Source organism: Schistocerca piceifrons, chromosome 4 (genome assembly GCF_021461385.2).
Source record: "Schistocerca piceifrons isolate TAMUIC-IGC-003096 chromosome 4, iqSchPice1.1, whole genome shotgun sequence".
NCBI lineage: Eukaryota > Metazoa > Arthropoda > Insecta > Orthoptera > Acrididae > Schistocerca > Schistocerca piceifrons.
In genome coordinates, this window is record NC_060141.1 from 129040458 (window position 1) to 129112546 (window position 72089).

At 42.2% G+C, this 72089-nt stretch overlaps 1 protein-coding gene across 2 annotated transcripts; it reads left to right on the forward strand.

Annotated features, from left to right (window-relative positions):
• The first annotated feature begins 18640 nt into the window (after positions 1-18640).
• Positions 18641-56028, forward strand: LOC124795013 (adhesive plaque matrix protein-like). 2 transcript variants are annotated; one of them, XM_047258775.1, is made up of 3 exons: positions 18715-18757; positions 18973-19020; positions 54373-56028. In XM_047258775.1, the coding sequence occupies exons 1-3, from the start codon at positions 18752-18754 to the stop codon at positions 54799-54801; spliced, it is 483 nt and encodes a 160-aa protein (XP_047114731.1). In that variant the 5' UTR covers positions 18715-18751; the 3' UTR covers positions 54802-56028. The 2 variants fall into 2 exon arrangements, with proteins under 2 accessions (XP_047114732.1, XP_047114731.1); XM_047258776.1 differs by lacking the exon at positions 18973-19020 and having other exon boundaries at positions 18641-18757.
• Positions 56029-72089: the final 16061 nt, after the last annotated feature.

Here is a 72089-nt window from a genome sequence, read left to right on the forward strand (position 1 = left end):
GAGTTCTATCGAAAACCCAAGTAACATTTTTTTGCGCAGCTAATAGTTTACGAGATAATTGCAATTTAAGGAGAAAATCTTTTCACTTACTGCGAAGTTGGCATCCTTTTTTTCACAAATGTATACTTTTTTCAGATTTCTTGATAGATATGCCATAGTTCTAGAGTTCTTTGTACAAAATTTCAATAGTTCTACAGAATTTAGCGACGAAAACAATATTCGAAAAAATTTTCGTATCGAAAACATTCTTCGTCAATTTTCGCAAATTGTAAATAAGTACAACAGTTCTGAGCACAGTTCTGAACAGAACTCCAAGAGTTCTATCGAAAACCCAAGTAACATATTTTTGTGCAGCTAATAGTTTACGAGATAATTGCAATTTAAGGAGAAAATCTTTTCACTTACTGTGAAGTTGGCACCCTTTTTTTCAGAAATGTATATTATTTTCAGAGTTCTTGATAGATATGGCATAGTTCTAGAGTTCTTTGTGCAAAATTTCAATAGTTCTGCAGAATTTAACGAAGAAAGCAACAATACTCGAAAAAAATTTCGTATAGCAAACATTCGTTATTAATTTTCGCAAAAAGTAAATTCGGACAACAGTTCTGAGGGCAGTTCTGAACAGAACCCCAATAGTTCTATAGAATATCATAATTACAATTTTTTGTGCAGCTAACACGTTACGATATAATTGCAATTTAATTAGGGAACCTCTTCACTTACTGTGAAGTTGGAATCCTTTTCTTCAGAAATATATATATATATATATATTTTCAGAGTTCTTGATAGAAATGTCGTAGTCTTAGAGTTATTTGTACAAAATTTGAATAGTCCTGCATAATTTAGCGAAAAAAACAACAATATTCGAAAAATTTTTCGTATCGAATACATTCTTTGTCAATTTTCGCAAAAAGTAAATTCGTACAACAGTTCTGAACAGAACACCAAGAGCTCTATCGAAAATCCTAATAACATCTTTTTGTGGCGATGATAGTTTATACGGTAACTGCTCTGATGTTAGACCCAGTTTCTCCACAGAAAAAGTAAATTCGTTCAACAGTTTTGATGAACAGTTCTGGTTAACACGTCAAGACTTCTATCTATAATCATAATAACATTTTTTGTGGTTGTAATAGTTTGTATGGTAATTGATTAATTGTGGGGCACTCTTACTCAAAAAAAAAATTATGTCTGTTCGTATGCTCTGATGCCAGCTCTGGATAGCATTGTAAGAGTTCTATTGAAAAAACTAGTAACATATTCTGTGCAGGTAATTGTTTGCGTAGTAACTGCCATTATTAAGGAATGCTTATGAGCATTTCCCGTGAAGTTTGAACCTCTTTTACGATAAATATAAATTTTTTTCACAGTTCTTGATATATATGCAATAGTTCTAGATTTCCCTGCTCAAAACACGAATAGTTCTACAGAATTTCGCGAAGAAAACAATAACACGGCAAAATTTTGGTATGGTAAAAAATTATTTGTCAGTTTGGAAAAAATAAATTTGTATAACAGTTCTGTTAGCAGTTCTGGATAGCACCGGAAGAGTTGCATTGAAAATGATAAGAACATTTTTGTGGCGATAATAGTTTATACAATAATTGTTTTAATCTGATACTCACTTTATCTAATATAGCAAAATTCGTAGAATAGTTCTGATGACAGTTCTGAATATCACCCACAGAGTTCTACCAAAAACTATAATAACATTATTTGTGACGATGACATTATATGAGATAAATAATGTGGGACTCACTTTTGTCATGTAAAAGTAATAAATTCGTACAAAAGATCTGACGGCATTTCTTAATACGACCCTAAGAGTTCTACCGACAACTGTAATAACATTTTTTGTGGGGATAACAGTTAATGAGATAATAGCATTTTCGAGAGACCCACTTGGTCTACATTATAATAAATTGGCACAACCCTTTTGCTGCCAGTTCTGGATAGCACCGAAAGAGTTCTTTTAAAAACCCTCATAACATTTTTATGGTGCCAGTAGATTATGAAATAGATGGTGTGTTCACTCTGCAGTGGGTGTGCGCCGATGTGAAACTTACTGGCAGATAAAAACTGTGTGCCGGACCGGGTCTCTAACCCCAGGCTGTGACCAAAGAATATCGTCACAATATCCTTTCGTCCAGGAGTGCTTCTTCTGCAATTTTCGTAGGACAACTTCTACGAAATTGGGAACGCAGGAGATGAATTACTGCTGGAAGTACAGCTATGAGTACGATCGTAAATTCTCACTTTTATTTTGGAAAACCGAAAATCGAAAACCAGATGTATATTCTACTAAATACAAAAAGTCTAAATGTTCAGCACTATACAAATGCCAGTACACCTACTTAAGACTGACTGTAGTAACTGTAGGTGGAAGCGTGGGATGTGCACGATTAGATGATTCAAGGAGAGAAGGCTCGTCAGTGCAAAACAAACAGATGGCAGAGAGAGCAGATACATTCACACGCGCCACTAACCAGATGGTGTCACACCTGTCGAGAATCGCACCAGAGATACAATGAGCTGTGGTGGAGTGCTGTTGGCGTGGTTACTATGCAACTTACTTGATGGGAATCAATACACCGTTATATTAATGTACAATACTTCAGAAACAATGTCATTCACACACTCCGAGTTCCTTATCACTCAGTACTAGACTAAATTACCGGCCTGGTGATAAGCAGCCTATGTACCTCACCGACTACACATCTTCGTGTTATAAGAAAAAAAAAGAGAAAAATACCAAGGGACACAAAATATGAATCCGGATAAACCTGAAATCCGGATTATTGAGGACCAAATAAACGAGGTTCTTATTTACAAATTTCGAACTTCTTATTAACTTTAATACTGTATCCCCTCAACATTATAACACCTCTATCAGTCATGTATTGAATTAGGATTTAAACATACTACTTAGTTCGTTTGTACAATATATTCAGTAAATATACTTACATTTCTATACATTGTAAAGACTTTTAACTCTCGCTGTAGTGTAACTCATCAAACTTCCACACTTCCTATCTAACTAGAACAAATGTTTGCAACAATATTAACGACATCAATTTCAAATTTATTCGTTACACACAGCACATGTTTTTATGTATCCTAGCGGCTGGTGATGTTGCAATATAACTTTCATCCATGAGGGTCATGCGCATATTTTTAGCTGTTAGTGGGTCCTGGATGTCATGAGAGTTCAAAACAATTACTGTTTTACGTGATAAAATTCATCTGGTTCTTCCTGATTCTAAAAATATACACTTCATGTGTGCCTTTCATTGTTGTATGTATGATTCAGTATCGACGCTAATGCTCTCTTGATGAGATATGAGCCGATTGCTCGTTTTTATCCACTGTGCCCTTTCGTATTTCATTTCAGCGATTAGTTTATTTGTTTATCAACGTAGTAAGTAGTACAAAGCTAATCCAGAATGTAAACTGCACTTAAATTCTGTTTGAACTGTTTAATAGTCAGTGTCCGCTGTCTGAACGTCAAATATCAGATTAATACACTGCGTGTGGTTGCGTTATTTTATAGGAATTTTATTATTTTAAGTGGGAAGTACTAGATAATGTTGAAGAAATTCGAAGCATATTGTTCGAAGAGCATAATATTATTCGAAATTTACCTGTACCAATAGGTGCAGACAAAGCAGCATTTGTGATGCTGTAATTACCTCATAGATAACGATATTTGTCTATTGTAGTTTTGTATTCCAATCAGAATTTTGAGAGCATCAAGGACTCATTTCAGCGTGAGAGAGGGGTAAAATCAATAGATGATATTGAATTGAAAGCCTTCATCAGTCTCTTGTTTTTAATTGTTGTTAACAAAAGTAACAGATAAAGCCTGGAAGATCTGTGTGGAACTGATGGTGATGGAATTGAAAAATTTCACCTCGCAAACGAACATAAAACGTTTCAAATTTATTCTGGAGAAACTTAGATTTTACAGTCGCGCTATTCGTGATGAAAGGAGACAATTAGACAAGCTAACAGCTATTCGGGAAATATTTACTGTGTCTGTACGCAACTACCACAAATCTTACACCCTTGGAGAAAATGTTACAGTAGGCAAGAAGCTTGAAGGATTCTGTGAAAGGTACAGTTTTCGCCAATATGTATCAATCAAAACAAACGAGTATGGATTCTTAAGTGTGGATTCTTAAGTATTTTACCTGTACAATTTGGAAATATACGCTGTGTTGCAACCAGAAGGATTCACCAACTGAGCAATAAACAATTTGATGTTGTTCTGTGACTGTGTAAACCTATATATCAGTCAGGTCGAAATGTGAAAGCGGACAACTGGTTTACTAGTACTGGAATGATAATAGAGCTATGAAGGGAGAGTTTTTCTTTTGTTGGCATGATGAAGAAAAACAAGTGTGGAGATTTCTCTAGAGTTTGCTATCAGTAAAAGAAGGGCTGCCCACATTTCCTTTTTTGACTTCCACAAGACTGAACTCTAGTTTCCTCCGTACCTAAAAGGGGAAGTGAGTGATCCAGGCATCACGTTTGCATGAAGATAATTCGATAGATGCTGACATTGTAGATAAACGGAAGCCATCCACCGTAAATTTTAAAATAGCGTTAAGTGTGGTATTTTCACAGCGGATAAGCCGAATGCTTTGTACAACGCTGCAAGAAATGTGCGCCGCTGGTCAATGGTTGTATTTTTGTAATGATCAGTACAGTTGGAATCTATGCAGAAGTGATTTATTGTGGCAACAGGAAGAATTGTATCAAAAGGAAAGGGTTCCTGAATCAGCTTTGTTATACAATGTTGTTTTCTTCGCTAAATTCTGCATAACTATTGAAATTTTGTACCGAGAACTCTATAACTATGACTTATCTATCAAGAACTCTGAAAAAAATATATATTTCTGAAAAAAAGGGTGCCAGCTTCACAGTAGGAGCTCTTATGGGGTTCTTAATTAAGTTGCGATTACCTCTTAAACTATTACCTGCACTAAAAAATTCTACTAGGAGTTTCGATAGAACTCTTCACGTGGTGTCCAGAACTGTCATCAGAACTGTTGTACGAATATATTTATATTTTCTGTAGAGAAAGTGTGTCCCACATTAAATCAATTTATCACAAACTATTATCGCCATAGAAAAATGTTATTAGGATTTTCGATAGAGCTCTTGGGGTTCTGTTCAGAACTGTCCTCAGAACTGTTGTACCAGTTTAATTTTTGCGAAAATTGACAAAAAATGATTTCGATAGAAAATTTTTTTCGAGAATTGTTGTTTTCTTCCCTAAATTCTACAGAACTATTGAAATTTTGTACAAAGAACTCTAGAACTATGGCATACCTGTCAAGAACTGTGAAAGAAATATACATTTCTGAAGAAAAGGGTGCCAACTTCACAGTAAATGAAAAAATTTTCTCCTTAAATTTCAATTATTTCGTAAACTATTAGCTGCACAAAAAAATGTTAATTGGGTTTTCGATAGAACTCTTGGAGTTCTGTTCAGAACTGTGCTCAGAACTGTTGTACTTATTTACAATTTGCGAAAATAGACGAAGAATGTTTTCGATACGAAAATTTTTTCGGATATTGTTTACGTCGCTAAATTTTGCAGAATTATTGAAATTTTGTACAAAGAACTCTAGAACTATGGCATATCTATCAAGAAATCAGAAAAAAGTATACATTTGTGAAAAAAAGGTGCCAACTTCACAGTAAGTGAAAAGATTTTCTCCTTAAATTGCAATTATCTCGTAAACTATTAGCTGCACAAAAAAATGTTAGTAGGGTTTTCGATAGAACTCTTGGAGTTCTGTTCAGAACTGTGCTCAGAGCTGTTGTACTTATTTACAATTTGCGAAAATTGACGAAGAATGTCTTCGATACGAAATTTTTTTCGAATATTGTTTTCGTCGCTAAATTTTGCAGAACTATTGAAATTTTGTAGAAAGAACTCTAGAACTATGGCATATCTATCAAGAAATCTGAAAAAAGTATACATTTGTGAAAAAAAGGGTGTCAACTTCACAGTTAGTGAAAAGATTTTCTCATTAAAATGCAATTATCTCGTAAACTATTAGCTGCACAAAAAAATGTTACTTGGATTTTCGAAAGAACTCTTGGAGCTCTGTTCAGAACTGTGTTCTGAACTCTTGTACTTATTTACATTTTGCGGAAATTGCCAAAGAACGTTTTCGATACGAAAATTTTTTCGAGTATTGTTTTCTTCGCTAAATTCTGCAGAACTATTGAAATTTTGTACAAAGAACTCTAGAACTATGCCATATCTATCAAGAACTCTGAAAGAAATGTATATTTCTCGAAAAAGGGGTGCTAACTTCACACGACTCTTTACCTCCCTTATCAGTTGGTCGGTCAGATTCAGTACCTTGCGTTTGAATCCCTTCTGAGAGACCCATGTCAGGACAGTAGGAAACAGAACACATCATTCTAGTATATAAATTACGCGTCCCATATACGATAGGGTGGCACAGAAATAAAGGATGGACAAAATAAAACAACCTGAGAGTCGAAGACGCGCTGAAAAGTAATGCCTTCGAATTTTTTATGTGAAAATTCTAAGCTTTTCACATAAAACAAACTTTATTAGCATTGTACATCTTTATTCTTCGTTTCTGTGTATTTGTAGCCTTTTGCTGACAGAGGGCTGCGAATTGTAGCGTGTAACATGGTAGAAGCCGGTGCGTGTTTGAGTTTCAGATACTAAGAGTTCTCGACAATGCCGCACCACAGACGAGCGCTGCGGTATCATCGATCATTTTCCATACAGTTCCGACTTGATTCCATCCGAGTTTCATTTGTTCCCAAAACGTAAAGAGCACCTTTGACGACTTCACTCTGGTAGTGATGAAGCGGTGCAAGCAGAGGTGAGGTTGTGGCTCCGTAAACAAATTCAAACATTCTACGGAGATGGTGTCAACAAACTGGTCTCTCGTTGTGAGAAATGTATTCGTCGCCAGGGTGACTAAGTTGTGAAATAGACATGTAGACATTAAGAGTGAAGGTGTAGGATGTTAATAACTGTTGTTTTACTTAAGAAGCTTACAGAGTTATCATATTAAAATAATCAGAAGTGTGGTATCGATAGCCACGATGCCACGGCATAAATACAATTTCAAAAGTTGGCACTACAACAGACACCGACGAAAGCGCACTCTAGCCGGAGTGGGAGAGCTCTACGAGCTCCGCTCCAGATTCTCTCATTCCATCGAGAGCAGACGGCCTGGAACAGCGCTGGAACTACAGTGTGTGTTGACTTGCTATTGAGACCTTGTACTACTCACCGCCGCACGGGATTAGCCGATTAGCCGGCACGGTAGCTCAGCGTGTTCGGTCAGAGGGTTTAGCTACCCTCTAATAAAAAAACTGAGTGAACGGTTCAACGAACAACCTGAACGGGCGTCATGTGACGTCCGCGCCGGTCATATACAACGAACAAAATAGAACAAAGTGAGATCAACAAAGAATTAAAAAAAAGCGGTCTAAGGCACTGCAGTCACGGACTGTGCCGCTGGTCTCGGTGGAGGTTCGAGTCCTCCCTCGGGCATGGGTGTGTGTGTTTGTCCTTAGGATAATTTAGGTTAAGCAGTGTGTAAGCTTAGGGACTGATGACCTTAGCAGTTAAGTCCCATAAGATTTCACACACATTTGAACAGTTTTTTACTACTCACGACGGGATGTGCGCAAAGTTATGTAACCATTTACTAACTTGTTTTTGCCTATAGTAAACATCTAATATTTTAATCGCAGTACCGAAGTGCTTGTCCCCTCCTGCTCCTACTCGCTTTCTTCATTCGGCCAACCCTTCAGTTCGCAGGAGCAGATCTACGCGCCGCCTTCCAGGCGGGATACAAAAGAAGCATTACTTTTCACAGCACCTTCTTTTTTTCGTACTCAAACAGAAAACTAATCATTCGGAAAGTGAACCAACCATCAGGAATCATTCAGTGCAGCTAAGGTTGACAAAACAACAACGCCGGTGACTTGTGCTACAGGAAATTAAAAGATCATCGTGTTACAATATTATCAAAAAAGATTTGCCTCTTTATCCTTACAAACTTTCTATTGAGCATAGCTAAAAGCGGCAGTCAATTCTTTACATGTTGGTTTCTGCATTAAGTGGTAATAGAACAATTGTGGTAATAGAACAATTGTGGTAATAGAACAATTGTGCATCCATTGTTTTTTATTTCTTCTGATGAGTCCCAGTACATGTAATGTGAATCCAGAACACACGACATCATGCATCAGGAGTCTGAACATCGGTTACATACTTTTTTACATTCTTGCAAGGATTCCTACTAAGAGTCGTCTCTGAGTTATAGAAACAACTCAGTGATATACTTATTACTTAATGCAACACAATTTTGAAATATTATTACATTACAGAGCTAATATTAATTATAAAATGACCTTATCATTATATCATAGGTTTCTGTGAAGGTTTATTCGTACTAGGACATAATTTAATTTCATTCATCATAATCGATGTTTTTGGAAAGGCCGAAACTGTGTTACTCATGATTTAAATTTTGAGCGACTAAACAGTTACGTATTTTCTCATGTTTAGCAGGGTGCGTTTTGAGAATTTATTCTTATTGTCAAGTGCATTTGTTTACATAAGTATTTTCTGTGATTTTTGCATGCGTGTTTTCCTTCATCTCTTGCACTGCAATCCTCCTTTTTGAAGTTATACTGGAATCGGAAAATCGTACAAAATAAATTTTGGGATGTTTTTATGCACCAGTGTTTGAAGTACTTTTTTTTCTTTCTGTCAACAGACAGGTACTGTCTCTCTTCCATTACAGAGAATACCCAATACATGCAATTCACTCACGCTGTTTGGTTTTTAAACTAAAATGTGTTATAGATATATTATGACTATATGGATTTGCAGAGAATTTGGATACAATCACAGGTGTTACATTTTCTGAAGATTACATTATTTACATAAAATCGTCCATCACAAATTTGCTTTACCATTGCTGAATTTTAAATTACTGATTATGCTTTGTAGTCCGTTTTGTTGCAAATGTTGAATAGGGTCTACGAAAACATGAACACTTTTATGAAATCTAGTATAGTTATTACACAAAGGATAAACATTCGAAAAAAATTAAATAGGGTGTCTTTCTAGTCAGTCATTGAGAATATTACCCCTTACTTTTGCATTGTACAAAAATTTCCAGTTTCTCCATTGCATGCGATTTCTGGAAGTCTATATTTCGGAATAGATGGCCAGTTTTTTTCATGTATGTTGCTATTGTCGATTTTGTGAGTTGGTCGTGTGTATAACAGCAAAGGTGTTCAGTGCATCTAGTATCAAAGATCCTATCAGTCAGTCCTACGTGGACGTCTGAGTTTTACATGTGATTTTGTATATTACTGTGTCTGAAAATTTATCCTTTTCATTATTTAAGGTGTGTGCTAATTTCTGTTTTTTTATTTTTATTGTGTGTGTGTGTGTGTGTGTGTGTGTGTGTGTGTGTGTAAAAGCAACTGTTACCCTATGTCCTATGTGACCTAAGTAGATTTGCTATTTTTTGAGAAATGTTACCAACATAACTCTGTGCTGGCCAGTATACCCACAGTTTTTATTTTATTACTGATTACTTCTAAAAAGTCAGGAGTTTCTTTCTTTTTTGCTGTCTGTTTCTGCACTTTGTCCATCAATGAGCTGGAGAAAATTTATGATGTTATTGGTCTCTTTAGTGTCACCCTTTATTAAAACTAAGGAAGTCAAAGGTGAAACCAGTGACACCCATAACATCATAGGTTTGTTTAGTAAAGTTCATTCGAAAATAAGTTTTGCAGCTGATTACCAAAACAGTAATAACATTACTTTTGCAGATTTTTGCATAGAATTTCATAACAACAGGCACAATTCCAAGTTATATAGAAGGAAGACAACTTCCTCAACACAATTCTTGCCACATCATCTCATCCAAATATACACAGGAGGGCTACATACCAAACGACTGTACACAGAGCAAGCATAGGACATGGGGAAGGAATTAGATATCATTAAGCAAACTGCAATGGCTACTAACTTACCTACCTCAATGATAGACAAAATGCAAGAAATAAACAGCAAAAAAGAAATAAATTCCTGACGTTTTTAAAGGAACCAATAACGGAAGAGATGTGTGCCCAGCACCTAAATGCAGGCAAAATTTGTCAAAAAATATCAAACCTACATAGGTCACATAAACTGAAAGTAGCAATCTCCACAAACAAAAAACTACAATAGTGCACAGCTTAAATAAAAAAATAGAAATTGTCACACTCAGGAATATACAAAATCACATGTAGAACTTGCTCAGGCTACTACATAGTATAAATTGGCAGGAACTTTGGTACTGGATACGCTGAACACATCAGCTGTTACACACAAAACCAACTCACAAAATCGACAATAGCAACACACTTAAAAACTCTGGCCACCCATTCAAAAAAAAAAAAAAAAGGATTTGCTGAAGATACACTACCACATCAAGAAATATTGTGTGATGGATTTAATGGAGATGCTGGATTTTATTGTACACCACAAAAAGCAAGCGGAAAAAATCTTAGTAATAAACTAGGAAGTGAATCAATTAATTTTTTTTCAAATGTTTCTCGTTTATACTGTAAGTTTAGTAAATTCCATAAATCTGTTCACTTTTGTCATAGACGTTACTCAATATTTACAACAAACTAGACTATAAGTCATAATCAGTAATTTAAAAGTCTGTTATAGTCAGTAACAGTAAAATAAATTTATAAATATAATATAAAGTAATCCACAGAAAATGTAACAGTAACACCTCTGACTGTATCTAAACTCCTTTTTAAACCGCATTACTAAAATATTTATAACATATTTTGATTTAAAAAAAAAAGACTGTGGATAATGAATTGCGTGTGTCTGGTATTCTGTGTAATGGAGGAGACACATTACCTGAAAGTAAGCAGATGAGAAAACTACACTCCTGGAAATGGAAAAAAGAACACATTGACACCTGTGTGTCAGACCCACCATACTTGCTCCGGACACTGCGAGAGGGCTGTACAAGCAATGATCACACGCACGGCACAGTGGGCACACCAGGAACCGCGGTGTTGACCGTCGAATGGCGCTAGTGCGCAGCATTTGTGCACCGCCGCCGTCAGTGTCAGCCAGTTTGCCGTGGCATACGGAGCTCCATCGCAGTCTTTAACACTGGTAGCATGCCGCGACAGCGTGGACGTGAACCGTATGTGCAGTTGACGGACTTTGAGCGAGGGCGTATAGTGGGCATGCGGGAGGCCGGGTGGACGTACCGCCGAATTGCTCAACACGTGGGGCGTGAGGTCTCCACAGTACATCGATGTTGTCGCCAGTGGTCGGCGGAAGGTGCACGTGCCCGTCGACCTGGGACCGGGCCGCAGCGACGCACGGATGCACGCCAAGACCGTAGGATGCTACGCAGTGCCGTAGGGGACCGCACCGCCACTTCCCAGCAAATTAGGGACACTGTTGCTCCTGGGGTATCGGCGAGGACCATTCGCAACCGTCTCCATGAAGCTGGCCTACGGTCCCGCACACCGTTAGGCCGTCTTCCGCTCACGCCCCAACATCGTGCAGCCCGCCTCCAGTGGTGTCGCGACAGGCGTGAATGGAGGGACGAATGGAGACGTGTCGTCTTCAGCGATGAGAGTCGCTTCTGCCTTGGTGCCAATGATGGTCGTATGCGTGTTTGGCGCCGTGCAGGTGAGCGCCACAATCAGGACTGCATACGACCGAGGCACACAGGGCCAACACCCGGCATCATGGTGTGGGGAGCGATCTCCTACACTGGCCGTACACCACTGGTGATCGTCGAGGGGACACTGAATAGTGCACGGTACAACCAAACCGTCATCGAACCCATCGTTCTACCATTCCTATACCGGCAAGGGAACTTGCTGTTCCAACAGGACAATGCACGTCCGCATGTATCCCGTGCCATCCAACGTGCTCTAGAAGGTGTAAGTCAACTACCCTGGCCAGCAAGATCTCCGGATCTGTCCCCCATTCAGCATGTTTGGGACTGGATGAAGCGTCGTCTCACGCGGTATGCACGTCCAGCACGAACGCTGGTCCAACTGAGGCGCCAGGTGGAAATGGCATGGCAAGCCGTTCCACAGGACTACATCCAGCATCTCTACGATCGTCTCTATGGGAGAATAGCAGCCTGCATTGGTGCGAAAGGTGGATATACACTGTACTAGTGCCGACATTGTGCATGCTCTGTTGCCTGTGTCTATGTGCCTGTGGTTCTGTCAGTGTGATCATGTGATGTATCTGACCCCAGGAATGTGTCAATAAAGTTTCCCCTTCCTGGGACAATGAATTCACGGTGTTCTTATTTCAATTTCCAGGAGTGTAGTTCCAACATTAGCATATAAAAACATCCCAAGATATTCCGGTTGCCGGCCGAAGTGGCCGTGCGGTTAAAGGCGCTACAGTCTGGAACCGCGCGACCGCTACGGTCGCAGGTTCGAATCCTGCTTCGGGCATGGATGTTTGTGATGTCCTTAGGTTAGTTAGGTTTAATTAGTTCTAAGTTCTAGGGGACTAATGACCTCAGCAGTTGAGTCCCATAGTGCTCAGAGCCATTTGAACCATTGATATTCCGGTTGCAGAGTAATCTCAAAGAGGCGACTATAGGCCCTAATGCAAGAGAGGTATAAAAACACACATGCAGAGATCACGAAATATATTTATACAAATAAATGCACTTGATAATCAGAATAAATTTTCAAAAGACGTTGTGCTAAGCATGAAAAAATATTTAAATGATGCACTAGTTCATTATTTAACTCATGAAGTAGGACATGCCTAACAGAAATTTATTACAGGTAAGACAATTAATATTAAATGAGGAGTGCTAAATGTATTTGTGTCAGCGTGTCAGATCGGTTCTATACAAATATTAAGGCATGAGATTTTTACAGAAATTGCTTTCGGTCTGAGTGTTATATTCATGTATTACAGTCTATCTAGAGAAAAAATATAGTGGTAACATCAAAGATGTTCTGTGAGAGAGAAACAGTTGCCTAAATACTTAAGTTCTGTAGAGATCTCCCAACTTCAGACATAATTCTCATAGCATGCTAATGTATTTTGCAAATAAGCTTACTTCTAAAATGATTCCGTAATCTCCCCCACGAACCATGGACCTTGCCGTTGGTGGGGTAGCTTGCGTGCCTCAGCGATACAGATGGCCGTACCGTAGGTACAGCCACAACGGAGGGGTATCTGTTGAGAGGCCAGACAAACGTGTGGTTCCTGAAGAGGGGCAGCAGCCTTATCAGTAGTTGCGGGGGTAACAGTCTGGATGATTGACTGATCTGGCCTTGCAACACTAATCAAAAAGGCCTTGCTGTGCTGGTACTGCGAACGGCTGAAAGCAAGGGGAAACTACTGCCGTAATTTTTCCCGAGGGCATGCAGCTTTACTGTATGGTTAAATGATGATGGCGTCCTCTTGGGTAAAATATTCCGGAGGTAAAATAGTCCCCCATTCGGATCTCCGGGCGGGGACTACTCAGGAGGACGTCGTTATCAGGAGAAAGAAAACTGGCGTTCTACGGATCGGAGCGTGGAATGTCAGATCCCTTAATCGGGCAGGTAGGTTAGAAAATTTAAAAAATTGAAATGGATAGGTTGAAGTTAGATATAGTGGGAATTAGTGAAGTTCGGTGGCAGGAGGAACAAGACTTTTGGTCAGGTGAATACAGGGTTACAAATACAAAATCAAGTAGGGGTAATGCATGAGTAGGTTTCATAATGAATAAAAAAATAGGATTGAGGGTAAGCTACTACAAACAGCATAGTGAACGCATTATTGTGGCCAAGATAGACACGAAGCCTATGCCTACTACAATAGTACAAGTTTATATACCAACTAGCTCTGCAGATGACGAAGAAATTGAAGAAATGTATGATGAGATAAAAGAAATTATTCAGGTAGTGAAGGGAGACGAAAACTTAATAGTCATGGGTGACTGGAATTCGAGAGTAGGAAAAGGGAGAGAAGGAAACACAGTGGGTGAATATGGATTTGGGGTAAAGAATGAAAGAGGAAGCTTCCTGGCAGAATTTAGCACTGAGCATAACTTAATCATAGCTAACACTTGGGTCAAGTATCATAAAAGAAGGCTGTATACATGGAAGAATCCTGGAGATACTAGAAGGTATCAGATAGATTATATAATGGTAAGACAGAGATTTAGGAACCAGATCTTAAATTGTAAGACATTTCCTGGGGCAGATGTGGACTCTGACCACAATCTATTGGTTATGAACTGTAGATTAAAACTGAAGAAACTGCAAAAAGGTGGGAATTTAAGGAGATGGGACCTGGATAAACTGAAAGAACCAGAGGTTGTGCAGCGTTTCAAGGAGAGCATAAGGAAACAATTGACAGGAATGGGGGAAAGAAATACAGTAGAAGAAGAATGGGTAGCTCTGGGGGATGAAGTAGTGAAGGCAGCAGAGGATCAAGTAGGTAAAAAGACGAGGGCTAGTAGAAATCCTTGGGTAACAGAAGAAATATTGAATTTAATTGATGAAACGAGAAAATATAAAAACGCAGAAAATGAAGCAGGCAAAAAGGAATACAAACGTCTCAAAAATGAGATCGACAGGAAGTGCAGAATGGCTAAGCAGGGATGGCTAGAGGACAAACGTAAGGATGTAGGGGCTTATCTCACTAGGGGTAAGATAGATACTGCCTACAGGAAAATTAAAGAGACCTTTGGAGAAAAGAGAGCCACGTGTATGAATATCAAGAGCTCAGATGGAAACCCAGTTCTAAGCAAAGAAGGGAAAGCAGAAAGGTGGAAGGAGTATATAGAGGGTCTCTACAAGAGCGATGTACTTGAGGATAAAATTCTGGAAATGGGAGATACAATACTGCGTGAAGAGTTTAACAGAGCACTGAAAGACCTGAGTCGAAACAAGGCCCCGGGAGTAGACAAAATTCCATTAGAACTACTGACAGCCTTGGGAGAGCCAGTCCTGACAAAACTCTACCATCTGGTGAGCAAGATGTATGAGACAGGCGAAATACCCTCAGACTTCAAGAAGAATATAATAATGCCAATCCCAAAGAAAGCAGGTGTTGACAGATGTGAAAATTACCGAACTATCAGTTTAATAAGTCACAGCTGAAAAATACTAACGCGAATTCTTTACAGACCAATGGAAAAAGTGGTAGAAGCCGACCTCGGCGAGGATCAGTTTGGATTCCGCAGAAATGTTGGAACACGTGAGGCAATACTGACCCTACGACTTACCTTAGAAAATACACTCCTGGAAATGGAAAAAAGAACACATTGACACCGGTGTGTCAGACCCACCATACTTGCTCCGGACACTGCGAGAGGGCTGTACAAGCAATGATCACACGCACGGCACAGCGGACACACCAGGAACCGCGGTGTTGGCCGTCGAATGGCGCTAGCTGCGCAGCATTTGTGCACCGCCGCCGTCAGTGTCAGCCAGTTTGCCGTGGCATACGGAGCTCCATCGCAGTCTTTAACACTGGTAGCATGCCGCGACAGCGTGGACGTGAACCGTATGTGCAGTTGACGGACTTTGAGCGAGGGCGTATAGTGGGCATGCGGGAGGCCGGGTGGTCGTACCGCCGAATTGCTCAACACGTGGGGCGTGAGGTCTCCACAGTACATCGATGTTGTCGCCAGTGGTCGGCGGAAGGTGCACGTGCCCGTCGACCTGGGACCGGACCGCAGCGACGCACGGATGCACGCCAAGACCGTAGGATCCTACGCAGTGCCGTAGGGGACCGCACCGCCACTTCCCAGCAAATTAGGGACACTGTTGCTCCTGGGGTATCGGCGAGGACCATTCGCAACCGTCTCCATGAAGCTGCCCTACGGTCCCGCACACCGTTAGGCCGTCTTCCGCTCACGCCCCAACATCGTACAGCCCGCCTCCAGTGGTGTCGCGACAGGCGTGAATGGAGGGACGAATGGAGACGTGTCGTCTTCAGCGATGAGAGTCGCTTCTGCCTTGGTGCCAATGATGGTCGTGTGCGTGTTTGGCGCCGTGCAGGTGAGCGCCACAATCAGGACTGCATACGACCGAGGCACACAGGGCCAACACCCGGCATCATGGTGTGGGGAGCGATCTCCTACACTGGCCGTACACCACTGGTGATCGTCGAGGGGACACTGAATAGTGCACGGTACATCCAAACCGTCATCGAACCCATCGTTCTACCATTCCTAGACCGGCAAGGGAACGTGCTGTTCCAACAGGACAATGCACGTCCACATGTATCCCGTGCCACCCAACGTGCTCTAGAAGGTGTAAGTCAACTACCCTGGCCAGCAAGATCTCCGGATCTGTCCCCCATTCAGCATGTTTGGGACTGGATGAAGCGTCGTCTCACGCGGTCTGCACGTCCAGCACGAACGCTGGTCCAACTGAGGCGCCAGGTGGAAATGGCATGGCAAGCCGTTCCACAGGACTACATCCAGCATCTCTACAATCGTCTCCATGGGAGAATAGCAGCCTGCATTGGTGCGAAAGGTGGATATACACTGTACTAGTGTCGACATTGTGCATGCTCTGTTGCCTGTGTCTATGTGCCTGTGGTTCTGTCAGTGTGATCATGTGATGTATCTGACCCCAGGAATGTGTCAATAAAGTTTCCCCTTCCTGGGACAATGAATTCACGGTGTTCTTATTTCAATTTCCAGGAGTGTAGTTTAAGGATAGGCAAACCTGCATTTCAAGCATTTGTAGACTTAGAGAAAGCTTTTGACAATGTTGACTGGAATACACTCTTTCAAATTCTAAAGGTGGCAGGGGTAAAATATCGGGAGCGAAAGGCTATTTACAATTTGTACAGAAACCAGATGGCAGTTATAAGAGTCGAGGGGCATGAAAGGGAAGCAGCGGTTGGGAAGGGAGTGAGACAGGGTTGTTGGCTGTCCCCGATGTTATTTAATCTGTATATTGAGCAAGCAGTAAAGAAAACAAAAGAAAAATTCGGTATAGGTATTAAAGTCCATGGAAAAGAAATAAAAACGTTGAGGTTCGCCGATGACATTGTAATTCTGTCAGAGAGCGCAAAGGACTTGGAAGAGCAGCTGAACGGAATGGACAGTGTCTTGAAACGAGGATATACGATGAACATCAACAAAAGCAAAAGGAGGATAATGGAATGTAGTCGAATTAAGTCGGGTGATGCTGGGGGAATTAGATTAGGAAATGAGACATTTAAAGTAGTAAAGGAGTTTTGCTATTTGGGGAGCAAAATAACTGATGATGGTCAAAGTAGAGAGGATAGAAAATGTATACTGGCAATGGCATGGAAAGCGTTTCTGAAGAAGAGAAATTTGTTAACATCGAATGTAGATTTAAGTGTCAGGAAGTCGTTTCTGAAAGTATTTGTATGGAGTGTAGCCGTGTATGGAAGTGAAACGTGGACGAGAAATAGTTTGGACAAGAAAATAGAAGCTTTCGAAATGTGGTGCTACAGAAGAATGCTGAAGATTAGATGGGTAGATCACATAACTAATGAGGAGGTACTGAATAGAATTGGGGAGAAGAGGAGCTTGTGGCACAACTTGAATAGAAGAAGGGATCGGTTGGTAGGACATATTCTGAGGCATCAAGGGATCACCAATTTAGTACTGGAGGGCAGCGTGGAGGGTAAAAATCATAGAGGGAGACCAAGAGCTGAATACATTAAGCAGTTTCAGAAGGATGTAGGTTGCAGTAAGTACTGGGAGATGAAGCAGCTTGCACAGGATAGAGTAGCATGGAGAGCTGCATCAAACCAGTCTCAGGACTGAAGACAACAACAACAACAACAACTCGTTAGGGAGACGTGCAGAATAAACTAGTTTCTTGATGTTTACATCACTTATAGCGGAAATAGTGCGAACTGCAAGCGTACCTGAAATAAGGTGCTTAATTAGTTCTGAGGTGTGATTTTTCCAAGGGCTGGCCGTTGTGGCCGAGCTGTTCTAGGCACTTTAGTCCGGAACAGCGCTGCTGCTACGGTCGCAGGTTCAAATTCTGCCTCTGGCATGGATGTGTGTGATGTCTTTAGGTTAGTTAGGTTTAAGTAGCCTAAGTCTAGGGGACTGATGACTTCAGATGTTAAGTCCCATAGTGCTCAGAGCCATATGAACCATTTTTTTGATTTTTTCCAAATAAGGTTGTGGTCTGTCTGTATTCCCTAAATCGTAACATTACCTACTCCTCGTATTTCAGTTCGGTGAGGAGCACTGAATAGTATGACCGCATCACGTCAGAGCTCCAGAATAATGCATTTGCGTTGGTCTATGCAGTCCAGTTTGGGATCCATGTCTATTCCGGCCACCCTGTAAACACGTCGCTGTTCTTCATGCAAAAACTTCGCAATGTTCCACCAGTTTCGACCCCGTAATCATCCATTTCAAACGTAAAAAATTATTCCACTTTCCTGAACTGACTCACGTTCGCGTGTTGAGCGTACTATCGGGAGAGAAGTGACTGTTGTTGGCTAATGAGTAACCTTCGGAATAACCTTCGCCGCTCATTAATGTCGAGCAAGTTCCCTTTGTGACTGCCTGCCTGCAGTGTTATCAGTGAGGAGTATGCTGGGGGTTCGCCTTGGCTGATAAGCTGGTGGCACTTAAAAGAGCGCAGGTCTGTCGGGGAAGGATATTTGCTCAACACCGCCGTCAAAGCTGGGAGTGAGTGTGTAGCACTCAGTATGCAGGTGAGAATGACTTTGCCGTTTTCTTTTTTTCGTTGTAATTGGACTATTCTTCTTCTCTCCATTCTTCTAATAGGAAGGAATAAAGATGTAACTACTTCTAATAGGAATGTACGAAGTTTGTCAGTAACAGCTCTAGTTAGAATTGTAGGGCACATGCCGTCTTGTTGTGTGACGCGGATTGTATGTACATGCTCTTGTACCCTTATTGTCCCCAGCTGTATGCAGTTTCATTTTCGAGTGGTGCAAGGAAAAAAAAACGTCCGGTAAGCATCTGTGTAAGCTCCAGTTTCATTTTACTGTCAGTGTGTTAAATACAGCGTAATAATGGAGAAAGTAAAATAGATTGAGGGAAGAACATGACAACACCATGCAACGAAATATAAACATAGCACATGGCCAAGGAGGGAGCTGCTACAACTAGAAAGGAGAAAGAGCAAACAAGTTTGAGTGAAATGGTAACAGAGGTGTGTAGTGAGTTAAATCTCTTCAATTATTTTTTATATATGTTGTTACTGATATGAGGATGTCAGGTTTAACTACTGCTGCACTCTATTAACTCTGTCAGTCTTCACACGTCAGAAACGTTGATATGAAACACCCTTCACCAGAATACGTAACATCAAGACTAAAATCTTGTGAAACAGCAATTATGGAATTGATTTGTATGGTTCGTAACATCTTAGGTTATTTGCGCAGCTAATCATTTATGACTACAGCGTTTCCCCATTGACTGAAACAAGCTAAACTTAAGACTCTGTGCAAGAATGGGGATAAAAATTTCACTTTTGCCAACTCGTTTAGAACTATTCATAGAAAATATGTTTAAGCAGCTTTTCAATTCTATGTGCATAAAAATATTTTCCATTTCAAATTTTGGATTTGTAGAACGCTACTTAAACGAACAGCTATAATGTATGTAACTAATTAAATAATAAACTACAGACTCCCAACATTTTCTGTCTCTTTTCAGAAGCATTTCACTGCGTAAACCATAATATACTCTCTATAAATTATAATATTATAGTGCCACAGAACTGCTGCAAAATGGTTCACGTCATACCCTCAACAGGTATGACGTAAATGCGAAAATCGCACGAACGAGATTTTCACTTGTCATCCGATTGGGAAGTAATTACGCGTCATACCTCTTCAACAGGAAACAAATTACGTAAATACGAAAACCCCACGAATGAAATTTTCCATCGTCATTCGATTGGGAACTAATTAGCTGTGTTTAAAGCCTCACTTGATCTCTTTTCTTGTATGCCAGTAGTCCCTTTACCAGAGATTTATTCCGATAACATTTATCCTCTTTAATTTTCTAATCGCATTATCGTCAGTGAATACTTCATGACTAACACATTATCTCTGGAATAACAGAGATACAACTATATCGTGTCACCGTTCAATGATCTAAGAAACTTGATGGGATATTATTACAGTGATTCAACATTTCGTGTCACTAATCAGTGAAAGGGTCTTATGTAATCCGTAAGACTGCATGAAATCCTATACAAGATAAACTTTTGAAACTTACACAAAACAGATTTGCACCATACGTTAATTCTACAGTGAGATACGTCCCAGTTTCTAGTCATGGCATTCGTAAATCTACACGCTACAGAAGAAATGTTTGCTTTTGCTCAGCGCTGATATTATCCTCAAAATTCTTACCTTTCAGAGTTACTTTGCCATCCTTAAACTCAGAAAACCTACTGCTAATTCCTTAGCAAAATCTGTACAAGCGATTAAGGACTTAGAAAGTAACTGATTTCTCTCGCTCGTGAAGGATCCAAAGGAGCTGAAATATCAAGCTCCTCTCCTAGAAACAGTTCATTGCATAGTGCTGCTACAATGGAGCATACCATGTTTCTAGGAAATGTTTCAATTATTTAGGGAGGGTAGCATGGAACTTCCGCGGAGCCACAAGCGTAATAGAGATCAGGGCATAATGATAGTCAAAATTCATTATCTTCAAAGGATGCAGAAACTGTAACGCATTTATTTTCTTAAGTATCGTGCGGTGCAGCTACTCACACAAGTCCATCGTTGGCTGTAATTATTGTATGACAGCGAAACTTCTTAGATATTCTGATGCGTTAATGCGGAACCGATTAACGCTGAAAAAAAAACATGGTTCCGATTTTGGTCACCCGCTGCATATCATGCGCTGTAAACGCAGGAAAGACTTAGAGCAATGCTTCCGTCTGCATTGGATTAGGGGCAGGAGGTGGACACAAAACATCAAACAAAAGAAAAGCCATAATGTCGATTTTATTATTAACCGCCACTTACATAAAATGTGCAGCTGAGCACCAGAGACATCGACGAGATGCTGTATACCACCAGACTTTCACCTGCTGACCAAAATTGGAACTAATTTTTTTCCAGTGCACATCGGCGCGTTAGTATGCCTAACAAGTCTCGTCGCTACACGATAATAATGACCCACACTGGGACTCTGGCAGGTAGCTGCACTTCAATTGTAACCACACGCTATCTTAGCCATATACGCCCCTGGGAGCTGAATAGTCAGCGCGACGGAATGTCGTACCTAACGGCCTGGGTTCGATTCCCGGCTGGGTCGAAGATTTTCTCCGCTCAGGGACTGCGTGTTATGTTGTCCTTATCATCATCATTTCATCCCCATCGACACGCAAGTCGCCGAAATGGCATCAACTCGATGGGAGGCCCTAGCCACACGGCATTTCCATTATCTTAGCAATCAATGAGAATTTTTTCAGTTAAAAGTAAAATACAGAGAAAAAGGATGGTGAAATACGTCACTAAAGATAATTTTTCCTCTGGTTTATTATTAACAGCTGTAGGTAATTAATTTTGCATTTTATTTTTCGGAGAACAATACATGCTTTTTACAAGTAATTAACATCCTTATGCATCACAAAACTGTACAGATAAACATAAAGCAAACAATGCAATAATCTTGACCCGAGTTCACAAGTGAAATAACCAAATATTAACACATCGAGATTAGCTTTAACGAGTGACTACCACTTTGCACTTAAAACATCCGACGCTGAGCTTCCTCCGACAAGCTGGATATTCGTTCCTACAAAACTCACGCCTGAACTTGTTGTCATCTTCATCGAGCACCGAAGTGTGTTCACCAGTCCACCCGCTACACATCTGGCATTTCAACCACTAGCAGCTACGGTGCGTGAATGGTCTCCAGTGTGGTAATATCCAAATTAGGCTAATGATCGCGGAGAACTGAATAAACAGGAGTAATAAAATACATCGCTGCCTTGTGGAGTAAAGGTTAGCCGATGTCGGAGAGGAACAAGGTAACGAAGAACGAACGAATAAAACAACCATCTAAAATGAATTACTGAATAAATAAAGTAAAATAAAGATGGTTTTGTAGGACCACTCCAGAGTATAATTATACTTTTGAAGGATTGTTATAAACCAGGTAACTGCACAAAAAGAGGTGCACGCTTTTGGCACACAAATGTTCGCTATTAATTTCATAGGTACTGAGAACAGAATAAAAAATTTTAATGCCCACATACTTTACATTAACAGCCCCTGAAACAATGTCTTTCTTTGGTGAAATATCGAGGAAAGGAACTGAGTGAAACAATTTTCCGCACATGTTCTCAGACTCAAGCGGACAGGTTTCACTGGATGATGCTACAACTATGGGGCAGAAGAGATTTCGCGGACCAACAAGGTGAAGCTCGGCTTTTTAGCAATGTAAAAAACGATGCATGCTTGATGTCTTCGATATGGGCCTGCTCTGTCACCTATTATACAGGGTGTTCATAAACAGTATGAAAAGCTTGTAAAAATGTTGCAAAGTTGGTTGTGCTGTGAAGTAACTGCTAAGAAAAAAATGCGGTACATTGCGCCGTTTCCGACTTAATTAGTATTGACGTTACCGGATCAGGTAGTTGCACGCGCAAATTAAGACAGCCTGCCATAAACAGTGTCATCAATCGTGTTCTTCGTACATGCATGTGCAAAGGTACTTTGCGTCGTAATTCAGAATAAAACAGACAATGCAATATCCTATTTATTCGCCACACCGGGAAAGCGACCTTCAAATAAAATGTCTCATTTTTCCGGGAATATACATAATAGATGTACGAGTGTAGGTCGTAGAGGCGTAGTGGACAACATACGGAAGTTTGAGTCCAGCCGTGAGTCTTGCACGGGTAGCCAAACGACAAGGCGACGTCTCGCGATAAGCGGGAAATCCGGGTTCGAGTCCCAGTCCGGCACAAACGTTCATAGTAATTTCATTCTACAGCTGATGGTTGTCAATATTCGCAATTGAGAAAACATTTAATGTTCTTCGTGTGGTTTCCTCAAATCGAATAAACGTAGCTTTTGCTCAAAGGTACATTGTAGCTGGTAATGAGCATTTCAACAAGAGGTAACTCACAGACCGACCAACGTCTGTGCATTACCGCATTTTAGTGCGGACAGGTGAGTTTCCGCGCGCAACCACCTGATTGACTAACGTCAATCCCAATTAAATCTGAAACGGTGCAACGTATCGATTTTTTTCGTAACAATTATTTCTCAGCACAACCTACCTTCCAACACTCTTAAGACCTTTTCAGACTGTTTCTGATCACCCTGTGTACGCACAAACGACCACGTGAACAAATCTTAACAAATCTGAGCAAATCTGTGTGTGAATCTTCGTCTTCTCACGTCGGAATTCCCGCAACTTTATTCATCAAAACTCAGTAGGTTGTTCTCATCCGTGGAAGATGTATCGTCGAGTAGACTGAAAGCAATATGATACAACTGTAAGTATTCAGTAACGTAAATACTGAAAGCTCTTTGACATTCTTTGTGGACAACAAACATAGGTGGTCTACTATTAAAATATTGCAGCTATCTGTGGGATTTCAACGTTAAGTGCAAACAATGACACCTGATGGTTAACGTAATAAAATATCATATACTGTTGGTAAGCAGACGAAAGGATTTAAAATCCTGATTTTCCAAAAGTAAGAGCGAAAATAACTTTCACATGTTGCGTCACTGCCATGTAACATAGCCGGCCGCTGTGGCCGAGTGGTTCTAGGCGCTTCAGTCAGGAACCGCGCTGCTGCTACAGTCGCAGGTTCGAATCCTCCCTCGGGCATGGTTGTGTGTAATGACCTTAGGTTAGTCAGGTTTAAGTACTAAGTCTAGGGGACTGATGACCTCAGACGTTAAGTCCCATAGTGCTTAGAGCCATTTGAACCATTTGACTACAGCCGTTATGAAACACAGGAAATGTATTTGCAGTTGCGAATATGGACAACCATAGGCTGTACAACAAAATGACGGAAGTGAAAATTTTTGCTGCGCCAGGACTAGAAACCTGATTCCGCTTATCGCGAGCGGTCGCCTTACCATTTGGCTATCATAGCGCCATCGACGACCAGACCCAAAGTTTACGTCGTCAAGCATGTGTCTATAACTTGCACTCGTACATCCACTATATACACTACTGGCCATTAAAATTGCTACACCATGAAGAAATGCAGATGACAAACGAGTATTCATTGGACAAATATATTATACTAGAACTGACATGTGATTACATTTTCACGCAGTTTGGGTGCATAGATCCTGAGAAATCAGTACCCAGAACAACCGCCTCTGGCCGTAATAACGGCCTTGATACATCTCTGCATTGAGTCAAACAGAGCTTGGATGGCGTGACAGTGCAGCTTCAACACAATACCACAGTTCATCAAGAGTAGTGACTGGCGTATTGTGACGAGCCAGGTGCTCGGCTACCATTGATCAGACGTTTTCAATTGGTGAGACATCTGGAGAATGTGCTGGCCAGGGCAGCAGTCGAACATTTTCTGTATCCAGAAAGGCCCGTACAGGACCTGCAACATGCGGTCGTGCATTATCCAGCTGAAATGTAGGTTTTCGCAGGGATCGAATAAAGGGTAGAGCCACGGGTCGTAACACATCTGAAATGTAACGTCCACTGTTCAAAGTGCCGTCAATGCGAACAAGAGGTGACCGAGACGTCTAACCAATGGCACTCCATACCATCACGCCGGGTGATACGCCAGTATGGCGTTGACGAATACACGCTTCCAATGTGCGTTCACCGCGATGTCGCCAAACACGGATGCGACCATCATGATGCTGTAAAGAGAACCTGAATTCATCCGAAAAAATGACGTTTTCCATTGGTGCACCCAGGTTCGTCGTTGAGTACTTCACCGCAGGCGCTCCTGTCTGTGATGCAGCGTCATGGGTAACCGCAGCCATGGTCTCCGAGCTGATAGTCCATGCTGCTGTAAACGACGTCGAACTGTTCGTGCAGATTGTTGTTGTCTTGTAAACGTCCCCATCTGTTGACTCAGGGATCGAGACGTGGCTGCACGATTCTTTACAGCCATGCGGATAAGATGCCTCTCATCTCGACTGCTAGTGATACGTGGCCGTTGGGATCCAGGACGGCGTTCCGTATTACCCCCCTGAACCCACCGGTTCCATATTCTTCTAACAGCCATTGGATCTCGATCAATGCGAGCAGCAACGTCGCGATTCGATAAACCGCAATCGCGATAGGCTGCAATCCGACCTTTATCAAAGTTGGAATCGTGATGGTACCCATTTCTCCTCCTTACACGAGGCATCACAACAACGTTTCACCAAGCAACGTCGACCAACTGCTGCTTGTGTATGAGAAATCGTTTGGAAACTTTCCTCGTGTCAGCACGTTGTAGGTGTCGCCACCGGCGCCAACCTTGTGTGAATGCTCTAAAATGCTAATCATTTGCATATGACAGCATCTTCTTGCTGTCGGTTAAATTTCGCGTCTGTAGCACGTTATCTTCGTGGTGTAGGAATTTTAATGGCCAGTAGTGTACTTCATCTATGTCGTCCTTAAGTTTTGCAGAGCAGTTTATTTTTGCCTATCTTTCACCCACATACAAAGGTATCCAACTGGAGCAGTTTAATTACAGAATATTAGATAGTTATATCTGTGTGTAAAGTAGATGTAACACTCTAATTTATTGGAAGTTTCCTGAGGAGGTGTATTTCGTTCACGAAGAACATGAATACTGAAGTCTTTCTCTTGACGTGACTTGTTATTGTATTTGGTGAGATCTCTCAGGTTTTCTCGGGGTGCCTGGTTAATGGTGTGCACCCGAGAGTCACGTCTAGTTGTTACTTCTATTTTATGTGTAATATATCGGCGAACGACCCTGCATCTTGTTCACATGCTGCGAGTTCTCATAATAGCATACTGGGTGTTTCAAAAATGACCGGTATATTTGAAACGGCAATAAAAACTAAACGAGCAGCGATAGAAATACACCGTTTGTTGCAATATGCTTGGGACAACAGTACGTTTTCAGGCAAACAAACTTTCGAAATTACAGTAGTTACAATTTTCAACAGATGGCGCTGCGGTCTGGGAAACTCTATAGTACGATATTTTCCACATATCCACCATGCATAGCAATAATATGGCGTAGTCTCTGAATGAAATTACCCGAAACCTTTGACAACGTGTCTGGCGGAATGGCTTCACATGCAGATGAGATGTACTGCTTCAGCTGTTCAATTGTTTCTGGATTCTGGCGGTACACCTGGTCTTTCAAGTGTCCCCACAGAAAGAAGTCACAGGGGTTCATGTCTGGCGAATAGGGAGGCCAATCCACGCCGCCTCCTGTATGTTTCGAATAGCCCAAAGCAATCACACGATCATCGAAATATTCATTCAGGAAATTAAAGACGTCGGCCGTGCGATGTGGCCGGGCACCATCTTGCATAAACTATTAGGTGTTCGCAGTGTCGTCTAAGGCACTTTGTACCGCCACAAATTCACGAAGAATGTCCAGATAGCGTGATGCAGTAATCGTTTCGGATCTGAAAAATGGGCCAATGATTCCTTTGGAAGAAATGGCGGCCAGACCAGTACTTTTTAAGGATGCAGAGACGATGGGACTGCAACATGGGGCTTTTCGGTTCCCCATATGCGCCAGTTCTGTTTATTGACGAAGCCGTCCAGGTAAAAGTAAGCTTCGTCAGTAAACCAAATGCTGCCCACATGCATATCGCCGTCATCAATCCTGTGCACTATATCGTTAGCGAATGTCTCTCGTGCAGCAATGGTAGCGGCGCTGAGGGGTTGCCGCATTTGAATTTTGTATGGATAGAGGTGTAAACTCTGGCGCATGAGACAATACGCGGACGTTGGCGTCATTTGGACCGCAGCTGCAACACGGCGAATGGAAACCCGAGGCCGCTGTTGGATCACCTGCTGCACTAGCTGCGCGTTGCGCTCTGTGGTTGCCGTACGCGGTCGCCCTACCTTTCCAGCATGTTCATCCGTCACGTTCCCAGTCCGTTGAAATTTTTCAAACAGATCCTTTATTGTATCGCTTTTCGGTCCTTTGGTTACATTAAACCTCCGTTGAAAACTTCGTCTTGTTGCAACAACACTGTGTTCTAGGCAGTGGAATTCCATCACCAGAAAAATCCTCTGTTCTAAGGAATAAACCATGTTGTCTACAGCACACTTGCACGTTGTGAACAGCACACGCTTACAGCAGAAAGACGACGTACAGAATGGCGCACCCACAGACTGCGTTGTCTTCTATATCTTTCACATCACTTGCAGCACCATCTGTTGTTGAACATTGTAACTACTGTAATTTCGAAAGTTTGTCCGCCTGAAAATGTACTGTTGTCCCAAGCATATTGCAACAAACGGTGTATTTCTATCGCTGCTCGTTTAGTTTTTATTTCCGTTTCAAATATACCGGTCATTTTTGAAACACCCTGTACATCGCAAAAGGGAAGCAACAACAGGGTTGTTGTAATGGTGCTCTTATAAAGTTACACTCGTCGATGTCCTTGCTGTAATCAATCATGGAAATATGTTAGATCTTTGGCAGCCAAGTCTGTACACATTTGTCGTTGTTCTCTCAGACATCGAATCAGTTGGTTTAAAGTAACAATGATCAACAGCCTACAAAGTACTGAAAGCAAAAGAGACTAAATGTTCAGCAACTTTGTACGTGGTAACTATCTCTCACAAAAGCTAAAATTTATTGATTTGGGCAAGGAAAAGCTGTTTTGGCACAAGTGAAAGCGAATAGTTGATCAGGATATTCAGAAATGTATTCTTAGCAGGAAAAATAGCTGAGGCCCCGATTGGCATACAAACAGTATCGGACAGCATCTTAAGAAACGGTGCTTGTTACAACACAGGCGAAAAGTGAACCGAATAGTCCGAATAGGCAGGCCAGAATAAAAAGGTCTCTGCTACCTGACCAGCAATCCACGTAGCCTCCAATAATAACCGTAACAAAAAAACTGTTGCGAAATTTTCCGCAGAACCGTAAGAAGCTTACGTCATATCTTAAGACAGCCCAAATTAGAGCCACTTACTACAGACAATGAGATCAAAACAAATAACAAAACTAAAGTTAAATTGATCAATATTTTCTTAGGCTGTTTCTTCACAAATGAGAATAAGGAATATCGCCGTGGTGACATACCGCTGCAGACATGAGATACGTAATAAGCAAACGTGTTGAAAAAAAAAACTCTGCAGTCACGTCCAGAGGACAGCACGATGCCGAACTGCTATATCCTCTACTATATGGAGCCATTAGGGTGCGCTTTAGAGGGGCTTGGGATCGGTACAATGCTCAGCCAATCGTTATTGGCTTTCCAGACGTTGGAGCCGCTAATTCTCATTCAAGTAGCTCCTCAGGAAGCATCAGGAGGCTTAGTGGACCCCATTTCTGTCCTCCTACCAAGGAGAATTCCGATCTGTATCGGGAATCGAAACTCGGTCTTCATGTCAGTTAGACGCGCAGCCCACTCGGCTATAGAGGCGAACAGTCAAACATACTGCTGTTCAAAAGCAGCGTAAATTGCTGAAATTAAACAACACCTCGACGGAGCATCTACCAGATTCTATGCAGAATTTGTGTATGCTATCGACTATAATTTACAAAAGATTTGTTAAGCAGAGAACTATTCTTTAATCTTGCAGAAAAGCATTGGCAACACCCCTCCCCCCTAAAAAAAAAAAAAAAAAAAGGCAGCGAAACGTAGACCCAGAATCACGACTCCACGTGACACACTTCTGACAGCCTCAGGTTTATAGAATAAAGTTCAAGTGGTTAACACGCCTCTTCTCTGCGCGGGAAGAGCGATGGATTCGGAAAATATTGACCACATTGAACCCAACTTGCAATATTCACGCATTACAGCAGAAGAACGTTGGGTATTGGTAACCAGGACGATTCACTGTTTGTAGTATCGGAAAACTTCCGATTCTGTGTCACATTGGCTCATGTTAATATGTTCGGATTGGATATACAGCTAGGTTTTACAACCGACTGAGAACGTCATGTTGGAAGAAATCACCCAGTTATTTTGAATGGAAAGTGTTCTGCACAGAAGTGATATTGTGTGTACTCCAGGGAAGTATGAGAGGGTTGTTCATAGGATACAGTAACGAATTTTTCGGTAGCACCAGTCTCTGCAAAAGTTTTATCCTTTGAAAATTACATTTATTTTAATAAAATATTGCGTCTGGCAATTAGGTTATAACGCAGAGAAATGCTAAGTCAGTGTTTGCGTAACATTCGAGTAAGCTGACCTTGGTGCGTAGCGAGGATTTAGGTTGAGCAGTAAACTTGTAGACCACGAAAATATTTAACAACCCTAAACAGTCACCTAATTGATTCATGAAAATATTTAACACACACATAACGATTGGATCCATGAACAAAGAGGGTAACATCTCATTACCAAATTTTGCATTTTACAACAGGAAGAACACTTCAAATTTAATGCGACAAATATACAGTTCCGACCCACTGTATTGGCCTCTTGGAAAAGGAAGCCACAACTGAAACTGAGAAAAGGTAGACTGAAAGACGTAAAACATAAAATCTTAGGGCCAAGGTTTCGGCCACAAATAACCTAAATAGTGAAATTCTAAGGATCCATTTTAACAACTGAGCAACAAGCTACTAAATAAAGAAATCTAGATAATAAAAACAAGGAACCTTAAAAGAACTAAGCAACAAGTAAAATTTAAGATTTTTTTTTTTAATTATAAAACTCAAGGCTTATGATCTTAGCTGTAGGTAATGAACTCTTTAAGAACGTTTATATAAAACTAACCTACTGGAAAACTTCATGAATTTAACTAAGCTAAACTTTACAGCGAACTCAATGACTCTGTGGCTGCTCCACAGCAGACAAATGATTTATAGCGAACAGCTTGCGTACTTCCGATAGTGCACAACAGTTCACAATGAGGTGAACGCAATATTCGAGTTCCACAACTTACAGTTCGTGCTAAGATTAGTGTTCAACAACCTTATGCAAACAGCACCCTGCCAAACGACCCTTCCAGCGGTTTGGGTCAACAGTTTCCGCAAATGACCCCCTCACCTGCGGCCACTATTCTGCAGAGTTTACCATGTCATGCCTCGTCCCAAAATAACCAAGTACGTTCGACTTCCAACTAATGACTCAGCTCTACGAAGATCCCACCGTGTAACGTAAGTCACAAGTGATGCCGGGCATGAGTAGACACAGGCTGCCCAGAGACGAGTGAGAATGAGGTTTGCCCCTTGGACCTACCAGACTCGGGCATCAACGTTACCACGGTTGCACCCGCGCTGTTTACGCACACTACATGCAGGTCCACAGACAAACATTGACTGGTGCCGAGAACGAGCCTCAGTCGTGAGGCAGAACTTCACTGTTTCGCTTCCCGGGCCGACTAGTAGCGAGCTCCTCACCTCACCGTTAAAAGAAGCCTCGCCAAAATCCACGGCAGTGCTAAAGAGCGGCAGCTGCCAACTTTAGGCGAATGAGAGCACACATAAAATCGAATCGAGATATCGCATTCGAGATCGACCCAGCACCAAACTGTCTCAGACCTAACTGTCTTTTCTTTGGAACCGAACTTTTATTTTTTTCATATTTGATCCAATGTTTCATCATAGCTATGATACAGAGATCACAGCATAAGAGGTGGAATCTGAACTAAATTCGTGTGTGGGAGGCTCTCCGAAGAAACAACGACTGGCCAAGCTTTTTTCGTGAGCACATTCACAGAATTTGGCTCTACAGTTGATCACAGAACGAGTCCTGAACCCCCACCACCGGCACTAAGTCATTCTTCCAATCAATCCTACTTCAGGTAGAAGAGCCTAGTATACAAGAAGAATTTCACTGGCAGTTGTAGAAACCCTCTGCTCTTTCCCCACTGCGATGGCCGTCACTTCCTGGCCCAACCTCGCTACCCCTCCCAATCGTAAATACTTGAAACCAATATCATCCTGCCTAATCTATTAAATGTAAAGTGACACCCTCACCTACCAAATCAGAACTCAGCTCATGAATTCCCTCGGCCGAAGATATCACCACGAAAAACAAAATTATGTATGCTGATTCCTACTTTCTCCGTCCGAACAGGCCTTGAAAGGCCCAACGGTACTGACCGACCACTGTGTCATCCTAAACCGATAGGCGTACTGAATACAGACATGGAGGGCATGTGGTCAGCACACCACACTCCGTGTGTTGTCCGTTTATTTGACTGGAATCCCTATTTCTAGCCAAGTAGCTGCTCAACTGGACTCACAAGAGCTGAGTGCACCCTGCTTGCCAACAGTGCTCGGAAGACCCTAATGGTCACCCTCCCAAGCATTAGCTAGGCCCGACAGCGCTTAACTTCTGTGATCTAACGGGAACAGGTGTTTCGACTGCGTTAAGACCGTTGGCTTGGTATCCTGAACTACATTCCAAACATCTCTACAGTGTCCCATGGAGTCAAGGCATGTGTTGCTTTTATTGAGAACAATATTCCCAGCAATCTCTTTATGATATTTTAAGACAAGTGAGAAAGAGGCCTGCACTTGGGTTTCCCCCATTGACCTTTTCTCAGACTCCACACTATACACCTAGCCATATCAGAGATTTATTTTACAATATTTGACGTCGCTCACACTTTAAGAAGGAGAGTCTATAGTAAATATGAAGGAAGACGTCATCTACAGTTAATTGTCTCACTGGAATCACGATAAATCCCAACTGAAATTTGTTCCGAGAAAAAAAGAGTATTAATAAATTTCCGTTTTCTATTGGGACATAAATTTCACATAATTTATTTTTGTTACATCAGTAAAGTAGCCTTTTATCTACAAACGTACAACAGGCTTCATGTGTAATTTTTGACATTTTTCATCTTTTATCGTCACTTTTCAATCCTCTTGCATAAAAATAGGCAAATCTCCTGTCTTATTTTATTTTTTATTCATCTATCACATTCCGTGGAACAATACAAGCCTAAGTTATTTGGTCATGCAACGAATCAGAACATATTTTGCTTATCAGAAAATTTATCACCAATAGAGTTTAGCAGGTAATAAAACAGGAAAATTGTGAGAGAGTATACGAATAAACAACATTTACTGCGAGGAGTTTCTATACTGAACAGAAGAAGTGGTCCACAAGGAAATCTTACAACTTGCATTTGAATACTGGGGGCTCATCCCCCAATTCTTTCAGTCCTGCTGGAGTCCTACTTAAAATAAAACCTTCTGAATATTACACACCTTGTCTTACAACGCTCGAAGTGAACCGGTTTACGGTCTAGACTCCACTGAAGGACTCCATTGGAAGGAACACTTAGAAAATGTTCTGGGGAAGGCTAACCAAAAACTGCGTTTTATTGGCAGATCACTTAGAAAATGTAGTAGATCTACGAAGGAGACTGCCTACACTACGCTTGTCCGTCCTCTTTTAGAGTGCTTCTGCGCGGTGTGGGATCCTTACCAGATACGACTGACGAAGTGCATCAAAAATGTTCAAAGAAGGGCAGCACGTTTTGTATCGTGAAATATGGGAGAGAGTGCCACAGAAATGATACAGGATTTGGGCTGGACATCATTAAAAGAAAGGTGTTTCTCGTAACGACGGAATCTTCTCACGAAATTCCAATAACCAACTTCCTACTCCGAATTCGAAAATATTTTGTTAACACCTACCTACATAGCGAGAAACGATCACCACGATAAAATAAGACCGGCTTCTGTGGCCGAACAGTTCTAGGTGCTTCAGTCTGGTATCGCGTGACCGCTACGGTCGCCGGTTCGAATCCTGCCTCGGGCATGGATGTGTGTGATGTCCTTAGGTTACTCAGGTTTAATTAGTTCTACGTTCTAGGGGACTGATGACCTCAGATGTTAAGTCCCATAGTGCTAAGAGTCATTTGAACCATTTTTGATAAAATAAGGGAAATCAGAGCAAGCACGGAAAGACATAGGTGTTCGTTCTTTCCGCTCGCTAGGAGAGATTGGAATAATAGAGAATCGTGAAGGTGGTTCGATGAACCCTCTGCCAGGCACTTAAATGTGATTTGCAGAGTATCCATGTATATGTAGATGTAGAATGAATGTTTCAGTGTATTCTGAATGAGTCAGTACTGTTAACAAGCCGGCCGAAGTGGCCGTGCGGTTAAAGGCGCTGCAGTCTGGAACCGCAAGACCGCTACGGTCGCAGGTTCGAATCCTGCCTCGGGCATGGATGTTTGTGATGTCCATAGGTTAGTTAGGTTTAACTAGTTCTAAGTTCTAGGGGACTAATGACCTCAGCAGTTGAGTCCCATAGTGCTCAGAGCCAGCCAACTGTTAACAACAAATCTCTTGATGTGCATATAGGGATGGCAGATTCAGAATTCCGGGACCTCTGAACGAACTGACACCGTTAATTAGACTGACCGCCCTTTTCTGGGCTAAGAATATTCTTAGTGATTGCACAGAATTGCCCCAAAAGATCAACTTAAAATCTTTTCTTAACAGTGCACGTCTATCATTTTATTACACAAAATGAAGTGTGAAGAATGAAAATCAGAGAAAAACTGCGTGTTTCTGAAACGTGTACCTAGGTCCATGACAGTTAATATCCTAAATGTTAAAGTGTTTTCAGTCCCCTATTTCTGCACAATTTATGGTAGAAAGGTGGTTTCTGTTTCGTAATGGACAAAATAACAGCAGTGAGATTTTGAACGACTTTTTACATCTGAATTCAATCCACCCGAATATCGTTTCATGATGAAGGTCGAAAAGGATTACTCCTTTCCCTTCCACGATGTGGTAGTCAGGAGAGAGGTGGTTGGTGCTATTTGTAGGAAGCCTACTCACACTGACTTGTATCTGCATGCTGACAGTTGTCACTATCCGGCTCAATGTGAAAGCGTACCTTGTACCTTGGTTCAAAGGGCCCTGTCATCTGTGAGTTTGTTAGCGGAGATATCCCATGTCAAAGTCATCTTTAGTCAGAAGATTAATAGTGAAAGACAGGTTAGATGTGAGTTGTGCTACTGAAGAACTGTGCCCCGGGTGAATGATGACAATACCGAGATGGCACCTTTTTGCCTTACGGAGCATTTCGAACAGGATTGGTAGTATTTTGAGGAAATATGATTTCAAGTGTCTTTTTCGACTCTCATATAAGAGCGGGATGATCTTGATTTGCGTTAGGCGGATGTTCAAAATGTTCAAATGTGTGTGAAATCTTATGCGACTTAACTGCTAAGGTCACCAGTCCCTAAGCTTACACACTATTTACCCGAAATTATCCTAAGGACAAACACACACACCCATGCCCGAGGGAGGACTCGAACCTCCGCCGGGACCAGCTGCACAGCCCATGACTGCAGCGCCTGAGACCGCTCGGCTAATCCCGCGCGGCTAGGCGGATGTCTGCAGTATTCCTTGCAGTTGCAACATGTCACATATGTATCAGACTATCAGGTCTGCTGTGGAACACCGGTGTACTGAGCATAAGCGGCACACACACTTACAACAGCCGAGCAAACCTGCCACTGCAGATCATTGTCTTGACATCGGCATGCCATTCTGGCATGAACTTCCAGCTACTGGGATAGTGATATTAAGGAAACGGTTGAATTAAGTTAGCAGGTAGTCTTACAAATAGAGATGGTGGTTTTTGTTCAAATTCTGCATGGAATCCTGCTCTCATTGGTGAAAAAACGGAGGGACAGAGTTTATGTTATCTCACCTGTCAATTATTAATTTCACTATCGATAACTTCTGACGTCAGTCATCTTTGGTTTGTGGTGGCGTTAGTGTTTACAGTGTGTGTTGGTTGGTTGATTTGGGGGAGGGAACCAAAAACGAGGTCAACGGTCACATCAGATGAGGGAAGTATGGAGAAGGAAATCAGCCGGGCCCTTTCAAAGGAACCATCCCGGTATTTGCCTGAAGCGATTTAGGGAAATTAAGCAAGACCTAAACAAGGACGGCCGGACGCGGATTTGAACCGTCGTCGTCCAGAATGTGGGTCCAGTGTGGCAACAGTCTGTTTGTATAAGGAAATTGTGTTCTCCTTTGTAACTTTGCTACTGTTATATCACAGCCTGCGACACAGAAAAGGAAATTGTACTTTGACACGAGTAAGGTACGTTCAATTTTCTCTAAGTATTAAATCATTACGCTACCAAGTGTATTTTCCTTTCCTGTGCTACAAAGCAAATAAATTGAACCTCAACCTTCACCATGTTGTACGAGCTCTTAAGGGCACAAGAAACGAATTTTTTGACGCAAGACATTAATGTTCAATATCCCCATGAAATGTCTGAAGCTGGCCCTTGTAGTTGCTAACAGTGCGTACGATTTATTTTCTTTTACTGTGCTACACCGCACGTAGACTAGCAGTTCACAGAGCTCTAAAAAAAATACATTACGAAAACCAATACACAAATTCACTGATATCAGTCATTTTCCACCGACTGAAAAATGTATTTCAAACCAGAGGGATATACTTAGAAATATAGGTGGTGGTGATGATGTAAAGCCCATTTATTTGTTTCTTTTGTAGCAGTAGATTCCTTTTGTCTAGCTGTCTGTTAGTGGTTTTTTATCTGTGAGTAATGGCAGGCGCTAGTGGAACTTTAAGGCATGACTGTCAAGTGGGTCGTTATCCAAATGACCCTTTCAGAGCTAAAGCGACCCAATTATAGCCAACTCGCGCGGAGACCTTGTTCCCTATCTCCGCCGACTGCGACTCATAACCTGTCCAGGTTGCGTCAGCAAGGAAAAGAGGTCTGATTTATCAGCTGTCCTTGAATGTTGCACTTGCTGTTCTGTGCACGTGGCGCCCGCGGGAAGTCCGGTGGACGTCATTCTAAGACAGGAAAAAAGTACTTCTAGCCAGTTTATTATTGCTTTTATTTTCCTGTTGCTCATCTGAACCTGTTATTCCTCAATATTTTCTTCGTCGATCTTCCAGAACCATTGCGATGTATATACTAATTATGTTGTATATAGAGCAATCTCGACGCTGGAAAACTGTAGCAAAATACAGGACACCTATAGATAACGGAAGCTTGGTGCAGGGACTGGCATTTGACATTCGTATGATTGCATCATTTCCTGTAAATGGGAACAGTCACATCCATTGAATATCTGGGAATACCCGTAAGGAGCGATTTAAAGTGAAACGATAACATGCAATTAATCGCAGGAAAGGCAAATGGCAGGTGGAGGTTCTTTAGAAAACGCCTCAGGAAGCTATGTCTACCCATTGAAGTTGTAGCTTACAACTCTCGCGCGACCAACATTTGAGTATTTCTCGTGACTCTGGGATCCTTATCACTTAGGATTTACCGAGAAAATTCAAAAAATCGAAAGCAGAGTAGTGCGTTTCGCCATAGGTTCGTTTAGGAAGTGTGGAAGCGTCACATTGTGTTTAACAGCATTGTGTGGTTTAGTGCTAAAATTTGGAGAGTCAACACTCCTAGAAGAGTCGACGAATATATTGCTCCTTCTAACGTGTACCTCACGAAAAAGCAGGATGACAAAAGTAGCGAGATTGGAGGTTCGAGCTCACACGGAGGCCTGCAAACAATCATTCTTCCCGCTCACAATTCGTAACTGAAACAGGAAATAGGGAATTTGCAGTGGTACAGGATACTCTCCATAAGTTGTGAGACTTGAGTTTCTCCCGGTGAAAACAGTGTGCAAACAGCTTACGGGAATGTAGCCGGGTGACGTGTCGGAAACCGCCGATATTTCGGCAGGTGCTCAACCCCGTCATTTTCAAAGCAAAACTGCAGCAAGTAAGTGCTGTGCAATGAAATTTAATACCTCGCAGAGAAATTCGAGAGGATAGCACACACACGATGTAAACACCAGCGCCACCAAAAAACTTGAAATGACAAACGTCAGAAGTTATCGATAGAGGAAATTAATAACCTACGTGTGAAGTAGCTTCAACGCTATCCCTCTGTTTTTTTGACAAGCGAGAGAGGAGGATTCCTCGCACAATTTAAGCAAAAACCTGCACCTTTATTTACAAGGTGACTTAATAATTTAATTTCAACTGCTTCCTTAGTAACACTGTCTCAATAGCTGGATGAGCAGGCCAGAATCTGCGAGTTGTTATATTCCACAGGACGACCGGTCCCCAGACAATTTACTGCAATGGCAGAGTTGCTCTGTTATCGTAAGTGTGTGTAACGCTTATATTCAATACACCGGTGCTTCGCGGTTCTGACAGGTAGACCAACAGGCTATATGACATGCCACAACTGTAAGGAATACGGTAGACGCTGACCCTACGAAAACCAGCGTCATCCTTTACGGAACCTAAAAGGACCCTAATGTTAAGTGGAGGTCCGAAATCACGTTTCGTATCTGATTTTCTAAAAATACGACCAAATGTGTTGGAAATGCTTCCTGGGTAAGGCAAAAGGGTGGTAGACTTTGGTGCCAACTCCGTATTATCATCCCTCATCCTGATCACGGTTGGTCGATAGCGAAACGCAAGTGTGATCTGGATTTCGCTATAACTATTCTGACGAAAGGTGACCTGAAGAAGGGCTAACTCAAAGCAGTTTTGTCTTGAAAATGACAGGGTGTGCACCTGTCGAAATATCCGCGGTTGTTGACGGTGCCACCTGGCTGAATTACTTGAACACCAAAAGGTGGCTTGCTGACTGTCGGTGTACGTATATAGGTTCATTCAAATGAAACCTGGCCAGTGTGTCTACCTTTGCGTTACACGTAAGATGGTACCTTATAACTGCGGGTATGGTGGCGCCGTCTGCTGGTAGAGAAATTGACGCGTGCGCACCGTTTGATGTTGCATAGCGCCAGTGTGGTTTCACGCCGAACAGAAGAAGGGCACACAAGTTATCGTCCACTACCGACCATGCAGGTGAGTAAGCAGGAACGACGAGGAGTGATACGATTTTTGACGGCGGAGGGAGTTGGAGACCGTGAAATGTATCGGCGGATAAAGACTGTGTACGGTGAGTACAGTCCGAGTCGTTAGAGTGTCGTGGATTGGCGCAAATGATTCCTTCAGGGGCGCGAGTGACTGGAAGACGATGCTTGTCCTGGACAGGCTCATCTTGTCATCACACAGGAAATAGTTGCGGAAGTGAATGCTTTAGTCTTGGACGACCGCAGAATCACCGTGGACGAGGTCCATCGGAGTTTGGACCTCTAAAACAAGCTACACTCCTGGAAATGGAAAAAAGAACACATTGACACCGGTGTGTCAGACCCACCATACTTGCTCCGGACACTGCGAGAGGGCTGTACAAGCAATGCTCACACGCACGGCACAGCGGACACACCAGGAACCGCGGTGTTGGCCGTCGAATGGCGCTAGCTGCGAAGCATTTGTGCACCGCCGCCGTCAGTGTCAGCCAGTTTGCCGTGGCATACGGAGCTCCATCGCAGTCTTTAACACTGGTAGCATGCCGCGACAACGTGGACGTGAACCGTATGTGCAGTTGACGGACTTTGAGCGAGGGCGTATAGTGGGCATGCGGGAGGCCGGGTGGACGTACCGCCGAATTGCTCAACACGTGGGGCGTGAGGTCTCCACAGTACATCGATGTTGTCGCCAGTGGTCGGCGGAAGGTGCACGTGCCCGTCGACCTGGGACCGGACCGCAGCGACGCACGGATGCACGCCAAGACCGCAGGATCCTACGCAGTGCCGTAGGGGACCGCACCGCCACTTCCCAGCAAATTAGGGACACTGTTGCTCCTGGGGTATCGGCGAGGACCATTCGCAACCGTCTCCATGAAGCTGGGTTACAGTCCCGCACACCGTTAGGCCGTCTTCCGCTCACGCCCCAACATCGTGCAGCCCGCCTCCAGTGGTGTCGCGACAGGCGTGAATGGAGGGACGAATGGAGACGTGTCGTCTTCAGCGATGAGAGTCGCTTCTGCCTTGGTGCCAATGATGGTCGTATGCGTGTTTGGCGCCGTGCAGGTGAGCGCCACAATCAGGACTGCATACGACCGAGGCACACAGGGCCAACACCCGGCATCTTGGTGTGGGGAGCGATCTCCTACACTGGCCGTACACCACTGGTGATCGTCGAGGGGACACTGAATAGTGCACGGTACATCCAAACCGTCGTCGAACCCATCGTTCTACCATTCCTAGACCGGCAAGGGAACTTGCTGTTCCAACAGGACAATGCACGTCCGCATGTATCCCGTGCCATCCAACGTGCTCTAGAAGGTGTAAGTCAACTACCCTGGCCAGCAAGATCTCCGGATCTGTCCCCCATTGAGCATGTTTGGGACTGGATGAAGCGTCGTCTCACGCGGTCTGCACGTCCAGCACGAACGCTGGTCCAACTGAGGCGCCAGGTGGAAATGGCATGGCAAGCCGTTCCACAGGACTACATCCAGCATCTCTACGATCGTCTCCATGGGAGAATAGCAGCCTGCATTGCTGCGAAAGGTGGATATACACTGTACTAGTGCCGACATTGTGCATGCTCTGTTGCCCGTGTCTATGTGCCTGTGGTTCTGTCAGTGTGATCATGTGATGTATCTGACCCCAGGAATGTGCCAATAAAGCTTCCCCTTACTGGGACAATGAATTCACGGTGTTCTTATTTCAATTTCCAGGAGTGTATTTGCGGATATCGATTCGCAACGAACGACGAAGTATGTAACTGGGTCCAGACCTGGATCCGACAGCAGCCTGCTAGCTTCTTCAAGGATGGAATCGACCGGCTAGTGTCGCAATGGGATAAATGTGCCAACAGTTTTGGCGACTATATTAGAGTGTGTGTACTGTGTAAAAAATCCATTTTTGAGTTAATAAAATCGTTACCATTTCTTTACACTAGTGGCCGGGTTTAATTTGAATGCCCCTTGATTTATAGATAGATCCTACTGAGACAATAGTTATTCTGATTTTATAAACATCATGCACACTCAGTATAAGCCTACCACGTCGCATAAAATGTTGGCGCACCTCCAGGACGCATCACTCTGGTAGTGCAGAACACCGCTTCTAGCCTTGATAATGGCGTCAGTTTAAGGAAAAGGACAACCGACAAGTGCCTAAAGCCACACGTTGAAAATCAAATCCCGTTGAAATACCCACTGCAGAAATACTGGTTGCTACATTTCATCTGGAGTTACAAACAGACCCAGACATTTTCTCTGGAGTTAAGATCGGGTCGTTTAAATACGTAATGTCCTGTGAACATGGCATTTATTATTTTGAGAGGCGGTAGTGTCCGTAGCTCACTCCTAGAGATTTAGAATGAAAGTCAACACTTACTCAACAGTAACATCATGAATAAAATTCTTTTGAGTGTCGCACCACGTCACTGTATAAGAAATAAAATATTTTAAAACGTACAATCTATGTAACCGACTAAAACTAAACTCCGCCCGAACAGGCCATGAAGGCCCAACGGTACTGACCGGCCGCCGTTTCGGCGTTAGTCCACAGGCGTCACTGGATGCAGTTATGGAGGGAATGTGGCCAGCACATCGCTCTCCCGGTGGTATGTCAGTTTACTTGACCACTGTATAGCCGAAGTTTCAGCCTTATTACAATGGCCTTCGTCAGGCCTTTCCCTGCGGAATCCCGTTGTAATACGGCCGAAACTGTTGTTTCATAGTTTATATATTTTAAAGTATTTTGTATTTTACTAGCTGACAAAGCCGGCATTGCCTGGCTATTCATTCTGCCAATTTTCTATCACACAAGAAAACAAAAAAGTGAACTGTGTTTGCAATGAAGCACAGAAAAAATTTCATTTTTATTTATTCATGTATTGAAATTATGAAACGGTCATACAAAAAAAAGTGCATAATGTACTAAAATATACCGTAAGTACAGTATCCAAATTAAGGAACCTGATCCAGGACAGTTTCTGTTAGCTGGACGCAGCAGCTTCGTTTGTCTACATCGCAGTCTTACGAACGTCTCTACGGCAAAGCCTCTTCCTTGCTCTAAAGACGGATGTCATTATCGCCTACAGCCGTTTGCACTTCACAGTTGAAAGCTGTCAAAAGCGCTGCCAGTTGTCAGGGTAGTAAACGAACTTGCCCTATAGCGCCGTAAATGACTGGATATCGCGCATTCCATTGTTTTATGGCGCTATACGACAAATTCGTTTATGTGGATAGATGCGTACGGGGCCTGAAGATGGCATAATGAAATGCCGAAACTGGATGCTTTCAGAATAAAATAAAATAAAATCTTAAAGTATACGGCAGTTGGCGAATTTTATTGACATTGACAATTATTTACCAGCCGATGTCCCCTGACCATGATGCACCAACAGAGAATAAATTCAAACGTCGTACATAATGCGGCACTTTTTCACTCCTCTCAATACTCATGACATAATATCTCCTGAAGTATGTGGAGTACCATGATATACATTTGTAGATGCATTTAGCTGCATATGTAGATAGTGCCTGCGAAATTTATTGCGAATACAGTTTATAGCACAGAAGTCATACTTCTAAGGGTCATGCACTATGCGGCAATTTTTCACGCATCTCATTGTTTATGACGTCATTTCTCCTGAACTACGATAGGTAGTAGATGGTTCTTACCCCCACAACGACTGTTGCCTGACAGCAAGGGATGTGCGTCCAAGTGTGGTGGAAATCGGTCCAGGGTTTAGGAAGAGATGTGGAACACACACACACACACACACACACACACACACACACATACGCACACGCATATATATATATATATATATATATATATATATATGTGTGTGTGTGTGTGTGTGTGTGTGTGTGTGTGTGTGTGTGTGTGTGTGTGTGTGAAGCTAGTACATTGATGGCAGGTATGTTATGTTCACGATAAGTTGAATAAGTGGGCCCAAGTCATGGCTCAATACCTCAATGGTCCATCAATGCACTATATATCTTGCTTTACTTGAAAGAGGAAACATCGCGAGTCTCTGGGATACACTACGCGTCTCCTGTTAGGTGCAGTTCAGTTTCAGGGTTGTTTGAGCCCTTGAAGACGCAGCTTTATTTGCCATTATGACTAATGGCCATTTGCGAGGTACCCGACATTTATATTATGGAGTGTTCCTGCAGCCTGACGATGGCCTATTCTTCCGTGACATGGTGGCAAGCATTTGAGATGGCGCGTGTTGAGGAATAGCTATCATTTGTGAGATATTTTAACATTATACACAGTTTCTGTTTCTACTAGCCTGTAAATTTATGCGTTACTGAACTGACCTCCAAAGTTTCTTTACTGGCAGTCCACAAAGGATTCGAGCCGTATAAACGAGCATGGTGGAAATGTGAAATGATCATGTACTGTAAACAGCGCCTCTAAACGTTGCAAAGCCCGAGATATTTTTCTTGAGGAATGTCCCTTTACGTGATTTTTGTAAACTACCCTTTTTTTTTTGGTCATCAGTCTACTGACTGGTTTGATGCGGCCCGCCACGAATTCCTTTCCTCTGCTAACCTCTTCATCTCAGAGTAGCACTTGCAACCTACGTCCTCAATTATTTGCTTGACGTATTCCAATCTCTGTCTTCCTCTATAGTTTTTGCCCTCTACAGCTCCCTCTAGTACCATGGACGTCATTCCCTCATGTCTTAGCAGATGTCCTATCATCCTGTCCCTTCTCCTTATCAGTGTTTTCCACATATTCCTTTCCTCTCCGATTCTGCGTAGAACCTCCTCATTCCTTACCTTATCAGTCCACCTAATTTTCAACATTCGTCTATAGCACCACATCTCAAATGCTTCGATTCTTTTCTGTTCCGGTTTTCCCACAGTCCATGCTTCACTACCATACAATGCTGTACTCCAGACGTACATCCTCAGAAATTTCTTCCTCAAATTACGGCCGGTATTTGATATTAGTAGACTTCTCTTGGACAGAAATGCCTTTTTTGCCATAGCGAGTCTGCTTTTGATGTCCTCCTTGCTCCGTCCGTCATTGGTTATTTTACTGCCTAGGTAGCAGAAATCCTTAACTTCATTGACTTCGTGACCATCAATCCTGATGTTAAGTTTCTCGCTGTTCTCATTTCTACTACTTCTCATTACCTTCGTCTTTCTCCGATTTACTCTCAAACCATACTGTGTACTCATTAGACTGTTCATTCCGTTCAGCAGATCATTTAATTCTTCTTCACTTTCACTCAGGATAGCAATGTCATCAGCCAATCGTATCATTGATATCCTTTCACCTCGTATTTTAATTCCACTCCTGAACCTTTCTTTTATTTCCATCATTGCTTCCTCGATGTACAGATTGAAGAGTAGGGGCGAAAGGCTACATCCTTGTCTTACACCCTTCTTAATACGAGCACTTCGTTCTTGATCCTCCACTCTTATTATTCCCTCTTGGTTGTATATGACCCGTCTCTCCCTATAGCTTACCCCTACTTTTTTCAGAATCTCGAACAGCTTGCACCATTTTATATTGTCGAATGCTTTTTCCAGGTCGACAAATCCTATGAAAGTGTCTTGATTTTTCTTTAGCCTTGTTTCCATAATTAGCCGTAACGTCAGAATTGCCTCTCTCATCCCTTTACTTTTCCTAAAGCCAAACTGATCGTCACCTAGCGCATTCTCAATTTTCTTTTCCATTCTTCTGTATGTTATTCTTGTAAGCAGATTCGATGCATGAGCTGTTAAACTGATTGTGCGATAATTCTCGCACTTGTCAGCTCTTGCCGTCTTCGGAATTGTGTGGATGATGCTTTTCCGAAAGTCAGATGGTATATCGCCAGACTCATATATTCTACACACCAACGTGAATAGTCGTTTTGTTGCCACTCCCCCCAGTGATTTTAGAAATTCTGATGGAACGTTATCTATCCCTTCTGCCTTGTTTGACTGTAAGTCCTCCAAAGCTCTTTTAAATTCCGATTCTAATACTGGATCCCCTATCTTTTCTAAATCGACTCCTGTTTCTCCTTCTATCACATCAGACAAATCTTCACCCTCATAGAGGCTTTCAATGTATTCTTCCCACCTATCTGCTCTCTCCTCTGCATTTAACAGTGGAATTCCCGTTGCACTCTTAATGTTATAACCGTTGCTTTTAGTGTCACCAAAGGTTGTTTTGACTTTCCTGTATGCTGAGTCTGTCCTTCCGACAATCATATCTTTTTCGATGTCTTCACATTTTTCCTGCAGCCATTTCGTCTTAGCTTCCCTGCACTTCCTATTTATTTCATTCCTCAGCGACTTGTATTTCTGTATTCCTGATTTTCCCGGAACATGTTTGTACTTCCTCCTTTCATCAATCAACTGAAGTATTTCTTCTGTTACCCATGGTTTCTTCGCAGCTACCTTCTTTGTACCTATGTTTTCCTTCCGAACTTCCGTGATGGCCCTTTTTAGAGATGTCCATTCCTCTTCAACCGTACTGCCTACTGCGCTATTCCTTATTGCTGTATCTATAGCGTTAGAAAACTTCAAACGTATCTCGTCATTCCTTAGTACTTCCGTATCCCACTTCTTTGCGCATTGATTCTTCCTTACTAATGTATTGAACTTCAGCCTACTCTTCATCACTACTATATTGTGATCTGAGTCAATATCTGCTCCTGGGTGCGCCTTACAATCCAGTATCTGATTTCGGAATCTCTGTCTGACCATGATGTAATCTAATTGAAATCTTCCCGTATCTCCCGGCCTTTTTCAAGTATACCTCCTCCTCTTGTGATTCTTGAACAGGGTATTCGCTATTACTAGCTGAAACTTGTTACAGAACTCAATTAGTCTTTCTCCTCTTTCATTCCTTGTCCCAAGCCCATATTCTCCTGTAACCTTTTCTTCTACTCCTTCCCCTACAAGTGCATTCCAGTTGCCCATGACTATTAGATTTTCGTCCCCCTTTACATACTGCATTACCCTTTCAATATCCTCATACACTTTCTCTATCTGTTCATCTTCAGCTTGCGACGTCGGCATGTATACCTGAATTATCGTTGTCGGTGTTGGTCTGCTGTAGATTCTGATTAGAACAACCCGGTCACTGAACTGTTCACAGTAACACACCCTCTGCCCTACCTTCCTATTCATAATGAATCGTACACCTGTTATACCCTAAAAATCATCAATAATCGTTGTGGAAGAATAGTAACGACCAAGTTATTTGCCAATCATATCCTAGGTATCTCAGTTTTATCCGTTGCTGTCAGTGTTTGTTACTTTCATAAAATAAAGATAACCACCTTCAGTCACAGTCGTGATTTTATTTTAAAACACGACGCTATTCGAGCCCTGGGGCTCATCCTCAGGTACTTTAACAGTCTACATCAATTTTCTTTCCAAATTTAGGTTAATTATGGTCCCGGTAAGATAACATTGGTATATTACAACATGGGACACTGTGAATATAAGATTATAAAATTATGAAATATCGAAAAATAACGTACTGTTTTCAGCAGGGTATACATGGTTTGGAAGTACAGTATAAGAAAATATAATTATGTACATGTATATACGCTTTCGATTATACAGCACAATTATTAACAAAACTTAGAACAACTCAAAGTTAAACATGCAGTATTTCTACAAACATACATATTTTATTATTTCAGAGAATATACGAAAGATGTTATATTATTAATTATACATAGATATCATTTATAAGACTAATATTTGTGAATATGTAAAATGTAACTGCACGTTACTAATGATAGCACTGCTAAACATTTTATTTATTTAGGAAAGATAAACTTTTAAAATAACTGGAAAAACTGTGGCTGCTAGTTATGTTTGATTGTCGACGTCTCAGCTGACTTGCATATCACATGAGTAGTGTTTCCATTTGTTTTCCTACGAAGACTAGAAATTATTCTCACATGTAGCTGGGTACTTACCCGTTGAAATATTGCAACTGAAACTGATTGAAGAAAAGTTAGTACTTCGTATTCTAAACTTATATGATGTAACAGCTGCTTTTCACATTGCTCTCAAAACATAAGAGTCGATATACTGGGAGGTTATAACTAAACTTTTCCTATTTAACACGTTATAACACGGAAACTAATTACCGTTTGAGGACCAAACTTGGTAGCATTAACTTTAAGGACATGGAGATGAAAAATAACGCAGAATCACTTCAGTTGAAACACTTTTAATGTGCTGCTACGGTACATCATACCATTACATACCGGTACCCTTACTGCTACAAAAGGGGCTCAATATGGCACCCATATGTGTACAGAAGAGTATGAAAGCGCAAGATTGCATTCTGCACAGCAGAACGATGCCTGTTAGTAAGTATACTGGCTACCTCTCTTGATATGCTGTCCTTCAGGAAGCCCCAAAACCAGAAATCATAGGGAGTGAGATCAGGTGTCGTGCCACCCAAGAATTTCGAAACGATCGGCTGATAATTCGATAGTTTCCAAATGTGTTTCGGAGAAGCAGATGAATTTCACGAGCGATGTACGGTGGGGGGGCCCATCTTGCAAAAAAACTGTTGAGTTTAATGCGTCTGCTTCCCATAGGTTGGGTAAAACATACCCTGCGAAGCATACCGCAGTAACGCTGGCCAGACATAATGAACGCCTTTGGTCCTTGAGCGTCAACCTGTTCAAAAAAAGAATGGGCCAGTGATTAACGTAGCCGTGAAGCCACACCATACGGTGACACGTTCACCATACAGAGGAACTTCATGCATAGTGACTGGAGGTGAAGTTCCCCACACTCAGCAGTTCTGTTTGTTCACCTCACCCTTCGTCCTACGGTCCCGGGTTCAAAAATGTTTCAAATGGCTCTGAGCACTATGGCACTTAACATCTGAGGTCATCAGTCCACTAGAACTTAGAACTACTTAAACCTAACTAACCTAAGGACATCACACACATCCATGCCGGAGGCAGGATTCGAACCTGCTACCGTAGCAGTCGCGCGGTTCCGGACTGAAGCGCCTAGAACCGCTCGGCCACTACGGCCGGCGGCCCGGGTTCGATTCCCGGCTAGGTCGGAGGTTTTCTCCGCTCTGGGACTGGGTGTTGTGCTGTCTTCATCATCTTTTCACCCCAATCCGGGGCGCAGGTCGCCCAATGTGGCTTCCAATGTAATAACACCTCACCAAGGCGGCCGGACCTGCCCCGCAAGGCGCCTCCGGGCCAAAGACGCCAAACGCTCATTTCCATTACCTCACCCTTCAGTGACCAAAGAGCTTCGTCTGTCCACAGGATGGTTCACGGCGAGCCCTCTTCAATCCTTGCGAGAAAGTGGAGAGTGAAGTCAACATATCGTTGTGCGTCCTGCGGTACAAGCTGCTGTACGATATCGATCTTGTACGGATACCATTTGAGAATAGTCTGAAGCTCCTTCCGTACAGTGGAGCACGGGATGTTCAGCTATCGTGATATAGCACGCGCACTGCCTGACGGTTGGGAGTTATGCGCAGCATTGTCTGCCATAGCAACAGCGATTTTATCAACCACCTGTGGTGCAGCCGGTAGTCGGCCTGTTGCCGGAGCGACGTCCTGTTCTCCTGTGTTGATTCGAGCTTTGTCATCTTGCGCAGCACAGCAGGGGGAGAAAAAAGACCCTCCCCTAATAGTTTCAAGTGCAGCTGCAGCATTATTGTTGTTTTGATAATAGAGCTTCATCAACAATGCCGTGTTCCTTTTGTCCATGCTCATGTTGACACGTCAGCAAGTGCACTGTTCCTGTTCAGGTGGGTGAGACTGTGAATCACGATGATTTATCACGGCACCTGGTGGCCATAGTTGGAATTGAGTGGCGACGCTGTGACGTGTGGAAATCATGCAACCCATATTCTGGACATTAATGCTACGAAGTCTGGTGCTCGTACGGTAATTAGTTTCCGTGTTATAACATGTTAAATAGTGAAAGTTTAATTATAGCCACCAGGTAACTTGTTTATCCATTGCCGTCCCAAACCAGAATGCCACGGCAGTCCAAAAATTTTCGATACTGCATCAATGAAAAATGGAGGGGAAGTTAAGATGGTGATTTTAATGGTTCAAGTGTTCTATATAGCCTCGCCTCAACTGATTACAATGCACAAGTCGTTTATTAAACCATATAAAATTATCATAAATGTCATTCTTTGGGATGCTCAGCTCACGTTTAACATAGGTTCGAATGGCATTAACGTCGTCAAAGCGTTGATCCTTCATGTCAGTTACTGTACTTTCTCATTTTCCGTAGTTTGTGCTGGTAATACTAGGTCTCCTCACCCTTCATGATGTCTCCCAGGGAAAAACCTGTCCGTGTTTCGTTTTCAGTCATGTCGTGGTCCGTGCCTACGAGTCGTCGTTTTTGTTCGGGAGTTAAGATGTGCTGTACAGACTTTGCACACCCTTCCCTATCCTTCAAAAGATTCTAATGAGTATCTTGAACACTTGATTTAGAGACGTTCCTCCATAGCAGTTTGTGACCCAAAAACACACTGCGCCAGCAATCCACTACTTAACACAACCTGTTCACAGCTGACTGATCGAATGCACATCTATTGTTGAGAGCTGTTAGTTCAAGCTACCACCCTAGTTAATGCGTTGACGTCGCTTAAACGCAAGGAATAAAATCAGTCTCCGAACTTTTTGGATGCCTGACATGCACTGAGTTTGGCAAGCTGTTCCAACGTGTGGGCTTCCAGATCACAGTCGCTGTGCCAGCACCTGACTTCTACACGGCTATCACCGTACAGCAGGCTGAAGTAGGACTCGTCCGAAAACACTACGTTTTGCCACTTCACAAGACAGCGACGGCGATACTGAAACGTTCGTGATTTCTCCACAGTGGAAACCGACGCAACGGGACGTGTTCCACCAGACCTGCCCACGGCAGATTCTAGCTGTGGACGATAGTCAGGTCGACGTGTCAAAGTGCTTCTAATTGACAACATGAATGAAACTGTTTGGCTCCTAACGGCCATAAGTACAATAAGTCAGTGATCCTGTCGAGTAGTTAAATAGCATGATCCACTAATTGTTCAGTACCATGTACTGAGGCATTCTGGACTTCTATTCCCCAGTTGGACTATCCAGATTTAGATTTTCTGTGCTTTCCGTATATACTTTCATGCGAATACTGGGATACTTCCTTTGGCGTTAGTACAGTTACTTTCCTTCCCCAGTCAGAGCTCGAGCTCCATCTCAGATAACCTCATCATCGATGGGACTTAAGCACCAATTTTCCTTTCTTAACTATGTATGTCCCTCTTCTAAACACCGGCCCAATACACGCATCACTGTTTCAGCAACGTGCCCTGTACAAGCCATCACAGTATGACACTCTGTTCCACTGACCCGTTTATTCAGCTCTGTTTGAACCGTCACATCTGCTGATATTGTACCCTTTGCATTCAGAACTATTTGTTTTCTGCCATTTAGTCGAGCTCCAGTTAGTAGATACCCAAATCAACAACTCTTATGAATATACAAGGACTTTCTGGAAGCCGGCCGGGGTGGCCGAGCGGTTCTAGGCGCTACAGTCTGGAATCGCGTGACCGCTACGGTCGCAGGTTCGAATCCTGCCTCGGGCATGGATGTGTGTGATGTCCTTAGGTTAGTCAGGTCTAGGTGGTTCTAAGTTCTAGGGGACTGATTACCTCAGAAGTTAAGTCCCTTAGTGCTCAGCGCCATTTTTGAGCTTTCTGGAATGTAACTTCCGCCCTAACGCAAAATGGAAACCACTCTGAAAATCCGATGAAGCTTTGCAGAAGTGTGTTGGACAGTGTCTCTAGTATGCCCGTCGATCGTGTCGCGTCGCTCTTTTCAGTTCTGAGTGCACAAAAATGATCATGCAAAGATGTCTAGGAAATAGCGCCTGCCGCCAGGTATGAGGGTCTGGTCAGAGATTTCGCCTGATGTCATGCAGCACACATAACACAACTGTCATGCGGTTCCTTCTTCATGACAACTTTCGGCCACACTCTGCAGCGGAAGTGAAGTTGCTCTTGCAACGTTTTAAGTAGGAAGTGTTTGATCACTCACAAATAGGCTGTAGTTGGAAGGCCCCTAGTTTCATCTCTGCTCACATGAAGCGCTGGCTTTGAAGGCAATATTTTGATATAGTCAACGAGCTGTAGACCAGCGTAGAGTATTGGCGGAAAGCACAGGCGGTTGCCTTCTATGACGAGGGGATTGGAAAGTTGGTGCAACGGTACGACAGGTGTCTAAGTCGGAGTGCCGTCTACGAAGTGAAGTGGCTGGAAGGTGTTGCTAACTGTTGTAAATAAAACATTTTTTATTTTCACAGTGGCTTCCATTTGGCGAACGATCGGAACTTTCTTTTCCAATAGCCTTTGTATTACCGTTATTGATGTCGATTTATCAACGTCGTTTTATCAGGACCAGGAACTCGTTTGATTTCTAAGTGATATTGTTGGGAAATGTGACAGCACCAGAGAAGCAGTTCGAAATGGTTCAAATGGCTCTGAGCACTATGGGACTTAACATCTGAGATCATCAGTCCCCTAGAACTTAGAACTACTTAAACCTACCTAACCGAACTCATCCATGTTCGAGGCAGGATTCGAACCTGCGAATGTAGCGGTCGCGCGGTTCCAGACTGAAGCGCCTAGAACCGCTCGGCCACACCGTCCAGCTGAAGCAGTTCTGACTTTTCAAGTACTAAAGGAAGTAAGACTTCAGAGAAGATCAAGATTCATTCGTAGGATTTGTCGACCTGGAAATAAGCGTTCGACAATGTCAAATGGTACAAGACATTCGTAATTTGAGAGAATGGAAGTAAACTATATTATGCAATATACAGTATGCACAAGAACCAAAGGGTACATTAAGACTGGAAGACCAAGATCGAAGAGCTCGGATTATAAAGAATGTAAGACAAGGATGCAGTCTTTCGCCCCTACTCTTCAAACTGTACATCGAAGTAGCAATGACGGAAAACATTTGCGTGCATTTAAAATTCAGGGTGAGAGAATATGAATGATAAGATTCGCTGATGACGTTACTGTACTCCATGAAACTAAGGAAGAATTTCAGGACGTATTGAACGGAATGAATAGTTTAATGAGTACAGAATACAGACTGAGAGTAAATCGAAGACAGACGAATGTAATGAGGAGCAACAGATATGAGATAAAAACTTCGGACCATTTCTGGTAGACGAGGTTAATGTGTTCTGCTGACTTGGAAGCAGAACAACACTCTACGGACGAAGCACATAGGACATAAAAAGCAAATTAGACCAGGCAAAAGGGACATTCCTGAGAATAATAAGTCTACTAGCATCAGACATAGGCGTAAATTTGACAAAGAAATTTCTGAGAATGTACATTTGGAGAATAGCATTGTACCGTAGTAAATGATAGACTGTAGCAACAATGGAACAGAAGAAAATCGAAGCGTTTGAGATGTGATAGTGTAGAAGGATGTTGAAAATTTGATGAACAGATTAGTTAAGGAATGAGGAAGTTCTTCCAGAATCGGCGAAAAAAGAAACACATGGAGAACACTGACAAGAAGAAGGTACAGGAAGGTAGGACATTTCTTAAGACATTTGGTACTACAGGGAGCTGTAGAGGGTAAAAACGCTACAGGAAGACAAAGACTGGAATACTTCCAACAAATAATTGAGGATGTAGAGTACAAGTACTGGAGAGGAATTCGAGGAAAAAACATCAAACTAGCCACTACGTTGAGGACTCAAAATATAAATAAATAAACTACGCCAATTTTATGAATGGTTCTGGGCAGTATAATAAAAACCTGAGTCCCTCACAAATTCCAGGTGCTATTAGTATGCGGATCATGTTTAGAATATGTTAAATGCACCTGGTCAGAAGTGCTAAGACATATGTAAAATAAATCATTACAAAAACAAAAAATAAAAGTTAAACAAAATACTGTTATTATGTACATCAAATGATTGTGTTTGGTTAGGGGAGTACGAAACTGAAATCTGATTTTGTCAAGGCAATGTATTTTAAAACTGTTGATGGATTTTTATAAGTCTTTCAGTTAGTTAACATTATTCGAAACATCCTCTTCTAGGTGAAACTATTTAATTGAATCTATAGTTTCGACGTCCAGCTCTGGATGAGATAATTCAGTTGCTTCTAAATGATTTTTCAGAAGGTGTCAAAAAATAAGTTCAGCAGTGCTCTCATGTCAGGGTTCATGAAATTAGCTCATGAAAGGTAGGCCCCACAATACCAGTTATGTCACAGGTAACGGCAAGTGGTTCTGACTTTCAGTAGAATGGTAATGTTAGACATAAATTCTAAAAACGGAACCAAAACCAGAAACTTGAATCACGCAATGAGAGCTGACAGTAAATCTAAGTACAATGATTTGTATGAAAAAAAGACGGATAGTTTCGAGCAATTTCTTGTTGTACCCGAGAATGGGGTAAAAGTTTTTGATTTTACTTTTTTTTTAATTTATAACATTATATCAGATAAGCGTGCAACACCTAGTTGGACAACTTAATCACATTGTGTAATAGCGTGATTGTCGTTCAATTATCATTAGAGGAGTAATAAACATTTTCCTGAAAAATAATTTCGCGTGCTCTTACTTCATGCTGTAGGGTAAGAGCATGTAGGCCTGGGGCAAGAGTACGCCGTGCATATTGAAGAAAATGAAAAGGAAATACATGGAAAAACAAATTAGGGATTCTTTATTTTACAACGAATTCAAAAAGTAAATATCGTAACGATCTGAGAGTATATCGAAAAAAGATTGTTGTGGGAAATTCTGTGCTGTACTATAGCTTGTTCTTCCTGTAGTAAAAAAGTTTTTCAGTCGGCCGAGTTGCTCACTAGCTTTGATGGTTTTAAGACGTTCTCTTAAGGCAGCCTCTGGAAACCAGATAGCTTTGAATGTTTGCCATGTTGAGATCCCATTTTCGGTAAGCACAAGATCTTGATAGTAGAGCGGCTATTTTAGGCTGCCGAGTTGATGTTCTTCATCGCTTTCTGAGGAAAAATGGCACTACGCGAGACGCAACTATATTCGAAGTGTGTTTGAAAAAACCACTAACCAACGAAAAAAAAGGTACAGAAAATAAACACTAGTTCGTGTTCTCTAAGGTGAGCAATGGGCATCTACTGTAAATAAACGCCAATAAAAGGGCTTCAGTACGCTAGAAGGGACTTTACAAGTCAAAGTACAGGTTACGGGGTTACGTTCACAAATATTGTCTTGATGGAGTAAAAGTATGCAATGTGAACTTCTACCCCATCAGACCTTTTTCAGCAATTTACAGATAACACATACAACTCAAGACATGGAGATAGATTAGGGTATTGGAAACTTGTAGCCGTCAGCTCTGGTACAGAATTTATCCAATTTTTTGACGGATTTACGGTCGCCTGACACTCAGTCGAAAATATACGATTTTAGATCGATAATGTATAAAAGTGATTTACCACGTTTTATCCAGCTGTAAATGCCCTACTGCCACGAGGTCCCAGTACAGAACTGAGATGACGACGAAGTATGCTCTGCCTGGTGACAGCGTGCTGAAATTCTGCTTAAAGGACCAGAAAGCTTCTGTGTACTTTGCCCCACACATACTTTTACGTCACCTCCTCCCCTGTCTCCCAGCCGAAATCACCTTTTATTACGAGAAAACTTAGATTACGTTTCGATGTGAAGCAATCGATTTCATGTAGATCGAATGCTTGAAGTCGACCGTCGAGGAGATACATTGATTCTTGGTTTCGCATTTGTGTTCCCTTTGACAGCATTTCATCGGATGAACTTATAACACCAAGTCCACGTAAGGCCCAGGCAATATAAAAGACCTCTTGGGACGCCAAGCGGAGAGGGGAGTCAGAAGAGCTGAGCTGCAATATTTGTATACAGTGTGTATCGTAATTAATAGCAAATACTAACACGAGGGGAAAGATTACGATAACAGAAGCAAAAACTTTCCAGTAAATACAGCTCCAAAAAACGACCCATTTGCAAACTGTTGTAACGAGCCACCATTGACTTCTTCAAAGTGGTTTGGGCAGATGCGAACCGCTTATCCCGTTTCATATTTGTCGCCCATTTCTGTATTAGCTCCTGTCACATCGTTTCGAGCAATTGAACACTAAACGCACTTTAGGCATATTTAATATATATTTCTCTAACGAAATCGCAAAGAAAAATTAAACTATTCATCAAATAAAGCAGTTGACTCTCCACACAGGTAAATGATTTACTGGTTGCTCTCAATGTTCTGACCATCATCAATATGGCGGCTGAGTTGACGGTAACTCGTGTGTTAGCCACTCTACGAAATTTAAGCTCGTTGATTCGAGTTACCCAGCGCATTGTGTGGTCGTGGACTAAATTTGACGGATCGGTGCTGCCACCTGTTGCAGGCGATGGCAGTTGTGTTCGTGACGGTGCTGCTGATGGTGGGACGCTGCACAGCTGTCGATCCTGAGGCGGCGGATGACGCCGTGGAGGACCCTGGGGCGGCGCTGGGGGCGGCGGGGGAGGAACTGGTCAAGGAGAGTCGACTGGGGGTCAAGGCCTCCCCGCGCAGCCGCTTCCCCGCCGCCATGATCGGCTACAACCGCTACTACCCGGAGTACAGCCCCGAATTCTACTACCCTCCGGGCTACCCGAGATATTACCCTTCCTATCCCAACAATTATTACCCCACCTACCCCACAGCTAACTACCCTCCTGTGAACTATCCCACAAATAACTATTACCCGACGGGCTACCCTCCCTACTATCCCTACGACTATGTCCCTTACGGTGCAGGCGTCAACGAATATTCTGCTAGACACGAAAGGGCCTGAGTTACTTTTGAACGCCAAATATCCACTTGCAGTGTTTGACAATAAAATTTTATTACCATAGTTTAGCTAATTAGGTCCACTTCGAAAGTATTTTCACCTACTGAAATAATATTATTTTCTTATTATCTCGTTTGTTTATTATTAACTTATGTCTTTCCAAGGCCCTATTGTCACATCTTAGTGGCAACTTGTAGCACATACTGATAAGCCTAATTTATTGTTTACTACTTTTTACTGTGACTATACAAAGATTATTCTCCCTACCACGGTGACTGTATTCCGATCCTCTGGTGACTGGTTGTTACCTGTCTTTTGAAGCTCAGACATGACGTTCTGTAATACATCTGCACATTGTGCACTAGATTCCTTAATCATCCCCGTGATGTTTTCGTGCAATCATCTTGTCGCGCTTGTTTTTCAATTTGTCCCTAAATTTCTTCTATTCTGATAAGTTGCTCAACAACCATATGAATAGGCGCCTAGCTCATTAGTGAATCTGGCTCATCAGTGAATCTGTTCCGAGATACGTGAATGTTCCGATAGCAATAACACTGGACATTTCACATTCTTTCATAATCTTTCTTGATGGGATTATGTTTTGTAAATACTACATACTAAAAAAACCCTTAAAATGAATAGTAGTTCGTAATACAAGGATGCACGCTGAAAATACCTTACCGGAGCGCATTTTTAACATAAACATTCGAACAGAGGAGAGAAATATTTTCAGAATGTGGGTATATTGTTTCCCACATGATAAAAACAGATTATTGATGAGTTTGAGAACTCAGTCGTAGCTCATATCTGTGGCTCTCCAACAAAAAGTATAACGAACAGTTTTCTGAAGTCAAGTCGTCTTGTACAATGAAGAGTAATTGTATTCCTTGGTATGTTTCGATCGCTACCAGAATGTCGGAATGAAACTGCCTAATTTGCGGTAGAGCTGATTTGTTTAAAGACAGTGTAATTTTTCACGTATCACCGGAAACTGTATCTGTAAGTCGTCAAGTTGCAACAATAGACAGTTACGTCCTCTATAAGAATTTTACAACCTGAATAATACATGACGTTTACTTGAATAACTCTGTAACAAGTTATTTCTTTGTGCTGATGTATCACACCATGCTAAAATATTTTTACCGTTTCGTAGATATAAATTCTGCACAAACTATGTAAACATTTTTTTTTGTATTTTAAAAATAAACAGTAATTTTTAAGTAAAGAAAAGGATGTGGTTTATTTTCGAGTGTCTAGAAGCTACAGTCTTAGCAATGCATTTCCCTTCGGTAACTCTTGTGTTGTCACAAAAATTACCTCACAGCCATGATGTCACCTCGCTATACACCTTGGCAGCGGTGTTAGGGGTTTAAAGTCTTCTTTTTTCTTCTTATTCATATCTCTTCGCCATTCACCGAGTATTCGTGAAGGCTTCTGTGACAAGTAGCATAGATAAACTGAGGAAAACACACACACACACACACGCACACACACACACGCACACATACACACACACGCGCGCGCACACACATATGCGCGCACACACACACACACACACACACACACACACACACACACACACACACATACATACATACAGAATGAACGTTAATAAAACCGACAAACTGCAGTGACGGATTCCTGACTGGAAATGGAGGCACAAATGTCCTATAAACATGTGTCCGGGAATGTATCGTTGCCACGGTAGATGGCGCTGACGAACGACAGCTCCCCTGACCATGCGCCATGCGTTCCTTGTGTGTTGCAGGCTGTGTGACTGATGCAGCGTACAGTGAGCAGAAGGATGGTCCAATATTCATGTCGGGAACGAGCGAGATAGTGTTTGTGTAAGGGCAAACAGATGGAAACGGTCGATAGGCAGCAAGGCCATATCAAAACAAGTACCCTCGCTGACACCAACCACATCACACAACATGTCAATCCTTTTTGGGCGTTTGTGTGATCATGGGTCCTTTCAGACAGACGAACTTACGAGGAGGTGGCGGACTGTGCTTACATCAGATTCGAGAGGACCAGTTTCTACAGACAAACTCTAGTACAAGCTCCAGGCAAGTGGCCCACCAACATGGTGTGAACAAAAGTACGATTATGTGTATCCTGCATGACAACCATTTGAAACTTCCCCTTTGAATGTACAGAAAGGCTGTGCTGGTAAACTTCTAAGTTATTTGATACAGAAACAGCTGAGCAAAACTGAACGTACTCAGACAGTATTCTCTTTACTTATTCTGATAATTTCTAAACTGGCACATAATATTTTAGCGCAACGCAATCTGACTTTTAATAATCCCTATAAAGGAATAGCCCTGACTAACAATAACCTATACCCTTCATGAATCACTTACGTCACAAAAACCATCGTTACTCGAACTACTGCAATACAGCGAGCACCAGTACTGCCAGCTAAATAAAAGATTCTAACTATTTTGATAGAGAACAAACAATGTATTTACTTTAATAGTGTTCAAAAGTCATTTATATATATATATATATATATATATATATATATATATATATATATATATATATACAAATTTCCTTTTTCTGACGGACACGCGTCCAGGTCGTCCGCTCATATTAACATCTCAAAACTCTGGCATCTCTCTCCCCACATCCACCACTGCTGGCGGCTCACCTCAAACTACCCAACGCTACAGGCTTTTCACATGCAACTGCCCAACACTACACAAGCGAATAATCCAACAATGAGTCCAATCAGCCACAGACTGCACACAGCGCAGTCAGCGATTTTAAGCCTACGACGCCTAAGGGGGGGGGGGGGGGGGGGGGAGGTTCGTTGAACCCACCATTTTTTTATGTCCCCTGCTTTTGCCCAAGTAATTTTAATACTACATATTCCCTTTGAGTTATTGTTTGTTGGCTATTTTATGAAACGTTAATGTCAATATATTTTATAGAGAATTCCTGCTTTGAAAGAAAAAATAAATAAACATTATGGGTCCAACAACCCCCCCCCCCTTAGGCTTCCATGCTATAGAAGATTCCCCTTAGTAGGATTTCGTATTTCTCATCTCTACAACAATACAAGTTAGTTTCTTGTTGATTGGTATTCTTGATATTCACAACAATCGGTTTACTTTCAGAGGAAGTGATTGTTGATGTCAGTCAGCTGTTATTTATCTTGTAAACTTGCAGTGAGTTAGCGCAGTTCTCTACTGTTCACACCCAGACTTAGAAATGACTAAAAGAATACGTGACTCGTCTTTAGAAAGAGTTCTGAATGAAATTTTAGATGAAGATTCTGACTCGTGGAGTGAAAGTGAATATGAGCATGGTGTTATGGAGTATGATTCAAATCGGGAAAGTGATTTGGATGTTAGAGAAGATGAAGATAGCGCAGCTTCAGGCAGTGACCATCAGGATGTTATTGTGGCCAAGTCGTGAGGAAGGTACATAACCACACAGCCTAGAATTCCTCGGAGGTCTGTTGCTAATATAGTAAGAGAGCAGGCAGGAGCAACTCCAGCTGGTGTTTGCCATTCACCTGGAGAAGCCTTGAAGTTACTTCTTACGCCTGACATCATGCATGTTATAGTAAAACATTCAAATGAAGAGGCAGTTAGGCGAAATGTTACTTTGACTAATGAGAAAGAATTGTATGCCTTTATAGGAATCCTGATACTTATGGGGGCAAATAAGGACAATTCTGTTAGTGTACACGATCTTTGGTCAGACCTAATGGGTCGGCCAGTTTACAAGGGTATTATGGCAAGAGAACGTTTCAAGGAACTTATTGCAATCATAAGGTTTGATGACAAAAGTACCTGCCAGCTAAGAAGGGAAGCAGACAAGTTCACAGCAATCCGTGATGTTTTCAACAAAGTGAATGATAGGTTTCCACTACTGTATAAACCAGGGGTCCACCTCACCACTGATGAGATGCTCAGTTGTTTAGAGGGCGCTGCCCCTTCAATGTATTTATGAAGGATAAAACGGGCAAGTAAGGCATCCTTATACTCATGATGTCCGATGCAGTTGACAGATACGTCTTGAATATGGAACCCTATGCAGGTAATGTTCAGAATTTGTCGAAAGAAGAACGGGGTTCAGCAGCTGTCGTCAAACGTCTGGTAGCACCTGTGAATAATTCTGGTCGAAATATTACTACAGACCGATACTCCACATCGGTGGATTTGGCGGGAGAGTTATACCAAGACTACAAAGTTACTACAGTAGGAACTCTCCAGTCAAACAGGAAGCATATTCCAGGCCTAGTGAAGAACACGTCAAATCGAGAGCTATATTCATCAATGTTCTTGTTCACAGACTCATCAACAGGTAGGCCTCCAGTAAATTTGGTGTCCCATATAGCAAAAACGAAACCAAGTAAAAACTTACTGATGTTGTCAACAATCCACCAAGATAAAGGCACTGTTGGAGGAGAGAAGAATAAAACCGAGATAAATGCATATTATAATTCCACTAAAGGTGGAATTGATACCATTGATCAAATGGCGCGTATGTACATCTGCAAGAGGGGAACAAAGAGATGGCCTCATCTGTATTTTACTCTCTCTTCGACATTTGTGCTATGAATGCAACCACCATATTCATCCAGCAACATCCAAGATGGAATGAAAAGAAACACAACAAACGGAAACTTTATCTTCTGCAAGCTGGGATGGAACTAGTGAAATTGCAGGTAGAAGAAAGGAGTGCCAATGCAAGAGGGTTATCTAACCAAATTGTTCAATCAATTCTACAAAAGAAAATCAAAGAAATGACAACAGAAGTACGTCAGCCTCCTGCAGGGAAAGGTTGGTGCCATATTTGTGTAAGAGAAGCTAAAACAACGAAGCAGAAGCGCAACAATCTAAGTAAACCAAAACAGTATTGTGGACAGTGTCATAAACATGTGTGTAACACACGTTCAGAAAAAATTGTGAAGTGTGTCTCTTACCTTGAAGTTGAGGACTCAGAGCAGTCTATTGTATATGAACAGATCTGTATTTTGTATTGTAATATGTCAATTTTGTATTCACTCAATCCCATATTTATAACAATTAACAACATTTATAAACCGATGCCTTAGTTAAAATACATAAACCATTTTGAAAATTGTAATTTTTCGTCAGCAAACTTATTTAATACCTGTGGGCTCGCCAACCCCCCCCCCCCCCCCCAACTTAGGCATCCAAGTTAGAAAAAAAGGCTTGGGCGTCCTAGGGTTAATACAGAGCGCTACGTGGCTTCACCAACATAAGAACCTAAACAGCCTATTTACACATTACTAGCCCAATCAGCTGCAATGATTGAAATGATTATCAGCACAGATTTCTCTCTACGAGAAGGATTCTGTCGATTGGCCTTGCACCAGACCATCACAGTTATAGAATTTATATCATCAGTTCTCTTTACCGACTTGTGAACACGTGCATTGCACCCCATGGAGGCCACTTTCAGCATCTGTTGTGACACGGATGCTATGCCGTATTGTTTTGCGGGGCGATTTGTTGGCGTTGCACGCACACCAACCATTTCCGGACACAGAAAATGCACGGACTATCTCGTCACGCTTCTCGGCCGACCCATGTTCCCCGCCGACCTATCCACAGTGCCTGTCCATGTCATCCTTACTTGCTACTTTTAGAGTCTCACAGGAGGTCGAACGTAATTATGCATCCGCACTAAAGACGGTGGATTTATTTCCCATAGAGGTGAGTCAGTTACGTGAGTACATGGTCTCTGTTCTTTGCGACATCTCAAAGAAGCGAGCATGGAGGATCATGGACGGATACTGCAGATAGGTGGCGCTAAGTGGGAAAGTGGACCGGTCGAGACGTGTGCCGACCTAGTCCGTGCATTTGTGGTAAACACTGTGTCCGGGTGGCGTAGTGGCTAACGCAACTGCATAGTACGCAAGAGACTCCAGGTTAGAATTCCAGTCGAGCACTCATTTTCGCTCGTTGCGACCGCTTCCAAATAAAGTCCCGATGCAGCTGACGTCGATAGTTCCTTCCCTTCCATTCCTTTGTCCCCCTCCACCTTCAGTTTACGTAATGTGCATCACAGCTCCGAATTCCGTGCGGTGTCCGTTCTTTCGTACATGCGCAAAAGAAGAGACACGACGCATTCATATAATATCCTGCTAGTTAAAGTACAAATTAAGGTACTGACAGCCCAAAACTGAAATGATCCTTAAACGCGACAAGCTATTTTCTGCCACGTCGGAGCACGCGAATGCATAGCCAGATATTACCTCATCTATATGATCCAAGCTGCAGCAATAACATTCCGAAGTCAGACCACCACACCAGCACGGCCAAGTCAACACATCCGATTCAACCAACACTTGAAAGAGTAGTTCCCACCTGTGCGGACTGACTACTCGACAACAATACAAACTTTGAAATCCAGAGAGTCGCCTTTGCACATGTACTCAGAAAATGTGCTTTCTGTGGCAAATATCACAAACAAAACTACCGCTTCTCATAATTTCGAAATCTTACACAACCGCTAGTGAATAGTTGAACAGGCCTAATGGCAGGAAATGGTCGCGTAAAATGGTGTAAATGTAGTTAGCATCCAATAAAAAAGTAAGAATTTGTCAAGATGTCAAGTGAAATGTGCTATGTCCATGGAAGCTAGACACTAGTGATGACAGACAGCGGCAAAAAGGGATGGAAATGTGGCACTGGGTAAGGCTAATGAGGACCAGCAGAACAGAAAGATAATCAAATGAAGATGTTTGACAGAGATCAAGGAGCAGAGAAATGCCGAAGCGACTATCAAAGAACGGCAAATAAAACTATTTGGACATTAACTTCGGCACAGTAAGTTTATAGCAGCCGTATTCGAAGGAGAAATTTTGGTAAGAAATGTAAGTGGAGGCCAAGAAAGTAAATAGTTGATCTATTGAAAATAACAAATTGGGCAAAATTGGTAAGGAATGAAGAGGACAGCACAAAATACGGTTACTCTGTTGTCCATCATATAATATGAGGGAAAATCGTAGATGACTCCGTAAGTGATGAATTGCAGCGATTACTCCAGGCAACCTAAGACTGCGCGATGCAGTTTGGATCCCAATTAAATATCACAGAAACTTACTTGGGACAGAAACTTCCTGGCAGATTAATCTGCCAGGAAGTTTCATATCAGCGCACACTCCGCTGCAGAGTGAAAATCTCATTCTGGAATTACTTGGGACAGTTTCCACAGCTGCAATGCTGCATATCAACAGCCGAAATCTGCAGAAGGTAGAGACATTCTGATACTTCGGGTTGCAACTACGGAGTTACTACAGCGTCAGTAGTAACGAAAGAACTAGAGTAGTAGCAGAATGGTTGCGATGACGCAGACTCAGCTTTGTGTTGTCTGACACACAAATGATATATACGCGATCTTTACTTAATACGGCACCCGGCGAACAAAAGTAACCACTCAGCAAAATGTCTTTCTCTGCAAGATCGTATCCTCTCTTCCATAATAAATATTCCTCTGCTTGATCATCTTACCAACTACAGTATTTAACAGTGATTCTGTATACCATCCATTGAACTGATATACGCCCTGGGTTCTTCTCGTATCTTCGGAATATTTGCCTATTTTCGGCTACATATATCAACATGTTCCAAACGACAAAAAAGCGTTATCGCGAAACAAATTGTAGACGCTAGCCCAATCGTGGCATGATCGCTTTTCGGACAGGCGAGATAAAAGATCACGTAGTCGTGAGCGTGGAGTGACTATCACTGATGTTCACTCCAAAGATGTTCACTACATGTCAGCAGATGAGACCAACAGAACCCCGCTGTCTGGGTCTTGGTGGACTGTAGGAGCTTAGAACACCATGAAGATCTATTAAGTGTTAATGAGGGGATAAGAATCACAGGAGAGTTGTGCCATGAGTGCAACGGGTGTAGCACATATGCGAAACGCGACGTACAAGCCGCCATTCGCACCACGGAAAATGATTTACCGGTTACCGTTGTTTTGAATACTTGCGTGCATCTGAGTACCGTATCGACCCGATTATTTTGTAGGATTAGTGAACAGGAACAAGTTCCAACGCTTAGAGTAAGCCGACGCAAAATTCTTGGAGCCTTAAGCCCAAGATCTTAGCCCATCAAGCTCGAGGCATTGCTGCAGGTCAAGTTAGGGGAAGTGCAGTCTGCACACTCGTTCCTCGTCGTGGACGGTTTAACTATCGAATGCACAGCAGACACTGATTTTTTGGTCGCTAGGGCAATAATAGACTTCTCCGTTACAATCAGAATGTAAGAGTAGGTTGTGATGACGTTACCTTGCACCTGACAAATGCTGCCAAGGAGTACGAATTAGATTTCTTGGGGAGCTCATCGAGCCTGGCCTGCCCTGCAGTTACAAAATGACAATCAATGTGCCCTTGCATGAAAACTCATATGCAGAAAAATGTAAGAGATTATCTTCATGCTAGCGAACAAGCTGACAGAACGAATAATGACTGTTAATGTTATAGTCTCTGATGAGACTGAGAATTATCTGAGGCTATGAATGCATATTAGATGATCATCCACGTAAAATGTACTGCCACAACTCGAACCGTGTCCGCTGGGCCAAGCGACCGGCAGTCTGTAAAGAAATACGGAAAATGCTTGACTAGAGAATAACTGCATCCTCAAACAGTCCTTACAGCAATACATTAGTAGCTATCATGAAACCAGGAGGAAAACTGCAGATAATATTCTATGACAGGGACATAAATAGAGTACTAGTCCCGGTCAGAACCCTGATAGGGAAACACAGAAGAGAAAATCCAGCGCTTTCATAGGGTCAAGCGAGCAAGTATATTGCATTTATATTTGTGGGTCAGCTATAAGGTCACAGTGTTACCCTTCGGCCTTAACGTGAGCTCTGGAATGTTCGTTTCTGCCCAGGATGTGGTACTACGACCGGAATTACTACACTGAATGATTCTGTTTGTGTATGGTTTGTTGACCGCCACCTCGTACAGCAAGTGCTGCAGATGTTTAAAGATGCTGGGGTAACTGATAGCCTACAAAAATCCAAGTTTGGATGAAGAAGCCTCGAGTTTCTTTGCCATATAATCACACGAGATGGGATCAAACCGGACACATCTTGGCTAACCTACTGCCTCTGGCTCTCGGCATAGGCAACGAAACTTTGACAATATTCCACGTTTCCAACTCTTTACTATTCTGCGACACTACAGTACATTAGTTATGTTTGTCGACATATGCCTCTAATTTTGATATGGGGGTGGTTCTTTTCCAGGTGTACAACACAGATAGTGAACCCGTGCGTTACATGGGGTTTGCAAGCAGGTACTTACGAGTTGTGCGAGGTCGTACATGACCACAGAGCTTGAGACTCTGGCTGTGGTATGGGCGTTTAAATGTTTCCATTATTATTTGTATGGCTACCACACGAAAGCTTATTCTGACCACCAGGCACTCAGTTTCCTGCAAAGTTACAAGCTGTTGAACACAAGACTTGCAAGATGGTCCTTGTCCTTGCAAGAGCACAGTTTTCTGGATAACCATGTCAGGGACCAAGACAATATTGTGGTTGGCGCCTTGTCTCGGTTACCTGAGGGTTTCGATGGTATACCTGGTCAACGATCAGGGATGCGATATTAACATTTATCTAATTACATGTGAAGTTAATAGGATACATTCCTTATCTGTGCAGAAAAAATTCAGGATGCAGAGGCAAACTAGTTACAGATTAAGCACCTTTTGCAGGATAACCCACCTGCGGAGCTCTGCAAGCATCAACGATTTCTCAATAGAGTGCTATTTTACCAATGGCATCTCAGGCAGGATGGCTTATGCACATATCTGACGAAACAGCTGAGAAACTCATTTGGTATACCATCATGCCTGGGGCCACCGGGGCGCAGTAAAGTGTGCTTGCAAAATCGACAAGTCTTGTTACTTTAATAATGTGAGACAAAGTACAGCAAGTGACACACGCATGTCTGCCTTGTCGGAAAGCAAAACCCTTGAACCCATGTAGGAAAGGAGAACTCTACCTGATCTTAGCTACTAACCTGTGGTAAGTCGTTGCAACTGGTGTGGCAGGACGCCTACCAAACAGATGAATAGGGGCAAAGTGTGTGATATTATATTATACTTCTTCGAAATATTTGCAGACGTACGCTATGCGAACCACAACTAAGAGAGCTGATTACAAAAGAATCTATTATGATTATATTCTCAGATTCAGCAAGAGAAAGAAATTTTTTGCTATGACAATAAATCAAAGATACACCTGTCAGATTGGTGACGAAGTTTTAATCCGCTGTCGTCACTGTAACGAGAAATGGCAGCTGTTATATTCTGGCCTTTATCGCCAGAATACCTTACCCTGGCTGCTGTTTACTAATCTACCTCAATTCGGAAGGGCTAATGGGCTATATTCTTCCAAGATCTGAATCCCTTCCACAAACAACGTACGGATTGACAGACAGAGACTATATGTAAATGTTACCTAAAAGCGGTATATAGTTAGTAATATTACATTCTTTGTTTTAACATATGTAAGCACAATTATAATTATAGAATATATGAAAAGGTTTTCTTCAACATGTACATTATTTTGTGTAATATACTTTCCTGCTTTTCACTATTCACGGAATTTCAGTTGAGTGATTCTATTTGAAATATTACGTATGATATGCATAGTATTCACTCATTTTACTTTGACAAAAAGGTGTCGATCAATAGGGAATATTGCTTCTTGTAGGATACTGATCCAATGAGATCTGTATGCGTGGACACTCACCTGTTTCCGAATACCACGAACCCTTTTTAACGCCTCGATAAGCATTTCTTTTGACAGGTGCTATTAGAGCTGTGCAGCGATCTGACGTGTTGAAGAGGAGAAGGTATCATGTTCTGTTTTCGACTGAGTTCACCTGTGTTTTGACTGCGATTGTCAGTCGCCTATGGTGAGGGCACGACAATTTACTTATAATTTTAGACAATTAAAATGTAATTAAACACTGAGGTACATAGTTAACTATTAGTACTGAGTTTCAGTGCATTCATATGTATTGTTTGTTCAGAAATGCGGCGTACTGTGACACGTTTGTCTACACAAACTACGAACAATTCTGCGAACTGTTAAGTAGGCTAGGATTGTAAATATTAAAAAAAATCGGGATCTGATATATCGATATTTAATAAATTATCATTATCAGATTTCAACATAGCAAAGAAAACTATCGCTATATCGATGTATCGACGGAAAGAATAGCGACGTACCGGCCTACAAAAACATCGGCTGCTCTTTGTAAATATACTAGCGGTTTTAGAGCTGTATATTTAAGTAGTGATTTAATAATAGATATTCTGTTGATCAACAAGCTAGCAGTCTGCCTATCTCCTTAGAGCAAGAATTGAAAGGAAAACGATGGACGTTCAAGATTGTCGGTAACCACTTCGCTGACAATGGTAACTGCATGTCAGTGGCACAATAAAAGGTGCCCGTTGGGTCCGTCTCTCGATTTCGTCACAACTTCATATCGACTTCCCTGTTTTTTTGTTTCTGCCAAAGCCAGCGACCAAGCAGTTCTGTCAAAACTGTGTGGTGAAGTTTCTGTTGGAAGCGCCGAGCACCGATTACGTCAGCATTTCCTCCCATACTACTCTGTACACCGCAGACCAGTCTGGCCGTTTAGATTTTTCTTCATCATTTTCGGCAACCGTTTTTGAAGAACGCCTATATGAGGAAATAGCACAATAGTTGCGTTTTAACGCAACTGGTGTTCTGTTTCTTCGCATCGGAAATCTTGTTACTCTAATCTCAGCACCATCCCCATTGCAATCGGACTTCTGCTTTTGTGCCACGTATACTTGCTTCACACAGTCAAACAGAAAGACTGGACGTGATGAAAGCTCAAAATGCAGCAAGACTTCTTCAAACAGTGAAAGTAAATTTATGTTCTACTACAATTACAAAAAGAAAAACAGCTTCAAATATTTACTGAAAATTGTGGAACAAATATGATTTAAAATAAAAATACCTGCACTCGACACTGCCATTTTCATATCGGTGTATTGTCGGAAGAAATGTCGCAGATACTCACCCATATCTTTTGGAAAAAAATATCAAGGGACTGTAAACAACTGACATTACCGCTAACCTATGCAGCCAGTGCCATCGCCGTGTGGATAAAATACGAACTACATCAAGCTTCCCCCCCTTACCAAGGCTTAGATATCGCAATGTACTGTCGTGTTTGAAAATACTAAATTTTTGACACATGAATACCGGCACGTGCATAAAAGAACAGTGCTTTCCTGAAACACTGACCACCGTTCTCAGTATCGGTGGCGTATTAATTAAGCAGAACATATACGCTAGTAGCGAATAACACTATTTTTCTACTGAATATAGTGTGATTGACGTCGCACCAGATGAATATTTAACCACGTGTGCTATGTTTCCAGATGTTCTTTGCGCACCTCAGGTTATGAGAGACTGTGTTCTAGCCAAACGAACTTTCTTTCGGGAAGGGTACTTCCAATCCTTGTCATACAACATGTTGTTTCGGTTCATTTTTCATCATGCCTCAAACACTGCCCGCAAGTGGGCCACTTAATCTCTCCCAGCTGACGTCACTTCAGCTACTTTGTGAACAACAAAGACGTTGGTATATCTCCGGAAACAATTCTACCATTACGCTGCAGGATGGGAGCATTAAATATTTTCTGGAACATTGTTCTAGCTACCAACACGACGTCCCACCATCTGCCTGTCACCTGCAAATGCGAGCCAACGCCCACGCAACCAGCACCATGGTTCACGATGTTTTTGTCCACACATTAACTGTTATGTGAGAAGTTTTAGTTTAAATGTGAATAACTGTTACCGTTTTTACTGTAAAGGACAAAATCAATATATCTTAGGAGAATCTTTTATCACTTCACTGACGATTTGCCAGCAATGACGCAATGCTGGAGCCAGGAGCGGTATCACTATTTCCATACTTCAATTTTGTTTGAGGTTACACTTTTGATTTAACAAACAAAAAGAATCACAAGGCGTAAGATCGCATGATCCGGCAGACCATTCCTGGCTGTCACGCAAGGAGATAATTTTTTGAGGAAACTTTTCATTCAGCAGAGCAATCCTTCCACTGGATGTGTGACATGTCGCACCACCTTGATGAAACCTAATATCACCATTTTCATTAACAAGAGGGAAAAATGAATCGGAATCCATGTTTCGGTAACCGTTGCCGTTAACAGTGACGACAGTTTTCTCATCATTTTCAAAAAGGGGCGGGCCGATCGCTCCTCCTGCCCAGAACCGCCACTACACAGTCATGCGCTGTGGATACATCGCATCTTCCACAGTCACTCGCGGATTTTCGTTACACCAAATTCTGCAGTTACTCACGTACCCACTGAAGTGGAAGAGCGCCTCATTTGAGAAAATTATTCTTTTCGTGAAGTTCTCGCTCTCCGCTTGTCAAGCCAAGACCCATTGAGCAAATCGATGTCTCTTCCCACGATCTGCAGGCTTCTACTCTTGTGTAAGTTGAATCTTGTACGCATCCATTTTCAAATCTTTTAAAAGGATTCCATGCAGAGAACTTGGTGATAAATTCAGTTGTTGAGCTCTTTGGTGAACAGATTTTCTGGGGCTTAGGGTCATATTGTCACGCACGACAGCAATGTTCCAACAGCACGCGATCGTCCTGCTTCTTAACTTTTGAAACATAGCCCGTGGTCTGAAAATTCTGGATTAACTTCCGAACTGATGATTCGGTTGGAGCAGCGTTACGCAATTCACGACCGGCTGCCGTGGAACTTCCACCGTTTTTGTAATAACTTTTTGTCACTTGAATACGTTGCTCCGTTTTCATATGCTTCATGACTAAAATAAACATCAAACAACAATGCTACCACACGAAAGTTACGGGCTACTAAAAGGAAGGATTGAAAATAACAAACATGAAAAAACGACGGCTGCCGACCGTCATATGACAAAACGGCACAAATTTCAAATTCGTCCTCACTTCCCGGGTACTTCACAGAAAGTGATATTTTAAGATGTGCTTTATTTTAATTGAGTTGATGAACTCGGCCGTGAGCTAAATAAAGGTTGCCGCTTACTTCATGTGCAGGATGGTAAGTAGCGTGGCCACTGCGGGCTTAAGAGGTTAAGAGAATACTTCATTGTATCCCTACCAGTGTTGACAACGAAGGAGAGGGCGCAGCTCGCACCGACCAGATGCTATGGTATAAATGTCAAACGGAAGTGAATGCCCATTATAAAGACGGTCGTCTTCAAATGTGGTACATCTTTGAAGGAAGTAATACGAAATCAAATTAAGGCGGCAGTCATACAGTGCTATGAGCAAACGGAAAATGACATTCAAAACATTTAACAAACATTTGTGAATGTATCTCACACTGCAATTACTATTATTAATTAATTAATGTACTAATTATGTAGGTTACCAGTGAATAATAACTTCAGTAGGGAGATGTGGTAAAGTGGCCAGGATGGGAAAAGTGGCCACTGTACAGTTTTTTCTCTGAACAGTGCTGCTGTCTGTTGAGAAGTAGTGACACTAGTGACGAAAAAAAAAAACAGTCACAACGCCAAGAAGGAGCTGTGCAACTTGCATGAGAGTTGATAGGCGTTTTTCTATGTCTAGAAGATGCACCAGTCGCATAAGAGTGGTGCTAGTAACCGTACTATGAGGTTGCAAATCAGGTTTATTATAAATACACGTTGTAACGGTCGTGAACATTGGCCTTTGAGACTGGAAATGCTGAGATGATATTGGTCAAGAATGCCTTTAAGGCGACAAAGACACCATTCTCACCACCTCACTGAGTCTGAACGAGGTCGTGTAACAGCGCTACCACAAGCTGGATGTTCATTTTGCGTAATTGCAGAAGGACGAGGCAGGAACGTAGCCATTGTAGATGTGTGCTGACAGCGGAGACCATGGGAATATAAGGTCACAAGTAGACAGGACTCCAGATGGCTACGTGGCCTTGCCCAGAGGGATGGCCATTGCATTCGGCGTATGGCTGTGTCACGTCATACTACATCTGCAGCAGCAATTTGAGCTGCAGTTGACGTCACAGTGACACAACGACTGTCACTTCAAGTATACCTCCGAACCAGACGCCCTGTAGCGTGCATTACACCAACCTCATTGCGACTTCAGTGGTATCAAGCGAGAAGTTATTGGAGGGTAGGGTGGATGTCTGTTGCGTTTTCTGAAGAAAGCTAGTTCTGCCTCGGTGCCAGTGACGGCCGTTTGTTGATTAGAAGGAGGTCAATGGCGGGACTTCAACGAATCTGTCTGCTTGCTAGACACACTGGACCTACACATGGAGTTATGGTCTGGGGTGCCATTTCGTATGACAGCAGGAGCACTCCCGTGGTTATTCTGAGCAGCTTAACTACAAATTTGTTCGTCAGTTTGTTGATTAGATCTTTCGTGCTGCCATTCATGAACAGCATTCCCGAGCGTGTTTTCCATCAGGATAACGCTCACCCACATACCGCTGTTGTAGCGCCACATACTCTACAGGGTGTCGACGTATTGCCTTGACCTGCTCGATTACCAGATCTATCTCCAATCGAGCACATACGGGACGTCATTGGACGATATCTCGAGCGTCGTCCCCAAACAGTATTAACCATCCCTGTATAAATCATACAAGTGCAACAGGCATAGAACTCCATCCCACAAACTGACACCTGGCACCTGTACAAAACAATGCATGCACGTCTGCATGCTTCCTTTCAACATTCTGGCTGTTACTGCGGTTATTAACGTGGCAACACGTAACATTTTCAATGGTTTATCTAGAGCTTACATTAAACTGTGATCTTGCATTGTTAAACATTTAAATATGTTCCCAGAACATCATTACTCTACATTAATAATTTTTTGGTAAAGCAATTTCTATGGTTCATGGTGTGGGTTCCTGTAGTCATGTCCTAGCTCATGAACCATGGGCAACGTATGAGTGGCAAAGTAAGTGGTCCCGACAGTCGGGATACCAGTTACTTTGGAATAAGGCTGGGCATCTCGGACATATTCTGAGTCGTGGTCACCTTTGTGCTCATACGGCAAAGACTACCAAATCCACCGGTTAGTCCCTCAGCCGTTAGGGGTAAAACCCAATGGGACTCGGGGCAAGTAAGACTAGCAACCTGCTTCCCTGGTACTTTAAATATGATGCTGGCAACAATCAGAGCAAAATGCCTCGGACCTTTGGAGGTGACGGAGTCCCACCTCTAACTGACAAACCAGGGACTCCTAAGATACGACTTGGCAAACAAATGGTAATGAGATGGGGAGCTATTAATATCAATGGGGGCTACTCTTGGAAGAAGGTAGAGCTGGCAGAGGCTGCAAGTAAGATGGGGCTGGACGTTTTAGCTGTTAGTGACATTCGGTTAAGGGGTGAGAAAGAAGAAGAAGTGGGAGAATACAAGGTCTACTTGTCAGGAGTCAAAGCAGGAATAGCTCAATGGGGTGTAGGGCTTTACATCAGGAAAGAATTGGAACCGAGCGTAGTTGCAATAAGGTATGTAAACGAACGACTGATGTGGATAGATTTGACAGTGTCTAGCAAGAAAATTAGGATTGTGTCCGTATATTCGCATTGTGAAGGGACTGATCAAGATAAGATGGATAGTTTTTATGAGGCACTCAGTGATGTAGTTGTTAGAGTAAAGGACAAGGACAGTGTTCTGCTCATGGGTGATTTTAACGCCAGGATTGGAAATCGAACAGAAGGGTATGAAAAGGTTATGGGTAAATTTGGAGAGGATATGGAGGCCAACAGGAACGGGCAGCAACTCTTGGATTTCTGTGCCAGTATGGGCTTAGTAATCACAAACTCCTTTTTTAAACATAAGAACATTCACCAGTATACTTGGGAAAGCAGGGGAACCAGATCTGTCATTGACTATATAATAACAGATCAGGAATTCAGGAAGGCTGTGAGGGACACACGTGTATTCAGGGGATTCTTTGATGAGACTGATCATTATTTAATCTGCAGTGAAATTGGGATTGCGAGGCCGAAAGTGCAGGAGGTCAGGTCCATATGTAGGAGGATAAGAGTGGAGAAACTTCAGGATAAGGAAATCAGACACAAGTACATAACAGCGATCTCAGAAAGGTACCAGTTAGTTGAATGTAGTCAATTACAGTCATTGGAAAAGGAATGGACAAGGTACAGGGACACAGTACTAGAAGTGGCTAAAGAATGTCTTGGAACAGTAGTGTGTAAAAGTAGGAGGAAGCAAACAGCTTG

What these genes read in the sequence shown, in the direction of transcription:
- LOC124795013 (XM_047258775.1), top strand. An exon ending in CAAGGAAAAAAAAACGTCCG is followed by an intron (nt 19,021 to 54,372) that starts GTAAGCATCTGT and finishes CACCTGTTGCAG; the next exon opens with GCGATGGCAGTTGTGTTCGT.